At 42.3% G+C, this 72,089-nt stretch overlaps 2 pseudogenes; one reads left to right on the forward strand and one right to left on the reverse strand.

Annotated features, from left to right (window-relative positions):
• Positions 1-7,793: 7,793 nt before the first annotated feature.
• Positions 7,794-8,202, forward strand: LOC125519506 (uncharacterized; annotated as a pseudogene).
• Positions 8,203-28,177: 19,975 nt separating this feature from the next.
• Positions 28,178-34,622, reverse strand: LOC125519507 (DNA (cytosine-5)-methyltransferase DRM2 pseudogene; annotated as a pseudogene).
• Positions 34,623-72,089: the final 37,467 nt, after the last annotated feature.

A 72,089-nucleotide genomic window follows, 5' to 3' on the forward strand; every position in this document is an offset into this window, starting at 1 on the left:
ACTCCTAGGCAGTCCATGGGGAAGTACGATGTTAAGGATAGAGGGCACCATTGCGAAGGTGAGATGAGCATCATCTGGTTTTAAAGGAGAGGGCTCCAGCGTGAAATGTCTGCCACATTGGGAAACTGAGTGGGATGTGGAGGGTGTGGTAGGAAAAGAGAACAGTGCATGGTGGGGTAGTTTTTTTTTTTGTTGTATCCACTTGTTGGCGAAAGCCCTGATAGGTTAATTTTTGGGAGCCTGTTCGACATTAGTTTCATGTCCGAACACTCCCGGAGATATGAGGAAGAAATGAGCTTCGACTTTGGAGACAACCTTAATCATTTGGTTTGATTCATTTATACGCATAGTTGCTCATAGCAACACACGGGCTTTAGGGTGGTGGTGGCAGGTGGTTAGGCAGGGAGAGGTGGGCGGGTCGACAGAGTGGTCAAATAAAAAAGCAGTGACGACAAGAGGAAGAAGAAGAACGAGAGGCGGGTCATCGCTGGCTGAGAAGGGGCAGGGGATTAATTGATCTGAAGGCCGGGTATGAGAGATCCCAGGTGGCGGAGGTGGCGGCAGTTTTTAAAGGGATGCATAATCCATCCCGATCAACTACATAAATATAAAAAATTGGTGGAACTATATTAGAAAAATCTATTTGGGTAACGAGACGAGGAAGAATGTAGTTCATGATGTTCCCTTTCATCGTCTACATAATGTCGGCCTTGTCGGCACGGGAACACAGAGGGTGAGGGGTGTGTGGGGTGCGAGAGTGAGGCGGGTGGGTGCGGTCAGAAAGTGGGTGGGGTCAAGATAAGGCTGGGCAAGTAACTAAAAAAAACTGGGTAGACACTATTTCTAATATTGTGCGAGAATTTCTTAAACGCATCAAGTAGATCTTGATTTGTATACATCGTTAAATGGCCTTTTATTAATCAATATATATTGCAAGTGAAGTGGACTTAAATTATTACCCATCTGTGCTATCTTTTCTCTACATGCAAATTCAACATGCATTATGTTTATATAACTTCAGCAAAACATTTTAAAAGCCCGTGGCAACGCACGGACACTCTACTAGTGTTGATAGGTTTTGACGAACTTTTTTTTCACGAAAAAAACCGCCGACAAGGCCGACACTAGTAGAGTGTCCGTGCGAAAAAACGGAACAGGGAGCACGGGTTTTTTCCTTTTCGAAAGAGACACGCCCGTGCCTCTCACAAAATCACAACCATGCCTCTCGCGGAAGCAAAACCGTGACTCGCGGAAGGAAAAAAAGAAAAGAAAATGCGTTCTTTTTTTCGTTTTCGAGGAGGCACGGCCGTGACTCTCGTGAAAGCACACCCGTACCTCTTGAGGAAGCAAAACCGTGTCCCTCGCAAAAGAAAAAAAAAGATTAAAAACGCGTTTTTCTTTTCCGTTTCCGACAGGCACAACCGTGACTCTCGCGAAAGCATAACCGTGCCTCTCGCGGAAGCAAAATCGTGACTCTCGCGAAAGGAAAAAAAACGTGTTTTTTCGTTTCCGAGAGGCACAGCCGTGACCCTCGTGAAAGCACAACCGTGCCTCTCGCGGAAGCAAAACCGTGACTCTCGCGAAAGTAAAAAAAAGAGAAAACACGTTGTTTTTTTTTGTTTCCGATAGGCACTGCCGTGACTCTCCCGAAAGGAAAACCGTGACTCTCGTGAAAGGAAAAATAAACTAAAATACGTTTTTCGCAAAAAAAATTGAAATATTTTTTAATCAAAAAGATAAGGAAGACCGGTGAAAAACCAAAACGTCAAAAAAAACCGTAAAAACAGTTTAAATAGCCAAAAGCACGTGCGAAAAATAAAAAATAAAATCCGAAGAAAACGCCTAGAGAGCGACATGTGACAAATGGCTGAGAGCACACCAAATCGCGCTTATCGTTGTGAGGCTTCCGAAGAAGCGCTCGTTAACTAATGGCTCACCTGAAAAGGGCCGCGGCAATGCACTGGTCTTGGGCAACTCTAATGCACTGCGCCTTTCTAATTGATAGGTACCCAATGGGCTCCATCTCTGCCCACGTCTGCCTCCAAAAGCCTCCTATTCTCCGCCTTAAGCGCCGCTTCAAGGCTATTTAGTACAAGGCGCACACACCACCTTACACTAGGCCTAGTAGTGGGCTGGCCCATGTTCTTTTCTGTTCATTTTCCTGCGTTTCCAACTCGGTTTTCCATGTTTTATTTTTTCTTTCCATTTTTTCATACCCTGTTCTATTTTAAATGTGTGCATTATTTTAAAATCAATGATTTTTTATAACAATGGTTAAATTATTAAAATTACTGATTTTCTTTTGCAAAATTGATGAACTTTTTTCCAGAATCAATGAAATTATTTTTAAATGGATGAATATTTTTCAGAATCGATGAACCTTTTTAAAATTCGTGAACTTCTTAGTAATTCAAAGATTTTTTTTAAAATCAATGAACATTTTTCAAAAAAACACTTTTTTAAAAAATCGATGAACTTTTGAAAACTTGAGTAACTTTTTTTGAAAATCGATGAATTTTTTCATGTTTGTGATTTTACTTAGAAATTTTTGAACATTTTTTGAATTCATGAATTTGTTTGAACCAGTGAACTTTTTATAATTTTTGAATGATTTTTTCTATTTCTGGATTGTTTTGAAAATATTACATTAATTTCAAAAAGTCAACGACCAACGGATCAACTATTGACTACTTAACCGCGACCAGAGAACTGCCATGGCAAGAACTCCAGAACCATCTCAACCTCTTGAAGACCAACCACCACCAATCCAACATCAGATGATGCACTAGCAAACCATGACCAAAGCTATTCATGTGATGCTTTTTCCAGCGCAACATTACCAAAAACCGAAGTTGCTCCATCCAGCGTTGGCCTCCATAATGGGTCGACCCATGTGGTGTGTGGATGGGACTAGCTCCCTCCTTGACGCTTAAGGCGCCAAGGAGGAGGTCTCATGTTTGACTTCTCTTGCGTGTGCTGCTAGTTTGTTGGTCAAATTTGTCAACAGTTCATGTCTGCGCTATTTAGAGAGAACAGGCGCATGCTATGTTACCGCAGGATACGAAAGAAATGCATTTGAATTTAGCCCCACTTGCGGACAACGGGGACATAAAGCAACATGCATTTAATGTAACAAGTCATTCACACAAGGGAATAGCTGTGGGGTCAAACAATGTAAATCTGGGCTCCTTTGCATTAAATTTTGGTTTGTAAATTTTTTTAAAGCTATTACTTTTCAATGGGATGTCGGAATAGCATTCCGTTACTCACCATTAGGTGTCTCGTGACGAGTTCTGTAAAACTAGCTCCCATACCATAACCGCCAATTAGCTGGACGCCCTTCTAAACTAGCTACTATGACTGTCGAGTAATCATACCATGACTGTCAAGTTGCCTAACATCATCCAAAATTGCTTACTATGAACTGAGAGTGTGTAACAATATCCTAAGGTTTCCTACAAAAGTTTTTGGTGTCGTATGTAAATTAGAAATCAAGATGGGCAATTTCATAGTATAGTAGGCAACTAAGCATCACCCGCAAGCAAGTTTGTAATGGTATAGATAGTAGTACAATACAATAGGCAATAGTAGGCTTCAGGAGTAAGATGCATATGTGTTGCTAATTAGTGGCGTGCAGTAGTTTAGGAGTTGTTTACCATGATTTCTTATATAGTTGCTTACATAAAAAACTAAGTTGTACATAGTCTAGTTGCCTAACATACTATCGGAAGTTGCTCCGCGTAGAGCAAAAGTTGTCTAACATTATTCGTAAGTTCTGTGCATGGAAAAACTAAATTGTATACTTGCTAGTTATGTTGGGCAACTTAAAGGTCGAGCCAGCTAACTTTGTGGTTATGGTAGCCAACTTATAAGGACTTCCAGCTATACCTAGCTGTCCCTCGGGCCGGGCCTAACCAAGCCCGACGTAGAAAACCAGGTCCGGGTCCGGCCTGGACCGGGCGTCGGGCCTTGAAAGCAGGCCCAAGCCCGACCTGTTAGGGTAAAAGCCCAAAGGGCCATGATCGGGCCTCTTCGCTAAGTCGCAAATATGGCGAGCCCGGCCCGGCCTACGGTCTCAATATCTAGGCCCATGGCTGGCTCGTGAGCAATGTCAGGCTGGGTCAGGCTGGGCTTTTTCGGGACAGGTCGGGTCAGGCCGTCTGGGCCGGGCTGCCCATGGCCAAGTATACTTCCAGCTGATATGTAGTCATACTAGGCAAACAAAGAAGTTGCTTTACTATAGCACTAAAATTACCTTCGTAGGCCCAAATTTGCTCTGGAAAAAAGTTTGTCGAGACATAATTCATATATGATTTGGTTTTGAAGAACTCATCGTGGTAAAGCCAACAGTGAAAACGGCTTTGAATTGGGTAACTTAGCAACATTGATGGATAACTTTTTAATATATTGTAGGAAACTGAAATAGTAATTTCTGGCAACTGAGGATTACCGATAGACAACTTCAGAGTGTTTTGTAGGAAACTTAGAAAGAAAAAATGATGAGAAACTTTATAATATTTGTAGGTAACTAATTTGTGACATTAATCAACTGAGAAACAAGTAGACAACTAATTTACTAATAGCATGCAACTGTGCATTAATGGTAGGAATTGAATATCAATGATAGGCAACTAAACCGCCACAATGGGCAACTGAGAAAGCACGACAGGCAAGTTGGGATAATGGTAGCAAAATTCGTTGATACACATAATACAATGTAGTTGCTTGTACGTAGCCCTAAAGGGAAATTAGGTGATACATTTTGGGGGATTTTGATCATACGGACCTGTTCGGGCAGGCAGGAACGGGCATTTGTGGGCGATTTAGTGATCTGCGTTGGAGTTGTTCTTATTGTAGGCAACTTAGAGGGAAGCTAGTCAATTGGTAGCCATGGTAACAAACTTAGAAGCACATAATGTTGATAGTTAGTCATACTAGGCAATACAAATTAGTTAGTTTCCTATAGTCGTAAAGTTGCCTTCGTAGCACCCAAAGTTGCTCTAAAAAATTTCATTCAAACCTACCATATGGGATGGAGTTTTGAAGAAATCGTCATAAAACACCCAACGGTGAAGAAAAATCTATCATAAAAGATTTGAAACCCCAAATAAATGCACATGTCTATTGACCGAGGTAGCATGAGAATGGGGATCATGTACTTTCCTTTTTTGGCAGACAAGGTTGATGCACATCAGTTTCCTAATATGGCGGGTATGCTCAAGCATTATATCCAGCGTCCGCGTGCTTCCTATCCACGTCCTCTTCTTGGCCCTGTGAGCGTCCAAGCATGGCACGGTGCTGATCTTCATGGTTCAAGCATTTTGAAGGCCTGCATCCAACAACTGATTTGATTTATCATAGTATCATTTGGCGAGGTAAATAAAATGTATAGGTTAACCGGGCTGCGGCGCCCCCCTCGCCCATACAGTGTATGTCCTCGACCACCTCTCTGAGCCACTCCTCTTCTCCGAGCCCCTCCTCCTCCCCGAGCCCCCAAAATTCCAGTGACGATGCATTCATAGTTCTCCGCATCAGTCGGCGAAGGGGGCGGCAGTGGTAGTTATTCTTTGGGCGGATCTTGGCACCGCCACCGGCGCTCTCCGTGCCCCTCGTTGTCCACAACGGACGGCTCGTCCGGCGAGGAGGAGAAGGTCATCTCCTCCAGCGACGAGGAGAACCAGACAAATAATTCCTCCACCAGATGGAGATAATGATGGAGCATTCGGTCAGTCACATGGGCCCAGTACCACCATCGATGATGGGTGCCAAGGATGAGCCACCATCCCCGCTGCGCCACCGCACGAAGCGCGAGCTGGAGTCCCCACTCTGACGGGTCAAAGAGGAACCGACGTCGCCCCCACCAAACCGCGGCATCCAGATCGGGCGTCGAGTCAAGGAGGAGCCGGCGTTCTCCCCGCGCAATCGCGCTGTCAAGATAAGACGGCGGATCAAGGATGGCCCCGCCTCGCCACTGGCGCACAGCCAGTATGCACACATTGTAGGGCCTGCAACGTCGTCCCGCCGCAACCACTGCCGGTCAAGGAGGAGCTGCTGACGCACGAACGTGCAGGGCCGCATCCTCCACTACCTCGGAGGTAGCGGTCCCTCGGGCTCAAGTGCAGTCGTCTTCGAGGAGGATTGCGCGAGATAGCAGGCGCATTACGACCGGCACAACGCCGCCTACCACCCGGCATTCGCCAAGTACGACACGGCGTTGGAATGGATCTGGAAGGACCCGGACCTCGCCACCGAATGGGCCCCTGACCGCAACGTTACCACCAAGTAGACGGCCGCTAGGCGCTACCGCCGCCTTGACGGTGAGTTTGCCAAGATCAGCGAAGAGTGGTCGCTTAGCGACTCCTTTGTCAACACGGTTAGGGTCAAGCCTGCCGTTGTCATTGGCCGTAGCGGCCCACCGCACTGCGCAGCAAGAAGCGGAGCAGCTTCTCCAGTGGAGGCAGGCTGCCACGGCCCTTTGGCGCCCTTCCGTCGCTAGAGGGACGGCAACGACGGCGGCGGTGCAGTACGGCTGGGCAGTCATGCCTATTAGGTGGTCATCCGATATAAGGTTTAAGTTTGTTTTAAATTTTTAGTTAAATGGTCATTTTATGTAAATTATGTTTGAACTTGATTGAAATCGGTCGAGTTTGTTTAGATTTTGTCTGGTTTGTTTAAATCCTGTTTGAAATGTTTGCGGGTAGGGTTGGATGGCCGGCTCCCGCATTCGTGTCCGTGTGTCCGCGGACGGATCCGGGAGAAAAATTGGGGGTCAGCGTTAGAGACGCCCTGAGTACACAATTTTTTCAGGGTTAGTACACAAATTAATCTTCGTGTTGCGGTGGGCCTATTCGCCAAGGACCCGTTCCCCAGACCAGATCGAGATCGAGGACAGCAACCCTCACCGCGCCGCTGCCGCCCCGTATTCCACTGCCGACGTCGGAGCTCCTCTGCCATGCCGTCCGAGCTCACTCACCCGCCGCAAGTCCCAGCCCCCTCGTCCGTCGCGGGTTCACGCTGTCCTATCTCCTCTTCTGGACCCAGACGTGGTCGTCCCTGACGCCAGTTTCCCTCAGGTGAGCATCTGCTCCTCCCGAATATGCTTGGTATTACAGATACAGTTTTCGGTGCTTCTTTCTGAAGTACTGCTCGTTTAATACTGGGGTTATTATGGTGTAACTGCTTAAGCCTATGCTCTTGAATCCTTGGCTACTTGCTAAGTGCTATGTAAATGCTTCAGTTACATAAGATAGCAGTTGCTTCGTTTCGAGCGTTGTATGATGGCTAAGTATCATCGAGAGAATCTTGTGTCAAAATTATTCACCACTTCCCAACCTAAAATGGATAATACTCCACCCAACCTAAAATGTAGTTCTGGGTCCGCACTCGGTGTAGGCATCTCTACAGTCTAGCCTACACCGAGTGGTGAATAATTGGTTTAGATGTTTGAAAGTCTGCTCAGAATTTGAATTGGAAGTTGTTCTTGATGGAAAGGTTGTTTCTGAAAATTCCTTAAGTCGTAGAAATGTACCAGTTTTCTTGGCAGTGACTTGTTTTTTTGGTAGAAATCTACTCCCCCCGTGCCATAATTATGAGGCACATAAGTTTTCCTGCAGTCAAAGTTGATCGCAAATCTTTGTGGAAGTATATGGATTTAGCATCTGGATAATTATGGATCATGATTATTTTGTGAAGAAATGATTAGGGTTAGATTGTACAATTTCTCTGTTTCTGTGTTTCGCTGAATCCCATTTTTACTTGTACAGTGTAGTGACAGTTTGGTCCAGCATCTGCAAATGCTTCTAGGCAGCAGCAACATTTCAAACAAGAAGACCTTGTACGAAGTTTTGTCTGTGAGTGAAGATGCTACATATGACGAGAGTCGTGCAGCATACAATTCTGCTACTTTAAACACGGATCCTGACAAAGCACATCCGACTCTTGACACATTGGTGTCTGCCAATGAGCAGCATGATGTTGTTGTTGTGCAAAAGACATGTGAAATCCTGCGCCTGTAGATGTTCTTGTACGCCTGTAGATGTGGCGATTACTTTTCGATCACTTCTTGTGAGCTTGGTGAGAGGGGATTTGGTCAGTGAAGATGGGGAGATAGAAGTGCGGGCACCTGATTCTGTGTCGACATCTGTTGTTTTGGGCTGTGGCTCGTGTTCTCTTAAAACACGGCTGGTAATATATAGAACTTGATTCATTGTACCTCTGGATGTATGTTGGCCACCGTACCTCCGTGAGCTTCGAAAGCTGTCACAGAACATTGCTTAAGCTGGTGAATGGTACCACATTTTGGCGGTGACTTCTGTTTTGTTGATAAAAAGTCATCTACGTTATAGAAGGTATTATTCTGATATGGCTCGCAATTATTTTGTGAAGAAGTACTGAGTTTGATTGCACCCCATGTTTTGCTGAGTCCCCTTTTCACCTGTGTAGTGTAATGACAGGGGCCAGCATCTGCAAATGCCTCTAGGCAGCAACATTTCCAATCAGAAGACCTTACACGAATTCTATCTGTGAGTAAAGATGCTGCATACACGAAATCCGTGCATCATGGAGGAGAGGCACACACGACAGGAGGGGCCGGGGGAGGCTGGCCGATCAAGCGGGCGGGCTGTGACCGCCAGGGTGCTGCTACGACGCCTGGACGGCCAAGGAATGGTGATATGGTATCGCCATGGTCAGCTCAAAGCTGGCCGCAGGCCATGCAAGCGAGTAGGGCGAGAGAAAGAAAAACGAGTGAATTACATCTGTGCCACTTGTACTTTTTTCGACAATGGAAATATAATAATATCACAAAGATACCAATTAAATACATACTGTGTAAAAACGCAATACCCTAATGGTAATACGGATGCATGTAGCCAAAAGAAGAAGCTGCTAAAACGAAAACGTCTCGCTACAGTGATCTAGTCCTTCAAGTAGCAGTACAAACACCACAAAGACAACACCTCAAGTACAAATTCTCCAAGAGCAACGTCTTCAAGAAAGAAACAGTGCACAAACGCCGTCGTCGCCCAATCATAGATTATAGATTTTCACACTGAAGAAAGTCCACGCTCTTAAAACAATGCCTTCAAAAAGGACATTACCAGGCACAATCAATTAAGCCAAGACTTTGGATTTTCACCATAAAAGCTAGGACCTTGAACTTCTCCCTTGCTGTGGGCCTGTGGCACCTATTTGCATGCTACTGCTACAAGTTCCAAAACAACAAGCAAATTCTCGCAAGGACTCGAACCATCAGTACTAGTCCCCAGATCACAACATCCATGGCATTTTCTGCCTCTGACTTCACTATGGAACGAAAGACATGTCCCATGATGACAATGAATAGCGTAGCTTCACGCCGCTCCCTCTAGAAACCAATGGTCGAAAAAAACATGGGTGCGCACGACCGAATCCTTCCAGGCATGAGGCGCCCAAGGGAGTTCGCCGGCGGAGCCTTTCGAAACTTGACACTACGGCAAGATCAAGCAGGACAAACATCAAACAGATCTTCATCTTGGCACGAGAGGAACCCTAGGACCACCACCTTAATTAGGAAGAACGACGGCCCCCACGCCATTGCCCGTCGGCTCCCAACAGTAGGTCAGAGATCTGAGCGGACATTACCGTCACCCAGCACCACAAGGAGATGAGGGCCGGGGCTTAACCGTGCCAAGTCCCCTGAACCAGACGCCTGAAGGAAATATGCCCTAGAGGTAATAATAAAGTTATTATTTATTGCCTTATATCATGATAAATGTTTATTATTCATGCTAGAATTGTATTAACCGAAAACTTAGTACATGTGTGAATACATAGACAAACAGAGTGTCACTATATATTATGCCTCTACTTGACTAGCTCGTTGATCAAAGATGGTTATGTTTCCTAACCATGGACATGAGTTGTCATTTGATAAACGGGGTCACATCATTAGGAGAATGATGTGATTGACTTGACCCATTCCGTTAGCTTAGCACTTGATTGTTTAGTGTATTGCTATTGTTTTCTTCATGACTTATACATGTTCCTATGACTATGAGATTATGCAACTCCCGATTACTGGAGGAACACTTCGTGTGCTATCAAACATCACAACGTAACTAGGTGATTATAAATGTGCTCTACAGGTGTCTCTGATGGTACTTGTTGAGTTGGCATAGATTGAGATTAGGATTTGTCATTCCGATTGTCGGAGAGGTATCTCTAGGCCCTCTCGGTAATGCACATCACTATAAGCCTTGCAAGCATTGCAACTAATGAGTTAGTTACAGAATGATGTATTACGGAACGAGTAAAGAGACATGCTGGTAACAAGATTGAACTAGCTATTGAGATACCGACGATCGAATCTCGGGCAAGTAACATACCGATGACAAAGGGAACAATGTATATTGTTATGCGGTTTGACCGATAAAGATCTTCGTGGAATATGTGGGAGCCAATATGAGCATCCAGGTTCCGCTATTGGTTATTGACTGGATACATGTCTCGGTCATGTCTACATAGTTCTCGAACCCGTAGAGTCCGCACGCTTAACGTTCGGTGACGATCGATATTATGATTTTATGTGTTTTGATGTACCAAAGGTAGTTCGGAGTCCTGGATGAGATCGGGGACATGACGAGGAGTCTCGAAATGGTCGAGACGTAAAGATCTATATATTGGACGACTATATTCGGACATCGGAAAGGTTCCGAGTGATTCGGGTATTTTTCGGAGTACCGGGAAGTTACGAAAATATGGGGAAGAAGTATTGGGCCTCATGGGCCAAGTGGTGGAAGAGAGGAGGCAGGGCGCGCCGCCCCCTAGCCCAAACCGAATTGGACTAGGGGGGCTGCCCCCCTTTCCTCCTTTCCTCCCTCTCCTTCCTTCTCCCTCTCCTCCTTCCTTTCCCCCTCCTAATAGGAGTAGGAAAGGGGAGTCCTACTCCTACTAGGAGAAGGACACCTCCTCCTGGCGCGCCCTAGAAGGACCGGCCGGCCTCCCCCCTTGCTTCTTTATATACGGGGGCAGGGGGCACCCTAGAATACACAAGTTGATTGTTTCAAGCCGTGTGCGATGCCCCCTTCATCATAATCCACCTTGATCATATCGTAGCGGTGCTTAGGAGAAGCCCTACGTCGGTAGCAATATCATCACCATCATCATGCCGTCGTGCTGACGGAACTCTCCCGTGAAGCTCTGCTGGATCGGAGTTCGTGGGACGTCATCGAGCTAAACGTGTGCTGAACTCGGAGGTGCAGTGCGTTCGGTACTTGGATCGGTCGGATCGTGAAGATGTTCGACTACATCAACCGCGTTCTCATAACGCTTCCGCTTATGGTCTACGAGGGTACGTGGACGATACTCTTCCCTCTCGTTGCTATGCATCAGCATGATCTTGCGTGTGCGTAGGGTTTTTTTTGAAATCACTACGTTCCCCAACAATGGCATCCGAGCCAGGTTTATGCGTAGATGTTATATGCACGAGTATAACACAAAGGAGTTGTGGGCATGGGTATATACATATTGCTTGCCGTCACTAGTTGATTCTTGATTCAACGGCATTGTTGGATGAAGCGGCCCAGACCGACATTACGCGTACGCTTACGCGAGATTGGTTCTACTGACGTGCTTCGCACACAGGTGGCTAGCGGATGTCTGTTTCTCCAGCTTTAGTTGAATCCGATTCAATAAACATGGTTCTTTCTAAAGATAAAAAAGCAATCACTATACCATGTTGTGGTTTTTGATGCGTAGGCAAGAATGATTTTTGCTCAGCCCGTAGCAGCCACGTAAAACTTGCAACAACAAAGTAGAGGACGTCTAACTTGTTTTTGCAGGGCATATTGCAATGTGATATGGTCAAGACGTGATGATATATAAATTATTGTATGAGATGATCATATTTTGTTAAAATTATCGGCAACTGGCATAAGCCTTATGGTTGTATCTTCATTGCATAAGATGCAAGCGCCATATAATTGCTTTATTTTACCGCTATGTGATAGCAATAGTTGTAAAAGCAATAATTGGCGAGACGATCATGTGACGACACGTTGATAAAGATCCAGATGATGGAGAGCATAGTGTCATGCCGGTGACGATGGAGATCATGACGGTACTTTGGAGATGGAGATCAAAGGCACTAGATGATGATGGCCATATCATGTCACATATTTTGATTGCATGTGATGTTTATCTTTTATACATCTTATTTTTCTTAGTTCGGCGGTAGCTTTATAAGATGACCCTTACTAAAATTTCAAGGTATACGTGTTCTCACTGAGTATACACCGTTGCCAAAGTTCGTCGTGCCAAGACACCACGTGATGATCGGGTGTGATAATATCTACGTTCACATACAACGGATGCAAGTCAGTTTTGCACACGCGAAATACTCGGGTTAAACTTGACGATCCTAGCATATGCAGATATGACCTCGAAACACTAGAGATTGAAAGGTCGAGCGTGAATCATATAGTAGATATGATCAACATATTATGTTCACCATTGAAAACTACTTCATCTCACGTGATGATCGGACATGGTTTAGTTGATTTGGATCACATGATCGTTTAGATGACTAGAGGGATGTCTATCACCATTCATGACGTCTCATTAATCCACATCATCAAAATTAATTAAACCACTAGATAGTAAAATATACGATCAGGATAAAAGGAAAACTACTAACGCAGATGGTGCCGTCCTATAGAAAAATGCAGCTGGCACGTTCAAGTCCCATGTTTGTTAAGAAAAGCCTCACGTAAAAAATATAAGGTAAGCATCACGTGATCCTCAACAAAAAAAAAACGGAAAGGCTCATGTAAGAAAAAAGTCCTATGGGAAGACGCATCTACCAAGTCCATGTCCAGCGTTAGTGAAAAAAAACAAAGGAAGCCTCACGTACAATATAAAAGGAAGGCCTCACGTAAAATACAAGGAAAGCATACACCAGTTCCCACAAATTAAGAAGGAATCTTCCGTTAAAAATAACTTGACCTCTCATTAATCCAAAACATCAAAATTAATTAATATGTGTACAAAAATCAAAAATTAGTTAATCCTTTCAATTGTAAAATTTACGATCAGTATAAGAGGAAAAATCGCGTAGCACAAATTATCATGTACGGTAGAAAAACACATCTGGCATGTCCAGTGCAACGTTACTAAAAAAGATTATCACATAAAAAAATAAAACCCCGATGATTAAAAAACAGAAAGCCTTTACCTGTTCCCACAAACTAAGGAGGAAAACCCCGTTAAAAACTCCAACGATACCCCCGCAAAAAGAAAAACTCCAACGATAAAAGGTCAAAAGAAAGTCAACAATCCAACTGATTGCCTGTGAAATAAAAATAAGCCTCCATCAATCAAATATTCTTCTCTAGACTCCTCTATATGGTCGTTGCCTCCTTCTCTCCTTCGGATCTGCTCTCCTACGAACGGCTGGGGGTGCGTGGAGGTGGTCGAGATTGGCGTCTAGATGACACCGGCTGTGTGCGGCAAGGAAATACTTACATCGAGTCAAGACTCAAGACTAATTGATATAATACATGAGATGAAGAGCCAGGAAGTCAGATTAGAAGTAAGTTAGATGTTTTTTCATTATTTTATTTTGAGGAATAAAATTATTTTTGAGGAATCAGAAAATCAGAGTATAGTTTTGATTTCTTGGATTGGATATGTTGGGCCACTTAACTTATGAATTACTTTTCATTGGTGGAATTTTGTTTGTACAAATAAAAACACATGGGGCTGCCGATTAGTGTCCACAGTAATCAGTAGTACATCAGATCATTCTTCCTATATATACTCTGTAGTACTACTATTTTATCGGTTTCCTACATAATAGCAAATGTAAGTGAAAACATTATAAATATCAAAATTTTCCATTATATTGGAAAACCAAAAATATCCCTGTGATCGAACAAAATTCAGATCGATGTTGCACCTCCATTAGTATTTTTCAAATTTAAACCCAGTTAGAGTTTGTAATGCATCTTACTGTTCCTACTAAACGATCTAAACAAGGGAGCGTGCAGTTCTGCAGAGGAAAGCTAATCATCCTTGCTCTAATTAATTGTTAGGATCGGATGTGGATGAGAGCTTCTTGCATGACAAACATAAATAGCATTGGATGGAGCGGCTCGATGAGCTACTCCTGTTACTCAGAAAAAAAAAAAAAGATGAGCTACTCCTGTACGCTGTCGGGCCTGGCTGCATCCGATGTCACCAGGTGCAAGCTAGTGGTGTCGTTTAAGTTGAGTCGAGATGCTAAATCAACTCGTCGTTGATTATTATTATTATGCAGGCACATAATATTATTCTCTGGACAGATATACTACTTTGCCTAACATGCATGCTTGCGATAGATGAATTACAAGTGGATTCACATGATACTTTGCAGGTGCAGATTGCTAATGCATATTATTTGTTTATATAGTATGCCTATGCATGTCTTTATTTTGGCCTTATAAGTAAGAAAAAATATTATGCACCACAAAGATCTCATATAAACCAAGGATTATGTTTGTGATATGGAAACATTCAGGCACATTAATCATAAAATAAATTCTTTAAGATTTTTTTGGTACAAACAAGAACTTGAAATCCAAATAATCGATCACACAATTCCAAGACGATTATAAAAGATTTTGTTTAATTATTTATTGGTTAAGATAAGAACATAAAATACAAATAACCTAAGTTCATAGAACACCATGCATATCCGTTGTTGTGGTGGATACAGATTCTTTATAATCAAACAAAACTTGGTGAAACTGATTCGTTGCTCTCCTATGTTCCCGGGGGAGGACTTCCATTTAAATGTTGTACACTTATATAATCTAATCTACAAAGGGTTTTGAGATGAAATTGTAGCGTGCTTCCGTGCCAACAAGAAAGATGTATGTTTTTTAGGTAGGGTAAATAAAGGACGATGTATGCTACAATAGGGCACCTAATATTATAATCATGAACACATGATCAATGCAAATATGTTACATTTGTAACCATTTTTTGTACTACCCCCTTTCAGTTGATGCGCTCATAGCGCAAATCACATGAACGAAGGTGGGCCTACTTAAGTGCTAGAGAACATATTAATACTACTACATGCATGGCCCTCTCACTCCTTTATGCATTGGTTGATTCTACATTGTGAATCAAAATCTTATATCTTATATCTTATATTTACTAATTAAAGGCACCATACGAGACACCACGTTAAACCGTGAAACTAAAGAAAATTGACCGTCTGTTTAATATATAATGCATTTGTAGCCATTGGATGAAAGCGTGAGGCATGCTCTCTTATCCCATCTAGAAGAGTCGTTTTCCATTAGGACTCTCTCTCTCTCTCCCTTGAATAATAAACGTGAGGCCTGCTCTCCTATCCCAACCCAAATGTGATTCACTAGGACTCTCCATTCCCTTGAATAAGGAAAAAAACGAAATCTGAGACATGGACTCTGGAGTCCTGATAGTATATATATTTGACGTGACATAAGTGGCAATAAATCATACGTGCAAAACATATAAGCAAAGGAAAAAAAAAGGATGCAAGTGTGATATATCGGCAATCATCCAGCTCTACAAAATATGGGAGCGCACGGAGCGACGCTTTGGCGACTCCGAGAAAATAGGTCGTGGGCCGCTCCAGGAGCGCACCTGCGGAGCGGAGAGCTGCCGAACACGCTCATAGTTTCCTGTAGCTTCATAGATACAAGTGTGATATATTGTTGAGAGCCAAAATAGATGTTCAATTCTTACGTGCGTACATAGTGCATGTAGGTCTATAGACTTCAAATGTGTTATTCCACCACTACGTCCAGAGTCCATACTGTGTTTCAGAACTAATATTATTTTTTATAAAGTGATATTTAATATTAACGGTCCATTGTTTGGGCATACATTTTGGTTAAGATATTTTCTCAGAAATTGTAAGAAAAAATGATTTTTACGTACATGAATTATCTACTCCATGATGTAAAATATATAGTGCTACATGTACATGTCTATATCTTTAATCCAAACTAATAAACATTAAATAGATAAATATCAACTCACCTTCTTTTACATTGCCTATAACTCTGAGATCTTTTGCAATCACACGAGAACAATGTGTATATATCATTGTGAACATTCGGTTATTCAAAAATAATAATGAGACATTCGTTCAAGGCTTATAACTCTTTTTTTAGCCATATGTCTAACTAATAAAAATAATGCATGGCACTTTTAATCACAATTCAAGAAACCGTCTTATTACCGTCAGACATTTTGTATCATACAAAAAATTTGAACGTAGTAAGAACTTCAAGAACGTCTTATTATTGTCAGATATTTTGTATCGTACACAAAACAGGAAGTAGTAGGAACTAAGAAGTGCTAGCCCGTGCAGAGGCACGGGTTGACGATTAGTAATTTTTAATGATCTTAGTCCTGATAATTTTTGCATATCTATGTTGTAGATCAATAGCTTTTGCATAGCTCCCCTGTTTTATTTTTGATATGTTCCTAGAGAAAACTAAGTTGAAAGATGTAGTAGCAACGATGCGGATTGGATCCGTGATCTGAGGATTATCCTCATTGCTGCACAGAAGAATTATGTTCTTGATGCACCGCTAGGTGACAGACCGATTGCAGGAGTAGATGCAAACGTTATGAACATTTGGCAAGCTCGATATGATGACTACTTAATAGTTTAATGCACCATGCTTTACGGCTTAGAATGGGGGCTTCAAAAACGTTTTGAACGCCACGGAGCATATGAGATGTTTCAAGAGTTGAAATTAGTATTTCAGACTCATGCCCATGTCGAAAAGTATGAGACCTTTGACAAGCATTTTGCCTACAATAATGTTTGCCTGGCTTTATTGAGGGAGGGGCGATCGATGACGGCAGCGCGCCTTCGACTCGCTCCAGTGTTTGTAGTGGTCGCTTGGTGGTCGACGGACCTGGATTTAATTCTTACTTCTAGTGTTCTTTATACTATCTTAACAATTGAAGAATAGATTGAAAGTTTTCTAAAAAAAAGTGCATACAGTCGTGAATACTGCTACGGTACGTCCCACACTGATGTAGTGTAGTGAGAGAATTTTGCAAGTTGGCCATCCTTTTCTTCTGGCGTGCACCTGGCCATGGTCATTTCCCATATCCGATGGCCAACCTTTTGAGCAAGCGACGATCGGAGTTGACCTTCACGTGAGTGCCTTATATATGAGCACCTTGTTCGCCGCCCATTCGGAAGCAGGAAGCCTACTCCCTTATGAACACCGCGTTGGTCGCCCATTCAGACGCATGGACCCACGCGCTCACGCAGCCGACGTCTGATGGCCTGGCGCAACCGAGCAACTTGTTTCGATTTTTATACGGTTTTTATTATTTTTTTAAAAGAAAGATGATCCCCGGTCTCTGTATTTGGGAGATGCATACGGCCATCTTATTGATTATTTTTAAGGATCTTACAAAATAGTACAACAATATGCCTGAACGTGCCATCTTGACAATATCTGCCGCTACTTTAATCCATCTATACCAATATAAAAAGACCCAAAGAGACAGATCCAAACTATCTCGGCCGTCAAATCATCTTATCTAGCGGTTCAAATCGCTCCAATGTTGAGCACCAAACACGTTTAACGCTCTAATTACCCACCACTGCCATTAGTTATAAATACGTTTTGACTCAACGCTATCTTATGAAATCTGCCATGTAATTAATATCCTATCATTCCAGCGAAAAAAGTAATTAATATCTTACCAAATACCAACGTGCAACAGATATATCTTACCTAATATAACGTGCAACTGATATCCTACCTAATATAAACGTGCATTGCACGTACATTATTACTAGTATAATGAAGGGGTACAAGCTGGGCCAAATACCCAGACCTCTCACCTAAGCCTAACATCTAAAGCCGGAGGCCCCGACCGAGCCACATACCGAGTCTGGGTCACAAACCGGTTCGACGTACTCACTTGTGTCGTCGTCGCCGTCTTCCATTGGTCCATCTTCAGAACAGATTGAGGTGCCAACCTTGGTGGTGCCTCCGCCATCGACGCCACCATGACATCAAACGACGACCTCCACCTACGCGAGTCCATCTCCAAGCAACTGACGCAGATCCATGCTAGCATAAGGCCGCACCACCGCCGTCGCCCACCACGCACAAGTGCCACCCAGCCCCAAGGTTCCCAAAGCAGCACCTTCAAGAAGGGAACGACGTCGTGAGCACCGTCGCTGCCCAACAAAGTTAGGGCTTTCGCCCGAGGGACCTAGGGGAATGGGAAGTGAGGGGATCAGTCCATACAGATGCCTTCAAGGAGGGGAACGGCACCCTCAGACGTAGCCGTCGATGTGGCCGGCCATGACCGACCAGGGATTTCGCCTGAACTAGATCCCCACCACCAGCAGCGCCTCCTGTACATCACCGGTGACCCAAGGAAGCGCAGCCCGACGAGACTGGCTCGCACGCCGAACAGGGAGGAGGGAAGGCGCCAGATCGCGCGCACCGGCCACCGCAGAAACCGCTGCCGGCCGCCAACGACCACCGGATCCCATTGCCTGCGTGACCGGGACGCCAGATCCACCGCCCGCATAGCTGCTAGCTAGCCATGCCTTGCCAATGGAGCCGCCGCTCCAGATCGGAGTTCCCCACGCAGAGGCAGGGCCATTGAGGCCCTTGCTAGGTCCGAGAGATATGAGTTTTTATACGGTTGGCATCATATGAAAATGTCACCACACTAGGTCCGACATATGTGAAAATAACACACGATGAAAAAACAAAACAATTCGGTATATAAAGATTTAACTTATCCAAAAGTCCGAACTAATGAAGTGAGATGGTAACATATTTTAACACTCCCACTCACGTTGGATTATTTATTTAATACCGCGTTGGCAGGTCAAGACTTCTTAGCTCGGATACTATATTGAATTCATGCTCCAGTCAATTCATTCAAAAATTCGAACTGATGAAGAAAGATGGGCAATATATTTCAACATAGGCGAAAAGAATAAAAATACTACAATAACTATTGGTTGGGATACTTCAAAGGTAAATAATCTCTATTCCTAATGGAGCAGTTGGTAGTCTCGCTTTCAGGTTTTTTTCGTCCCACCTCCATGGTTTTTTGGTACCTCCTCCCACCTTCACTGGTTATTTTCGTAGATTGTTTTTTCGTCCCCTCCCCCCACTTCATCAGTTTATTTTCGCGTCACCCTCTCACACAACGAAAGAAATCTAAACATCTCAGAACTTTCCATACTGGCGCAAGTTATTTAGTAATGTAGAATCAATCACGAACAATCTCTAAAGATCAATCTACATTAATTAACCTTATCTTAAATCACTCAATCACATTAATTAGGAAACAAATAATTAATTTTTAAAAAATCGCTCAATCACATTAACCTAACCTTAACTCACGGGTGGTAATCAATCTCCAAACAAAGGGGACAATACATCGAGGGAGCAGTAAATAAACTCCCTTTCTTATGACATGTATATGATCTTCCCTCCCCTCTCCGTTGTCGAGCGTTCTTGATTCTCGAGGCCGATGCTTGTGCCGCGTCACTGAGGACGGCGAGGCCGGGTGCCGCGGCACCATGTTGGCCGCGGCCGGTGAAGGCGGCGAAGAAGGGCGGCTTCTCTGGCCGTGGCCGTGGCCCTGGGAGTTGGTGCGGTGGAAACGGCATTTGAAGGACCCGGCGTGGGTGGCCGGCGCGCAGATGCACTTGGAAGCAGGCCCGTGGCCCGCGCCGGACGGCGCCAACGCCGACCCGGGCCACCTCCTCCACGTATTCTTGAAGCTGTGGCTGGCCGATTTACATGAAATTAATTCCTCAGTTATGGTGGTAAATATATAATACACATAATCCATATTGTTATGCACTAGCGTGTGTGTGTGTGTGTGTGAAATAAATGGATTATGGTCCCGTACCCAATAAGATGGATATATGTGTGTGTGTTAGAGAGAGAGAGGGGGGGAGGGGGAGAGAGAGTGAGGAAGATGGAGGGAGAGAGTGTGTGTGTGTGAGGATTTGACGGTAAAAAAGGTGGCAAATGTCACTTGATATGTATGAGAATATTAATATTGAACTCTTACAGTTAGCCCCGTTGCAACGCACGGGCGTTCTTCTAGTAAGAGTAAGTGTTCACATGCATGTACATATGCTCACCCTATGAATGCAAGCACACACATCTTATCTCTATGAGCAACTACAAGATACTCCCTCCGTTTTTTAGTCCGCATATAAAATTTGGTCAAAGTCAAACTTTGTTAACTTTGACTAAGTTTATAGAAAAATATATGAAGATTCATAATATGAAATTAATATTGTTAGATGCATCATGAAATTAATTTTCATACCCTATAGCTTTAATATTGTGGATGTTGATATTTTTTCGATAAATCTCTATTCCTAATGGAGCAGTTGGTAGTCTCGCTTCCAGATTTTTTTCGTCCCACATCCATGGTTTTTTCGTACCTCCTCCCGCCTTTACTGGTTTTTTTTCCGTCCCCCCCCCCACTTCATCGGTTTATTTTCGCGTCACCCTCTCACACAACGAAAGAATCTGAACAGATCAGAACTTTCCATACTGGCGCAAGTTATTTAGTAATGTAGAATCAATCACGAACAATCTCTAAAGATTAAATCTACATTAATTAACCTTACCTTAAATCACTCAATCACATTAATTAGAAAACAAATAATTGATTTTCAGAAAAATCGCTCAATAACATTAACCTTACCTTAACTCACGGATGGTAATCAATCTCCAACCAAAGGAGACAATACATTGAGGGAGCAGTAAATAAACTCCCTTTCTTATGACATGTATATGATCTTTCCTTCCCTCTCCGTTGTCGAGCGTTCTTGATTCTCGAGGCCGATACTTGGGCTGCGTCACTGAGGACGACGAGGTCGGGTGCTGCAGCACCGTGTTGGCCGCGACCGGTGAAGGGGGCGAAGAAGGGCGGCTTCCCTGGCCCTGGCCGTGGTCGTGGTCCTGGGAGTTGGTGCGGTGGAAGCGACATTTGAAGGACGCTGCGTGGGTGGCCTGCGCGCAGACGCACTTGGAAGCGGGCCCGTGGCCCGCGCCGGACGGCGCCAATGCCGACCCGGGCCAGCTCCTCCGCGTATTCTTGGAGCTGTGGCTGGCCGATTTACATGAAATTAATTTTCTCAGTTGTGGTGGTAAATATATAATACACATAATCCATATTGTTATGCACTAGCGTGTGTGTGTGAAATAGATGGATTATGGTCCCGTACCCAATAAGATGGATGTGTGTGTGTGTTAGAGAGAGAGAGGAAGAGGGGGAGAGAGAGTGAGGAAGAGGGAGGGAGAGAGTGTGTGTGAGGATTTGATGGTAAAAAGGTCGCCAATGTCACTTGATATGTATGGGAATATTAATGTTGAACTCTTAAAATTAATGTGGCTCCGTTGCAACGCACGGGCGTTCTTCTAGTGAAGATTAGGATGCAGACTGGCAGTTAATACATAACCCACAATCACGGGCTCTTGGAAATAAACAACATGAGGGTTTTCTGTCCTTGGTACCGGTCATACTTCTAGTACTAGCATCGGTACGAGCGCTCGTGCTCATACCAGCCTCTATTTTCTATTTTGAAAACTTAACTTTTACTAACAGAACGCCCGTGTGTTGCTACGGGCTATGTATATATAAATTAATCAAACAAATGATCAAGGTCGTCTGTAAAGTCAAGGCTCATTTGTTCTCAAAGGTTGAGACGTGTTCGGACATTGAACGAACGCTTAGTAGGCTCTTTAAATTCAATTGTATGGACAGTCCGGGCTCCCCCAAATTTAGACCGTATATGGGGAAGAAATGCGGTTGTTCAGACTATCCCCCATGTTATCTTCAACACATGGGTCCAACACAAACCCCCCTCCCCACAATGTATCGCCCCCTTTTTCTCTCGGACCCTCCCTTTCTCACTCGGTTTCCTGTTTTAGTGGGACATTTCTCGCTGGAGCCTCCTTTAAAATCAAAGGACACCCACCTCACCTTCGTCATGCGTTGCAACAAAGATCGAATATTTCATATTTACTGTATAATAAAGTGGATTAAACTAACACTTACTATTGACATAAAATAATAAATAACTATAGAGATCAGTCTCAAAGGTCCATTCAACTTCGCAAATGCACATTGACATGGGAGGTAAGTGGCAACCTGAAAGTATTCCTAGTCACCAATAAGCTCCACCTCCAGGCTCCAGCCCAGATACCATTCATTGCTAGAAGGGATAATTGATGTTCTTCTCTTCCTCGTCCTTCCCCACATCTTCTACTCCTAGTCTCTTCGCCAACCCATTTCACTGACGCTAACATCAGCGTGTTTGTCAGCGACGCCTCATCTTCTTCTTCTTCCTCCTTCCTCGCCAGTTTTAATTCCCATTCCTACTTATTTTTTATAATAATCTTTGTTTTTTGTTTCGCTTTATATTTTTGGAACACTCTTTCCATCTCCAACACCATGGACCACTTGGTCGCTTTAGTTAATTTTTCCTTCTTATTCGTGGAGCACTCTCCCTTTCAACTATAGCATGAACCACCTCGCCAATCTAGTGTCGTGTTGTACTCATCCGCGAACGTTTCGAAAACTGTCAACATGTGGACATCCTGCAGAGCATGGACGTCATCCATCTTGGTGAATGCTAGGTCATCCATGTCGCGGGCGCATGGTGTCCGTTGTTCATGTTGGCAAGTGGTTCTCGACCATGTCGCTGAGAGCCTGTTGATTGTCCTTGCCGACGAGCGCTTTTAAAATGATTCAACGCAATGAATGGCTTGCTTAATTAATTAATTACACAAATAATTAAAAACCTACCCAATTCTTCGCACGCCTGATTAACTGCCAACCAAATCAACTAATTACCCACCTAATTGGAAAAAATCACTACTTCTAATTATCTATAGGCACAATTAAGTGTCTACCTAAACCATTAATTACATTAATGACTTGGTTTCAAAATTGATTGAGTGGAAAAAAATTCTAATTAAATGGACCTAATTAATTACATACATAATTAACCGTCTAGTTAATTAATTACATTAATGGTTTTATTTCCAAATTGATTCAGCACTCGATTTCCAAAATATTTTCGCATGAATGGCTGCTACGAATGACGGCGACTACCAAGTATTGTAGGACACATTTCCTTAACAAATTTTTGACATTTGAATGGACACACTTGATTTGAGAATGTAGTCTGTGTATCTCTGTGTATTAATGACAAGAAATATAATATGACCGTGTCCACGAACACATGTACGTGGTGGTATGACGAAACGCCTTCCGTCATGGTCATCCTTGACGTCGTGATGCACGCCTTGGCATTCTCGAGTATCAGTCGCGACATCCTCGATGGTGTAGCGCACGACGTCCTCCGTAGGGTGCGCGGATGCGTAAACCCACAAGTAAAAGTTATGTTATTTTGTTGTTTAGGAAACTTGTGACAGTCAATTAATAGTGGAGATAATAATAATGACATAGTACGCAGGATTAGGGCATGTACAATGGTTGATAACATAGTTTTATCTTAGGTCTTGCATGTAATTAAAAGATGACAAAAAAAGATGTCTACAATGGGTCATTTCTTAGCCTTATCTTCATAACTAGTTATTCCTAAAAACATGGTGACACATATTGTGCTAAGATATCATCTCTTGTCTTATCTTAAATAAGAGAAGACAAGCCTTTTTTTATGAGTTCTCTCTCCTCCACCTCATCATTTATCCTACATGGCACTCCTAAGATAGCACCATTGTACATGCCCTTAATGATTTGTTATTGAGGATTATCTTATTTTGTTTTGTAAGTTTATCAAGGAAAATATTACGTCTATATTTTAGGAAGGTAATCTCAAATATATGGTGTGAGTTCGAAATTCTTAATTACCTATTTATTTACGTGATTGGAATGAATCAGAACCTACCAAAATAAGCACGAAACAAGATATCTCCTTCAATAAGATTTGGGTTTCTAATGGAAAGGAGAAAAACCAGTTGGTGGGGGTGGTGGGAGGTGGCGAATAAAAACCAGACGAAAATAAACCATACCAGGCTACCAACTTCTTCATTAGGAGTAGAGATATCGTGGGTTCCGTTTGGTACAGGCCACGCTATGAGCACTTGTGTTTGTACCATGTTCATTCTTCTCTTCTAGAGACTCCAAGGACACATAAAAGGGGTGGTACGATGTGCGGATGCTCGTACCACCACCCACCGTCTTCTCCTATGTGACGCCTCGAACAATGATTTTTCTTCCAAAAGTTTTCCAAGGACCAGAAATATTAGTCCCATATCCAAACTAAGCATATATGTTTTGCGAATTGTTCTACAAGAACCGCGTTTGGATAGCTCACCTGGCTTCCTGGCCGAGTGGCCAGCTCCGCGGCTTTTTTCGGCTGTTTGTATGCACTAGGTTGGGTTATGCCGGGCAACTCTCCTGCCCTGTTTGTATAGCTCACCTGGCTTCCTGGCCGAGTGGCCGGCTCCGCGGCTTTTTTCGGCTGTTTGTATGCACTAGGTCGGGTTGTTGGTTCTGACCACTTTTGTTGTGTCCTCCGTGGCCGGTTAGCTAGTTATTGGATAGGCTGGCTCCCAGTTTGTTCGTGTCAGCGCCCTGCTGCTCGGTTCGTGCAGTTTTGAGTTGCCTTCATTAGCATGGGGTATGGTCCTTAACAGACTACCCTAGGAAAGGATAGGTCTGACACGATACAATATGTGCATGGTCATTGGTATCGCATTTTGTAGATAATTTTGTAAATTAAACTCCTTCATATTCCCTTTTGGTTGCATTTCTTGATAATGCCCTTGAGGGATAATTCATTAAATGAACATTTTCTATACGTGCCGCCCATAGGTTTCTTAGCTTCCGGGCTGAAGTTGGTTACTCACAAGTTGCTTGGCCTCTTGGTTGTAGTTAGTCTCTGGACGCGCGCGCGCATGGTAGCCAACAATTTAGAAGGCTCTAACCTAACCGATTTCTTGGTTGCATCGAACTCATATGTGTGCATTGTACTTTGCGCAAAGATACACGCCTCGGTGGATCAACGATGGTGTTTATTCCCTTTTTTATTCCGCACTGTTCTCCCCTCGCCCCCAAACCAACGTTACAGAGTTCCTTAGACCTTGACAATATCGTATGCCAATATACCATATGGTTACTCTAGGGTTACCGAATGTCACTCCATAACTAGATGTGAATAGAAGTAACTTCCGAGAATACCAGGAATGTATGTCTAGGTATTGATAGTTCGAGACTGGGATTTGCTACTCTAACGATAGAGAGATACTCTCTGGGTCCACTCAGTGTAATGGTATCGTTACCATCTTCCCTGTCATGTGTGATGAACATCACATGGATACCATAATAGGGATATGAGTAAAGAGAACAAAAATGGTAACGAGGATAACTGGTATAGTGATCAAGGAGTTGATAATGTGGAAATTGAAAATATCTCACCTCGGTTTATGTAACATATCACGAAGCAAAGGGAGTGGTATCTAGCAACAAAAGGTTCGCTCAAGAACTTCTCGAATATGCGAGAGTTAGCAACGGTGTCCAGATCCCGCTATTAGTTATGGACCAGAAAGTGTTACGCGCCATGTCCACTTGTTTCCAAACCTGTAGGGTCACACGTTTGACAACTAGTAATTATAATAACTGGAGAACGAGAGAATGAACACCGAAAGTGTTTTGGATGGATCCAAAAGTGTTCCAAATGGTCCCAGAAGGGCTTCAGAAATTCTAGAAAGGTATAATATGGTTTCAATCAATCTATATATGGAAAGTGTTTCAAGGTTCTGGAAACTTCCAGAAAATTCAGGATTTATTTATGGAAGAAGTCCCTCTTGGTCGGCAGTCCCTAGTGGGCTGTTTGGGACCAAAGTGCCCCCCCCCCCATTAGATGGCATGGGGTGGCCGAATTGGACAAGGAGGGGATTCCTTCCCTCTTTGGTTCGGCCAAACCAGGAGGATACTTCTTCTCCTCCTTGTTGCACATCCTCCCCCCTCCACCTATAAATATTTGGGGAGATACCCACCAAGAGGCACATCAATTCTAAGGGACTAGCGACACACTCATCCGAGTCAAATTGGTCTAAAGTTTATAATCCTAATTAGATGGCTCTAATCTCAATCTAGTTGGTATGTTAGATTGGTCTCCTGATTAGACGGAGGGTGCTAGGCTCTCCCCTCTCTAGTTTTTGTGGAGTTCTTCTTCCTATCCATCAGAGTGCTTCCGGAGTACTACTACGGAAGGTGTGGATACCTCAGAGGGGTCGTCTCCTTTCACTCTCGATCGGCGATTTGCCTCAGAAACATTCTCACGGCTGGGAGGTATAACCTAGTTGTGGGCTTTGGCTTGCTTCACCAATAGCCTACACTGCTTCGGCTCATTTGCTTGTCATCGAGATCACCATTACCTGCGATCTTCATAATGTTCTTGCGTATGATTGTGTATAATAATTTTTTTCGCCGTGTAGCATGTTCCCCTACAAATCCCATGGACTAAATCCCCGTCCTCGTCATCGTGCTCATGGTCGACTGGAGGATGGCCACCTCATCTTCCACAACTCCACAAGTACCCTGAGGTTGCTAGCAATAGATCATTGGCTAGCAACTCAACTAGTACCCCTATGGTGAGAGAGTGTTACATGGTTGTTTGAGAAGAATTAGAAGGAGATGAGGGGAGATACATGAAGGCAACAATCACAGAGGACCACACCCGCCAACAATTTTGATGAAATGGTATGGAGGAGAAGAGGAGGAGGTTGACGATGAAGAAGAAAAGGAGGACCAAGTTGCATAATTTTTAGACCAATACATGGCCATGTGGGAGCCGTACATAACCGTAGCTATATTCATCACTTTATGTATACATATTTTCATGTATATAAGGATTTTACTAAGAACTTTATGAGTTTGAGGACGGTTTTATAACACGCCAACAAGTAGAGGTACCATATCTATAATTTACTCAAGAAAATTATGGCAGGGAGTTAAAGCCCATGATTTGGGGAGATATCCTAAATCCTAATAGTATTTGGGAAGATATTCGACGATATGTGTGACTTGGAAAGATAGAAGAATAAAATCTTCCCAAATTTCTGCCATAATAAGCAAAATTTCTCTTGTGGATATCCTTCCAATTCATGGGCTTTAATTACCTTCCATAATACGCACCTTGGTCTAAAGCATATAGGGGCAGAGTAGAGCCGTCCTTCTCGCCTCCTTCGCATCCACTTTCCATTGCTTGCCTCTTCCTCCTTATCGCTTCAGTATTGCGACTTCCACTATGCCTCGTGCTTTACTCCACATCCATTGTTTTTGTTGTCGCCGTCATCATACTCTCTTCTGCAGACCTGCCTTCGCCATTCCCAGTGCTCACGTCCTCCTCCTATTCCTCTTAACTAGGGAGAGATATATACAAATGGTCAGAGGGGACGCATCTTCTTAGGTCAATAATTCTAGTAGGTTTTCCCTACTTCCTTTGTTTGTGAAAGCTTTGGGCCGCTTGATTCAAAGGATATTTTATGGAGAAATATAATACTTGATAATTTTTATGAAAGGATTGACTTTCATTGGATTTCTCCTAAGAATTATTTGTATATGTAAAATTTCTATTGAATCGAAAAGTCATGGTGGTTGCCCGACATAATCAGCCTCATTCGGAAAGTCATGGTGAGGTTGGTAATGGAACCTGGATGATGATGGATCATCTATAAAGAACATGGATCATGATGGATCGTCCAAGCTGGTATGACATGTAGTAATTGATTGAAAATTTAGTCTTCAAGCATACAAGCTAGCCACGGATTGTTATTATATTATTATTATGATAATTATGTGATATTTGTCCATCCAATTGTCAAAGGATTCTGATGAGTTGGACAATGGAGAAGCACCATCCACTTCATTGGGTGAGGGATATGTATTAATGGGTTTCCCAAAAGAGATGGCCATGAAGACATTAAGGTGATTGATAATACTGGAACTAATTAATTTCATTTCATTCGTTATGTGTGTTTTTGCACCTTCTGTTTCAACCAAGCTTTTATGCTTTTATGCCACAATGAGCAATTGCATTGTTGGAGATACTTCTCACACAAAATGTATTTTTCCATGTGACCTTGCTACATGGTTTACCTTATGGTGCTATTGATAGAACATTAACACAACAGTGAAACATACCCTTCAACACCGACAAGTGGTAAGCAAATGTGTCAACTTGAAATGAATTGCCAAGAGACTTCCAGGATGTCGTGCTGAGTCCCCTTGTGTGGTCCCTTGGGAAACAGAGTTGGTATTCCACCTCATCTGCCTCCAAAGAGGTAACCTTGTCCTTTCCAACCCATACAAGGTTGCATTTTCTAAACTCATCCATGACATACTTTTTAACACATCGAGATGGTGGATTTCTTAAGCTTGGGGGATCAAGCTGGATTATTTATATTTATTTCGCACTTGCCACACATGTCTACAAGAAGTTGACTTAATTTCTCGTGTCCCAGGAAAGCCACCACTTCAGATAATAATCAATGCCTCAATATGGTCTTTGGAGGGAGAGGCAGGATAGCAAATTTATTCTCAATTGGCAAATTACGGATACATCTTCTTCTTCTAGCAACTACACACATGTTCTTAGACTCCACATACTCTTGTTCAATGTCATAAAATAATCTTGAAAGTGTTTCCCATGCACCTTTTGTAGCTAGTGCCACATTTTATAATATAATAAAGGTGGCTGAATAGATTGTTGAGGAAGCCCTCTATTCCTTACTCTTAACCAATCACTATGGAGGTTAAATCTAGCCATTGGTTTTGGGAGAGGCATATCATCATGGCTATCAAAATTACACTATAATACGGTGAAAACTAACTGGAGAGGGGCTCGATGACGGCAATGATGGTTTTTAGAATGGAGACAGGAAGAAGACGATGGATAATAAATAGTTCGTGTACACAACAACATAGACCAGCGGGAAACCAGAAGGGTAGATTTAAATGAGCCACACAAATATGTCAGATATAGCGGTATGATCACTGATAACCTTCGATCATTGACCGGTCATTTCTAGAGTCGTCTGTGATAAAAATTCCAACTGAGCCCCAAAAGACATATCACTGACACTTTCGGAGTGGCCGGTCAGTGCTAAGGCCCATCACAGACGTGTGGTCATGGGGCGGTCAGTGATGAGGGGTCAATGTTATTCGGATTTGTAGTTGTGTCGACCCTCCTAGGATAGTAGCCATGATGATACGCCTCTCCCAAACAAATGGCTTGATTTAACCTACCTAGTGATAGGGTTCATATAGTGAATACATGGCTTCCTAACCAAGCTATTATCCAACCTTTCTTCTACGATGTGACACTAGCTTGAAAAGGTGTATGAGAATTTTTTTCAAGATTCTTGTATGACAATGAGCTAGGATTTGTGGATTATAATCCCTTGTGTGCAACTAATTGAAAAATAGGATATATCCATAATTTGCCAGTTCATAATGGATTTCCTCTCTTGCCTCTCCCTCCACAAACCATATTTGAGGCCTTTCCTCATTATATGAAGTTGTGGCCTTCTAGTGACCCAAGAAGTTAAATCAATTCCTTGTATACATGTGTGGCACATGCGAATTAAATAGAAAGAATCCATTGTCCTCTTGCAAGCTTAAGAAATCCACCATCTCTAAGTGTTCAAAATATGTCATGGATGAGTGCGGAAAATAGAACCTTGTATGGGTTGGACATAACAAGGTTACCCCTTTGGAGCTAGATGAGGTGGAATACCTACTCGATTTACCAAGGGAGCACACAAGGGGAGTTAGCACTACCTCGAGGAACAAATCTCTTGGCCATTCATACCAAGTTGATGAAGTTGCTTACCACTTGTCGGTGTTGAAGGATATGTTTACCAGTTGAAGGAGGAGAGGTAACTCTACATAGGATTTGGATCCACATGAGCACTACTAGGGAAAACTCTATCAGCAACGCGGGTTTTTGGTCTAGTAGTAGTGCGGGTATGTGCTCAACTAGTAGGGTGCTACAGCTAAACTTTAGCAGTAGCGCGGCTCCTGCACGCACTACTGCTAACTCAGATTGTAGTAGCATTTTCTCTAGCCAACGCTACTGATAGTTACTAGTAGCGCGCTTAGGACCCGCACTACTACTACTCGTTTGTATTCCATTTCTCGGTTGTTTTACAGTGTCCTTACACACTGTTATAAAATTTTGCATATAGCGGCAATTTAGAGATTGTTATATCATTATGATCATGATGACTTATTATATCTGTGGGTGAAAGAAACATTGATTAGATTCAAGTGGATGGATCCAAAGGGACCAAGTTTGGATTAGTAGTACTTTGGATCTGCACCATGTTGCCTCCACTTGAATCTAATCCACGTTTCTTTCACCGACTGATATAGTAACTCATCATGACCATAATGATATAACAACTTAGCATCATCATCACAATAATAACTCATCATCATTATCATAATAATAAGTCATACTCATCACCATCATAGTCATCTAACAAGTAATCATTCTAGTACATCACTCATCATCATCATAATAATAACAACTCCTCCTCATCATCATAGTCATAACCAACACTAATTAATTGCTCTTAGCACATGAAAAGTACTAGCTAGGACGTGTGATACGTCTCCAATGTATCTATAATTTTTTTATTGTTCCATGCTATTATAGTATCAATCTTGGATGTTTATTATGCAATTATGTATCTTTTTTGGAACTAACCTATTAACCTAGTGCCAGGTGCTAGTTGCTGTTTTTTTGCCCGGTTTTGGTTTTCTAGAATATTCGTACCAAAAGAAGTCCAATTGCCATGAAACTTTTTGGAGATTCTTTTCTAGACAAAAGAGACCCTAGAAGGTTCGGAAGGAGACCAGAAGATGAAGGAGTAGCCCACAAGGCACCAGGGCATGCCTTGGTGTGTTGTGGGGCCCATGTTCATCTATTTGACCTAATTTCACCTCTATAAATTCTCTAAAATCGGGAAACCAACAGAGAGCCAGCCAAAAACCCTTTTCCACTGCCACAAGTTCCTGTTCTCAAGAGATCCCATATGCGGCCTTTTCTGTCACTTTGCCGGAGGGGATTCAACAATGAAGGGGTTCTACATAAACCTTGCTCCTCCTCCGATGATGTGTGCTTTGTTTACCACAGACCTACAAGTCCATAACTAGTAGCTAGATGGCTTCTTCTCTCTCTTTGAACTTCAATACAATGTTCTCCTTGATGTTCTTGGAGATCTATTTGATGTAATCACTTTTTGTGGTGTGTTTGTTGGCATCCGATGAATTGTGAGTTTATGATCGAATTATCTATGAATATTATTTGAGTCTTTTCTGAACTCTTTTATGCATGATTATTATAGCTTTGTATTTCTCACCGATCTATTCATTTGGTTTGGCCAACTAGATTGATTTTGCTTGCAATAGGAGAGGTGCTTTGTGATGGGTTTGATCTTGCGGTGCTCAATCCTAGTGACAGAATGGGACGTGACATGTATTTGTATCATTTCCATTAAGGATAAAAAGATGAGGTTTATTCATGCGTGAGTTTACTTTGCCTACATCATTTCATCTTGCTTAAGGCGTTACTCTGTTCTTTATGAACTTAATAATCTAGATGCATGTTGGATTGTGGTCGATGTGTGGAGTAATAGTAGTAGATGTAGGCAGGAGTCTGATACATCTCCAAAGTATCTTTAATTTTTGATTGCTCCATGCTATTATATTATCTATTTTGGATGTTAATGGGCTTATTTTTACACTTTTATATCATTTTTGGGACTAACCTATTAACCGGAGGCCCAACCCAAATTGCTGTTTTTTTGCCTATTTTAGTGTTTCGCCAAAAAGAAATATCAAACGGAGTCCAAACGGAATGAAACCTTCGGGAGCGTGATTTTTGGAACAAACGTGATCCGGGAGACTTGGAGTGGACGTCAAGCAATCAACAAGGTGGCCACGAGGCAGGGGGCGCGCCCACCCCCCTGGGCACGCCCTCCACCCTCGTGGGCCCCTCATTGCTCCACCGACGTACATCTTCCTCCTATATATATCCACGTACCCTGCAAACATCCGGGAGCACCACGAAAACCTAATTCCATCGCCGCAACCTTCTGTACCCAAGAGATCCCATCTTGGGGCCTTTTCCGGAGCTCCTCCGGAGGGGGCATTGATCACGGAGGGCCTCTACATCAACTCCATGGCCCCTCCGATGATGTGTGAGTAGTTTACTTCAGACCTTCGGGTCCATAGCTACTAGCTAGATGGCTTCTTCTCTCTCTTTGGATCTCAATACAAAGTTCTCTTCGATTCTCTTGGAGATCTATTCAATGTAATCTTCTTTTGCGGTGTGTTTGTCGAGATCCGATGAATTGTGGGTTTATGATCAAGTTTATCTATGAACAATATTTGAATCTCCTCTGAATTCTTTTATGTATGATTGGTTTATCTTTGCAAGTCTTTTCGAATTATTAGTTTGGTTTGGCTTACTAGATTGATCTTTCTTGCAATGGGAGAAGTGCTTAGCTTTGGGTTCAATCTTGCAGTGCTCGATCCAGTGACAGAAAGGGAAACGACACATATTGTATTGTTGCCATCGAGGATAAGAAAATGGGGTTTACATCATATTGCATGAGTTTATCCCTCCACATCATGTCATCTTGCTTATGTCGTTACTCCGTTCTTATGAACTTAATACTCTAGATGCATGCTGGATAGCGGTCGATGTGTGGAGTAATAGTAGTAGATGCAGAATCCTTTCGGTCTACTTGTCACGGGCGTGATGCCTGTATACATGATCATGCCTAGATATTCTCATAATTATTCGCTTTTCTATTAATTGCTCGACAGTAATTTGTTCACCCACCGTAATACTTATGCTATCTTGAGAGAAGCCACTAGTGAAACCTATGGCCCCGCTGGTCTATTCTCCATCATACAAGTTTCCCATCTACTTTATTTTGCAATCTTTACTTTCAATCTATATCATAAAAACAACAAAAATATTTATCTTATTACTATCGTCTCTATCAGATCTCACTCTTGCAAGTGGTCGTGAAGGGATTGACAACCCCTTATCGCGTTGGTTGCGAGGTTCTTATTTGTGTGTGTAGGTACGAGGTGACTCGCGCGTGGTCTCCTACTGGATTGATACCTTGGTTCTTAAAAACTGATGGAAATACTTACGCTGCTTTACTGCATCACCCTTTCCTCTTCAAGGGAAAATCAACGCAGTGCTCAAGAGGTAGCAGAGTCGGTCTACTTGTTTCAGAAGTGATTCCTATATACATGAGCATTTCCTTAGATATCGTGATGATTATTCGATTTTCTATCAATTGCCCAACATTAATTTGTTTACCCACCATATGCTATCTTCAAGAGAGAAGCCTCCGGTGAAAACTATGGCCCCGGGGTCTATCTAAATCATATATTAAAAATCGAAAAATATATTGCTGCACTTTTATTTACGTTATTTTATTTTGTATTTTATCTATCTATCTATCACTACGAGATTTGATCCTTGCAATTAATTGCCAAGGTATTAACAACCACTTGTTTGTGTTGGGTGCAAATATTTATTATTTTGTGTGTAGGTGCTGCTAATGAGGTGTTATGTGATTCTCCTACTAGATTGATAATCTTGGTTTCTAACCAAAGGAAATACTTATCTCTACTATACTGCATCATCCTCTCCTCTTTGGGGAAATCCTAACGCACCTCACAAGTAGCAACTTGCTACACTCTCTAAGGTAAAATAGCATAATACAAGATAACTCTTGACTCTCCATTATGGAGAATGGAGATCAACCTGTCTCCAATTTGTGGGCTTCACACCATGTTGCCTCCAAGTAGCTCCATGCGATCATTCATTACTTTTCTTCAACCTTTGATTGTGAGGTCTTCATCTCTTCGAGAAATCGTGTATGCACAGCGGAGAACCGTAGGCAAACTCGGCTATAAGCTAATAATACCAATGTCACCTTTCATATGCATCAAATGAGGCACACAATCCTTCGGGATTTTCTGTTGAAGAACATAATAATAACGTAGTTAGCAATGTAGTTTAGCTTTAGAAGAACTAGCAAAGTGGCCCGCTCTTCGCGTAGGCTAGTACTTAATACAGTTAGATTCAAATTAGTTCATATTTGCCAGTTCTTTGGCTTGGTCATGAAGTGGTGATTTTAAGGATATAAACCCTTTAATGCTTTGGGGAAATATCTGAAGGCTATGGTGTCGCTGGTTTTTTTAGTGCTATGCGCTCTTAGGGCATCTCCAACAGTTGTAAGATAGGTGTTGGTAAATTTGCCACATAGGACATAGTGATGATGTGGCATGTGTTAAATGTGGAAAGAGAGTAAAGTTGTATGTAGATTAACCAACAACCTTTGCACAAGCTCCAATGTGAAGTAGAGAGCAACCACATTTATTTTTTCATCATCTATTGGATAGCTTGGATACAACCCATTGGAGTAGATGTATGATAGCTTATTGGTTGATGATATGGACATTTTACCAACAAGACTAACATACAACCTGTTGGAGATGCCCTTAACCATTGGTTTACCTAATGCGGATGGAGCTGATTTTTTAGTGCTACGTGCTCTTAACCACTGTTTTAACTAATGCGGCTGCAGTGATGTATACATGGTGTGCGGCTGGCTTGACAATACCGTTGAGGTGTATTAAAGATTCTTATTTTTAGTATATAGTGTTTTCCCCAGAAGTATCATATGCATCAAATTTGCATGAATATGGGTGATTTTGTAATGATTTTATATTTTTCTTAATATTCCCATGAATTATATGTTAGCATAGATTTATTTAAAATAAATGCATCACCAAAAATTACACAATTTACGCTAAATTGTACGTATATACACTATACTGTTTTCCTTAGATGTGTACACTAATCATAGGTGTTTTAAGAAAAATCATAGCTGGTTTTTAGAACAATTCATAGCTGATTATTTCTGTTGTTTGTAGTAAAATAATTTTTTTGTACTTGAATGATTAGTTGAGCTTTTAGCATAGACTCACGCGGATGCACACAACGTTCATGCATTTCTCACACCTTCACACTGACGCTGGTCTTTCCCAATCCCCTTTGCCACATTTGTCCTTATCTTACTTTCTCAGTTGACTCTTGAGTTGCTGCCGTCGGCTGATGCCCAGCTACTCATAGAGCAAAGACACCGAACTTCTATCCGTTGACTCCCAGATGGATACCACCGGCTAATGTCCAGCTACGCAAAGAGCAATGTTGGTGTTTTTGCTGATTCGTTGTGCATGGATGTCATGTTCCGTAGCCAGCTTAGATCCCGATTGAGTTCATCCTAAAGAAGCGGATCTGGAATTGATCCCTTGAACATAGGTTTTTCTTTATACAAAAATAGATTGGGATTCAATAGTTTTTTTTTGTAGCTAGGCGGCGGCGAAGAGACCTCGGATCCCAAAGCAATACCGGCACCGCTAGTGCAGAGACTCATTGTGATGGCCACTACGTGAAGTCGAGGACATTGGGGACGGCCGTTGCGTGTGTTTTCATTTTCTTAGGGGCGGCAACTATGATCTGTATTCTAGGATTGAGCCACACGTATGGTTGGATAGCTTTAGTTTTTTTCTTTCTTACTAGTAAATGCGCACATGCAATGCACGTTAATATTTAGGCAATATATTAATTGCACGCGGATATTAGGTATGCTATTATTTGTGTGTTAATTCTGTGATTAGTGTAATATTTGGCATGCTATTAATTGCACGTTAAACACGTTTAACGCTCGCCACTAGAGCAGTCTAGGTCGTTGGATTGACTTGGTTCGATGGCCGAGATCAGTTGGATCTGCCTCTTTGGGTTTTTTTACATTGGTATAGATAAAGGAATATTTTCACGTAATCTTTTTCTTTAAGTGCATGTAATCTTTATTTTGGGATGGACCCACACGTACAGGCTAAGGATAACTGCATTTTTTTGTTCCTTTTGAGATTGAGCCATCTGAGATCTAACCAATTAAGTATGTCTTTTAACTTAGGAAAACGATTCAGATCAGACGGCCAATCCAGCGCGAGCATCCGCCGCCTCTCCCGTGCGATGTGCGTGTTGCGTGGGACCCGTCCATCATTATCTGTATGGAGTAGTTCCCTTCATCTTTATCTCACCCACACCAACCGCTCAACCTTTTCCTTTCTTCCATGGCGTTTTGTCTCTCTCAAGCCTTCTCTCAATCTCCTACCCAAATCTCCTACTAGATAATGTTGTTTTTTGCAGCTAGTGTGTGGTTCAGGGAACTGCGACTGCATGCAAGACCTCATCCATGCCGCCCCTGACCATCACCGGCCGTGCGAATAGCGACGGTGTTGTCAGCAACGGCGGCAGTGTTTCTGAAACATCATCTTTGTTGCAATTTTTTCTGCAATATCCTGTGTGTTGCAAAAGCTCCTTCTTCAATAACATGGCAAAAGAATTCTACAACAAAATCTCTGGTGCGAAAAAATTCTGCAACAAGGCTTGTGTTGCAATAATGGAGGACATTGCTAGTTGCAAAAAATAAAATCTGCAACAAGATCTCGGTTGCAAAAAAATTCCGCAACAAGGCTTGTGTTGCAATAATGGAGGGTGTAAAAAAATGTGCAACAAGGCATGCGTTGCAATAATGGAGAGCGATGCTGGTTGCAAAATATTTCCGCAACAATGCTTGTGTTGCAATAATGGAGAGTGCCGCTGGCCACTCGATGCACCAGATCCAATGGCTGGCGACCCGACCGATCTTTTAAAACGATCTGCCAGCGGACGCGTAGCTGCCCCCCTTTAAGTTATGGGTCCATCAAATTAATGACTCAATATTTCTAAGGCGACTACTACGCGTCCGCCGGCGGATCTTTCTATCTTTCTAAAAGATCTGCCGGCTCGAGAGCCGTTGGATTTGATACAATAGTTCAGCTAAACATCTTTCTTTACTTCGCAACAAAGGACTTGTTGCAGAAACATTTGCAACAAGGGGTATGTTGCGGGTTTTTCTGCAACATAGGTTGTATTGTGGGAATTTTTTTGCAACATGTGTCATGTTGCAGGAATTTTTTTTTTTGCAACATGGCTCGTGTTGCAGAAAAAAATTGTTCTCCCTAATGCGAGCCGCAAAAGTATCTAGCCGCTGGCCGGTTTGCAACAAAGGGCTAGTTGCGGAATCCCTTTCTGAAACAATGGATCAGTTGCAGAAAGTTGGCACATATAGGTTAGCTTTCCACCGTTGATTAAGAGTCCATCCGACGGGCATAGAGACGGCGGACGCTCGCACAAAATCGATCGGTTGAAGGGAATCTTTTCCCTATTTCTAATTATTATGGTAATTTTCATCTTATTTCTCTTTTTTTTGATTAATTCGCCGAGCACTTTTTTATATGTAATAGATAGATGCACAATCCAGTTCTATATGCGGTGTCTAAATTGAACTCAACCTGGACATGAGCCTGTTTTATTTTTGTTCCGGACAGAACGTTATGTAGTTTGCTTTTCTGGACGTAGTTTACTTTTTTTTTCTTTCATTTGTTTTATTTGTGTACGTGACTTTTGATTCAAAACATTAGGCAGGGTATGTGACTTTTATTCCAAAGAATTAGGCATGATTTTGGGCCACACGTATAGGCGAAGGATAGCTCCAGTTTTTTTTTCAGTTTTTTCTTGTTGAGATGGAGCGGTCTTAGATCTTATCAACTAATTATGTCTTTTAAATTATGGTTCCAGCAAATCAACGACCGGTTGTTTCTAATTATTATGGTAATTTTTTTACATATTCGTGAAGCTACCTTTTTTATGGGTGTGCGTGAAGCTAACTTGATTGCAGTTGGCCAGTTGCGGTTGATGGGCCTTTGTTTTTACGTTGAGGCTGATCGGTCTTTTTGTTATGGAATGACTTGGTCGCTGGTCAACTTTCTATTTGACGTGATCAATCTTTTTTTTGAGGGAATGGGGACCGATTGATCTAGCACAATGCTTAAAACGTTTCATGGTTTCACGTAACAAAAGTTAGCTACATTTTTTTTCTTTTTGAGGTGAAGCTCTCTTGGGTCTAATAATCCATTAATTACATACGTACAGGCCATGGACAGCTGCAGTATTTTTTCACTTTTGATCTAACGGTACAGGGTTTATCTGCAGCATTTTTCTTTTTGAGAAGGCTTACGGCGGATGTAGTTTTTTTTTTCCTTTTGAGATGGGGAGTTATGTACGCACATGCTTATGGTAGCTGTAGTTTTTTTTTTCTTTTTGTGATGGGAACTCTTAGAACTAATCCATTAATTACGGCTTTTAAGTTACCTGAAATCTTAAAAGTGCACGCGCGCTCGTTGGAGAGAATGAGCGGCCGCTTTGTCACTCGCATGCATACATGCATGTATTGTCTGCTAGTGCATGTGACTACTAGCATAAAATGCGGTTAGACTGGTCACATATGACGAAAAACAGATCCACGTCTATTTATTTTAGGTTTTTCAAAATTTTAAAAAATCATATCTTTCAAACCATGCGTCGGAATTTAGATCCGTCTTCACTGTTGGATTTCTCGTGACGAGATCTTTGAAACTAGATCCCACATGGGTGTGTTTCGACGAAACTTTTTCGATGCCAACTTTCATGCTATATGGTGCAACTAGTCTACTGTCCCGACCAACTACCTAGTAGTCGTTGTGCAACCTTCCTCCCTACTTGTAGATGCGTAGTTTTTCACTGTTGGCACACCCTACCCCCACCTCCCCTGCAAGGGATGTGTGCAACTTAGTCTATTGTTCAAGCCAACTGCCTATTAGTGAATGTGCAACTCCCTACGCTCTCTATTTGTGGACCTGTATTTTCAGTTGCCGGGACCAACAAACATAGTTGCACATAGTCTGCTAGGTAGTTGGCCAGGGGCAATATACGAAGTTGCACATCTCACAGGCAGGGACAGTTGAATGGTAAAAAATTGCATATAAACAGAGTACTGAAGTTGCAAAACTCACTAGGGGAGGGGGGGGGGGTTGGGCCGTGTGCTAGCAGGAAAACTACACATCCATGGGGCACGAGAGAAAGTTGCAAATCACAGTTAGACAGTTGGCCGTGGCAGTATACGAAGTTGCACATCCACTATTAGGTTGTTGGCCGATGCAGCAAATAGTGAAGCACATCCACGGGCAGGGAAAAGTTGCAGATCAACTACTATGCAGTTGGCCTGGGTAACAGATGAAGTTGCACATCTCATTGGATGGAGTTAGTTTTGCACCATCATTGAAATCTGCATGTTTACGGTATTGGAGAAAAGTTGCACATCCCTATCAGGTAGTTGCACACCGACGGCTAGGCGGTTGCACAAAACAAAGAGAAAATTGCACAATTTTTTTTTCGTCAAAACATAGCCATGCGGGATCTAGTTTCGAAGAGCATGCCACGAGGGTTCCAAAAGTGAAAACAGATCTTAATTTGGACGAGCGATTTGAAAGTTATGATTTTTTTAAAAATTGAAAACACAAATTAAATACGTTCACATGGATGCTTTACAATTATTTATCCTCTTCACATATGTCCACATGTTCACACATGTCCACACATGTTCACATGGAGACAAAAACTTACCTTTTTCGGCCGGCCACCACGGAGTGCTAGTGGGCAGCCGGCAGCCGGCTAGACGCGTCCTTTAAGTTATGCGTCCACCAATTCAACGATCAGATGTTTCTAATTATTGTGGTAATTTCTAGCTTATTTATCTCTTTTCCGATTAACCCATTTATTTATTTTCTTTTTGAGGTGAAGCTCTCTCAGGTCTAATAATCCATTAATTACATATGTACAGGCCATGGACAGCTGCAGTTTTTTTCTCTTTTGATCTAACGCACGGGCTAAGGATAGCTACAGTGTTTATCTGCAGCACTTTTCTATTTGAGAAGGCTTACGGTGGATGTAGCTTCTTTTTTCCTTTTGAGATGAGGAGTTATGTACGCACAGGCTTATGGTAGCTGTAGTTTTTTTTTTTTGTGATGGGGAGCTCTTAGATCTGATCCATTAATTACAGCTTTTAAGTTATGGGTCCATCAATTCAACGATCAGATGTTTCTAATTATTATGGTAATTTCTAGCTTATTTATCTTTTTTCCGATTAACCCATTTATTTTTTTTCTTTTTGAGGTGAAGCTCTCTCGGGTCTAATAATCCATTAATTACATACGTACAGGCCATGGACAGCTGTAGTTTTTTTTCTCTTTTGATCTAATGCACGGGCTAAGGATAGCTACAGGGTTTATCTGCAGCATTTTTCTTTTTGAGAAGGCTTATGGTGGATGTAGCTTTATTTTTCCTTTTGAGATGGGGAAGTTATGTACGCACCGGCTTATGGTAGCTGTTTTTTTTTCTTCTGTTTGTGATGGGGAGCTCTTAGATCTAATCCATTAATTACGGCTTTTAAGTTATGGGTCCACCAATTCAAGGATCATATGTTTCTAATTATTGTGGTAATTTCTAGCTTATTTATCTTTTTTAGATTAACCCGTCAAGCACTTTTTATATATAATAGATGTATGCAAAAAATGCACTGGTGTCATAATAGTGAAAAATCTCACCATTCCATTTTCATGGATGTTACCGTAGTTCAACACGTGGACTAGTGACACGTATTGACCATAATGTGAAGGAGTTTCATAATTGTTATTGAAAGTCTCAACATCAGTAATAAATTAGACAAGATGATTTTTCTCCGTGTATGTTAGTTCAGAGCCATTGGTGTAGTAGGTTTTGTCTACTACCTTCCATACATTTGTTGAATAATGGAAATAAGTTGTCAATGGAAATAAGCCGTCAATGATTTTTAAATAAACAATATAAATTACTTAACAAATTTATTTGAAAAACTCACAAAGAGGTAGAATTGGAAGCGTGTCCACATCCACCCAAATGTCGGTATTATCTTCAATTCCATCTTCGGGCCAAATATCGAAGGTTATTTTCATATCCTCCTTAAATTCATAGGCCTTGCATAGTCCTCTCCAAGTTGAGCAACCCAAATGTGAGCTATTTTCTCCATTAAATACCTTAACCCAAAAAGTGAGACCCTGCTTCGTCCTAGGCTGAGCTCTCTTCGTCTCCGTGCTCTCCCTATCTTTGAAACCAAGCCTTTCCAAGGCATACGGTCTTGTATGACATGGGATGCACTATTCAAATTGTAATTTCTTTTTGAAAATTACACGTTGAAGCCAAAAATCACAAGTCGTGCTTAATTACAGAAAAATACTTGTCATCGTTATGTACTGTAAAAACGTCGAAAGTCTCCTTCAGCGCGATGGTGAAGCACCTACTGTTTTGCAGATGAGGTAACATGTCGCACATACCCCGGTCTTCTTCGCAGTAGTCGCACTCAGGGATCCTATCATCGTTAGATATTTCGTGTGTTCATAAGTCAAAGATAAAAAATGGACGACAAATAACAGGAACTCAACACACATATCATTATTATTCATCACGGGTTGGCTTTCGGTCTGTCAAGTCTTCCTTGAAAACTGTAATTTCACGTGGAGTATATGGTGGGCACTCCCTCTCTGATATATACGGCTGTCGGTGATGGTCGCTCTCCCTTCATTCCCGAGTGCATTGCACCAAAAGGGCTAGCACATGGGAATGAACGAGAAGCAACCCCCACGACAATAGTCGGGATTCTTTCTCTCTCATATTCCGACAGTATATGGTGGACACTCCATCATAGATATTTTGAACGTCGGTGATGGTCGCTTTCCCTCCTTCTCTCGTGCATTACCAAGGAAAATCACGAGAAGAACGAAAGAAAGCGACACCCACGACAACAGTCGGGGTTCTTCCTCTCTCATATTTCAACAGTATAAGGTTGATACTCCCTCTCAGATATTTCAACCGTCGGTGATGGTCGCTTCCCAACCTTCTCTCGTGCATTACCAAGGTATATCACGAGAAGAAGGAAAGAAAGCAACCGCCGCGACAACAGCCGGCATCCTTCCTTCAAGAGCTGATTGAATGTCACACAAGGAGCCTCGACAGAATGACAGTCAACCTGTTACATATATCGAGTAATGACACAAAAAATGACCTATGGTTTGACGGAATGTCATTTAGTTCCTTCTCCGGCAAATCACTAGCACTCGATATTTCCTACTTTATAGCACAAGTCATGCTGAAATCCACGCAAAATTACGGCATGACCTTTGCTAAAACAGGACATATTGAGCACCTAAAATTTGCCATAACGGAAATTAATCAACATTCCGGTAAACCATAGGCCACTCGGAGGTGTTCCCTGCAAGCAAAGTCCACATGTCCAAATATCTTCATACACATGTACAAAGAGAAGAGAAGGAGGAGATGGACTTTGACCGACTCGGGTGTCGGGGAAGTAGACGAAGCTCCGACGACAAAACCTGCATATTCCACCGAGTGAAAATTTTGGATCTTCAAATCTCATATAGAATTCTTTCATGACAAAGTGAGAAAAAAAGACAGACCCGGTGCATAGAAGCTCCCACACAAGGTGGGGTCTGGGGAGGGATTATAGGAACCTAGTCTTACCCCTGCAAAGTGCAATGCAGAGAGGCTAGTTCGAACCCAGGACCTCTTGGCACAAGTGGGGAGGACTTCACCACTGCGCCAGACCTGCCTGTTGAGGAACACAGTAATTTCAAAAAAATTCCTACGCACACGCAAGATCTATCATGGTGATGCATAGCAACGAGAAGGGAAGAGTGTTGTCCACGTACCCTCGTAGACCATAAAGCAGAAGCATTATGACAACGCGGTTGATGTAGTCGTACGTCTTCACGATCCAACTGATCCTAGTACCGAAAGTACGGCACCTCCGCGATCTGCACATGTTCGGCTCGGTGACGTCCCACAAACTCCCGATCCAGCTGAGAGTCGAGGGAGAGCTTCGTCAGCACGACAACGTGATGACGGTGATGATGAAGCTACCGGCGCAGGGCTTCTGCTAAGCACTACGACGATATGACTGAGGTGGATTATGGTGGAGGGGGGCACCGCACACGGCTAAGGGATCAATGATCAACTTTTGTGTCCTAGGGTGCCCCCCTGCCCCCGTATATAAAGGAGCAGGGGGGTGCCGGCCGGCCCTTGGGGCGCACCAGGAGAGGAGGAGTCCTCCTCCTAGTAGGAGTAGGACTCCCCTTTCCTACTCCTACTAGGAGGGGGAAAGGAAGGAGGAGAAGGGAGAACGAAAGGGGGGGCGCCGCCCCCCCCCCCTTCCCTAGTCAAATTCGGACTAGAGGGGGAGGGGGCATGCGGCCTGCCCTGGCCGGCCGTCTCTCTCTCTCCACTAAGGCCCATGTGGCCCATTAGTTTTGGGGGGTTCCGGTAACCCTCCTGCACTCCGGTTTTCTCCAAAATCACCCGGAACACTTCCCGTGTCTGAATATAGCTGCCCAATATATGAATCTTTATGTCTCGACCATTTCGAGACTCCTTGTCATGCCCGTGATCATATCCGGGACTCCGAAATACATTTGATACATCAAAACACATAAAATGCTAATACCGATCGTCACCGAACGTTAAGTGTGCGGACCCTACGGGTTCGAGAACTATGTAGACATGACCGAGACACATCTCTGGTCAATAACCAATAGCGGAACCTGGATGTTCATATTGGTTCCTACATATTCTACGAAGATCTTTATCGGTCAAACCACATAATGATATACGTCGTTCCCTTTGTCATCGGTATGTTACTTTCCCGAGATTCGATCGTCGGTATCTCAATACCTAGTTCAATCTTGTTACTAGCAAGTCTCTTTACTCGTTCCGTAATACATCATCCCGCAACTAACTCATTAGTCACATTGCTTGCAAGGCTTATAGTGATGTGCATTACCGAGAGGGCCCAGAGATACCTCTCCGATACTCGGAGTGACAAATCCTAATCTTGATCTATGCCAACTCAAGAAACACCATCGGAGACACCTGTAGAGCATCTTTATAGTCACTCAGTTACGTTGTGACGTTTGATAGCACATTAAGTGTTCCTCTGGTATTCGGGAGTTGCATGATCTCATAGTCATAGGAACATGTATAAGTTATGGAGAAAGCAACAACAACAAACTAAACGATCATCGTGCTAAGCTAACGGATGGATCAAGTCAATCACATCATTCTCTAATGATGTGATCGCGTTAATCAAATGACAACTCATGTCTATGGTTAGGAAACATAACCATCTTTGATTCAACGAGCTAGTCAAGTAGAGGCATACTAGTGACATTCTGTTTGTCTATGTATTCACACATGTACTAAGTTTCCGGTTAATACAATTCTAGCATGAATAATAAACATTTATCATGATATAAGGAAATATAAATAACAACTTCATTGTTGCCTCTAGGGCATATTTCCTTCAGTCTCCCACTTGCACTAGAGTCAATAATCTAGATTACATTGTAATGATTCTAACACCCATGGAGTCTTGGTGCTGATCATGTTTTGCTCGTGAGAGAGGCTTAGTCAACGGGTCTGCAACATTCAGATCTGTATGTATCTTGCAAATCTCTATGTCTCCCTCCTTGACTTGATCGCGGATCGAATTGAAGCGTCTCTTGATGTGCTTGGTTCTCTTGTGAAATCTGGATTCCTTTGCCAAGGCAATTGCACCAGTATTGTCACAAAAGATTTTCATTGGACCCGATGCACTAGGTATGACACCTAGATCGGATATGAACTCCTTCATTTGCTACTTCCGAAGCAGCTATGTACTCCGATTCACACGTAGATCCCGCCACGACGCTCTACTTGGAACTGCACCAACTGACAACTCCACCATTTAATAAAAACACGCATCTGGTTTGTGACTTAGAGTCATCCGGATCAGTGTCAAAGCTTGCATCGACATAACCATTTACGACAAGCTCTTTGTCACCTCCATATACAAGAAACATATCCTTAGTCCTTTTCAGGTATTTCAGGATGTTCTTGACCACTGTCCAGTGATCCACTCCTGGATTACTTTGGTACCTTCCTACTAGACTAATAGAAAGGCACACATCAGGTCTGGTACACAACATTGCATACATGATAGAACCTATGGCTGACGCATAGGGAATGACTTCCATTTTCTCTCTATCTTCTACAGTGGTCGGGCATTGGGTCTGACTCAACTTCACACCTTGTAACACAAGTAAGAACCGTTTCTTTGCCTGATCCATTTTGAACTTCTTCAAAACTTTATCAAGGTATGTGCTTTGTGAAAGTCCAATTAAGCGTCTTGATCTATCTCTATAGATATTGATGCCCAATATATAAGCAGCTTCACTGAGGTCTTTCATTGAAAAATTCTTATTCATGTATCGTTTTATGCTATTCAAAAATTCAGTATCATTTCCGATCAACTATATGTCATCTACATATAATATCAGAAATGCTACAGAGCTCCCACTCACTTTCTTGTAAATACAGGCTTCTCCAAAAGTCTGTATAAAACCATATGCTTTGATCACACTATTAAAACATATATTCCAACTCCGAGACGCTTGCACCAGTCCATAAATGGATCGCTGGAGCTTGCACACTTTGTTAGCACCTTTTGGATCGATAAAACCTTCTGGTTGCATCATATGCAACTCTTCTTTAAGATATCCATTAAGGAATGCAGTTTTGACATCCATTTGCCAAATTTCATAATCATAAAATGCGGCAATTGCTAACATGATTCGGACAGACTTAAGTATCGCTACGGGTGAGAAGGTCTCATCATAGTCAACCCCTTGAACTTGTCGAAAACCTTTTGCAACAAGTCGGTCTTTGTAGATAGTAACATTACCGTCAGTGTCAGTCTTCTTCTTGAAGATCCATTTATTCTCTATGGCCTGCCGATCATCGGGCAAGTCAACCAAAGTCCACACTTTGTTCTCATACATGGATCCCATCTCAGATTTCATGGCCTCAAGCCGTTTTTCGGAATCTGGGCTCATCATCGCTTCCTCATAGTTCGTAGGTTCATCATGGTCAAGTAACATGACCTCCAGAACAGGATTACCGTACCACTCTGGTGCGGATCTCACTCTGGTTGACCTATGAGGTTCGGTAGTAACTTGATCAGAAGTTTCATGATCATCATCATTAGCTTCCTCACTTACTGGTGTAGGAATCACTTGAACTGATTTCAGTGATGAACTACTTTCCAATAAGGGAGCAGGTACAATTACCTCATGAAGTTCTACTTTCCTCCCACTCACTTCTTTCGAGAGAAACTCCTTCTCTAGAAAGGATCCATTCTTAGCAACGAATATCTTGCCTTTGGATATGTGATAGAAGGTGTACCCAACAGTCTCCTTTGGGTATCCTATGAAGACACATTTCACCGATTTGGGTTCGAGCTTATCAGGTTGAAGCTTCTTCACATAAGCATTGCAGCCCCAAACTTTAAGAAACGACAACTTGGGTTTCTTGCCATACCACAGTTCATAAGGTGTCGCCTCAACGGATTTAGATGGTGCCCTATTTAATGTGAATGTAGCCGTCTCTAAAGCATAACCCCAAAATGATAGCGGTAAATCAATAAGAGACATCAGCAAAGAGAGACTTGGCTCAGTGGTTGGGCATGCGGTTTTGCAACCTAACGACCCGAGTTCAATTCCTAGAATTGACAGGTGATGCACATGGGGTTTCACCCATTTATTGAGGATCAAGTTTGGTGTGCGGTGAAACCACTCATCAAAAAATATCTTGATACTCATTTGAAAAAATTCTAAGGACCATGTTTATCTTGGTACTCATACTGAAATGGCCGTATGCATCCCTAGTTGGTGCAGAGGCCGGGGAAGTGAAATTCTCCCCCAATTTTTTGAAAAAAGACATCATAGATCGCACCATATCTAGTAAAGTACAATTATGATGTTCGGACACACCATTATGCTGTGGTGTTCTGGGTGGCGTGAGTTGCGAAACTATTCTGCATTGTTTCAAATGAAGACCAAACTCATAACTCAAATATTCTCCTCCACGATCAAATCATAGAAACTTTATTTTCTTGTTACGATGATTTTCCACTTCATTCTGAATTTCTTTGAACTTTTCAAATGTTTCAGACTTATGTTTCATTAAGTAGATATACCCATATCTTCTCAAATCATCTGTGAAGGTGAGAAAATAACCATATCCGCCGCGAGCCTCAATGTTCATTGGACCACATACATCAGTATGTATGATTTCCAATAACTCTGTTGCTCGCTCCATTGTTCTGGGGAACAGAGTTTTAGTCATCTTGCCCATGAGGCATGGTTCTCAAGTACCAAGTGATTCATAATCAAGCGATTCTAGAAGTCCATCAGAATGGAGTTTCTTCATGCGCTTTACACCAATATGACCCAAACGATAGTGCCACAAATAAGTTGCACTATCATTATCAACTCTGCATCTTTTGGCTTCAATACTGTGAACATGTGTATCACTACTATCAAGATTTAGTAAAAATAAACCACTCATCAAGGGTGCATGACCATAAAAGATATTACTCATATAAATAGAACAATCATTATTCTTTTATTTAAATGAATAACCGTCTCGCATTAAAGAAGATCCAGATATAATGTTCATCCTCAATGCTAGCACCAAATAACAATTATTTAGGTCTAAAACTAATCCCAAAGGTAGATGTAGAGGTAGCGTGCCGACGGTGATCACATCGACCTTGGAACCATTTCCCACGTGCATCGTCACCTCGTCTTTAGCCAATCTTCACTTAATCTGTAGCCCCTGTTTCGAGTTGCAAATGTTAGCAACTGAACTAGTATCAAATACCCAGGCACTACTGCGAGCATTAGTAAGGTACACATCAATAACATTTATATCAAATATACCTTTCACTTTGCCATCCTTCTTCTCCACCAAATACTTGGGGCAGTTCCGCTTCCAGTGACCAGTCCCTTTGCAGTAGAAGCACTCAGTCTCAGGATTAGGTCTAGACTTGGGTTTCTTCACTTGAGCAACAACTGGCTTGTTGTTCTTCTTTAAGTTCCCCTTCTTCCCTTTACCCTTTTTCTTGAAACTGGTGGTCTTGTTGACCATCAAAACTTGATGCTCCTTCTTGATTTCTACCTCCGCGGCCTTTAGCATTGCGAAGAGCTCAGGAATCGTCTTATCCATCCCTTGCATATTATAGTTCATCACGAAGCTCTTGTAGCTTGGTGGAAGTGATTGAAGAACTTTGTCAATGACACTATCATCAGGAAGATTAACTCCCAGCTGAGTCAAGTGGTTGTGGTACCCAAACATTCTGAGTATATGTTCACTGACAGAACTATTCTCCTCCATCTTGCAGCTATAGAACTTATTGGAGACTTCATATCTCTCAATCCGGGCATTTGCTTCAAATATTAACTTCAACTCCTGGAACATCTCATATGCTCCATGACGTTCAAAACGTCGTTGAAGTCCCGGTTCTAAGCTCTGCCAAGTGTTCACAACATTCGGCGTTGCTGCTGCAGCGGGTTTGTCACCTAGCGGTGCTTCTAGGAAGTAATTCTTCTGTGCAGCAATGAGGATAATCCTCAAGTTACAAACCCTGTCCGTGTAGTTGCTACCATCATCTTTCAACTTAGCTTTCTCTAGGAACGCATTAAAATTCAACGGAACAACAACACGAGCCCACTACTAGGGAAAACCCTAGTAGTAGCGCTTGAAATATGCATAGCAGTAGCGCTGGATCCAGCGCTACCACTAAGGTGCTACAACTAACTAGTAGCAGTAGCGCACGAAAGGGAGCGCTACTGCTATACCTAGTTAGTAGTAGCGCTTCCTTTTGGACAACACAACTGCTACTTGTAAGTAGCTGTAGCGCTTGTTCGAAAAAGCACTGCTGCTAAATTTTCCTGTATTTTTAAAAATACAACTTATTTTCATTGTGTGGTTTTATATACAGTACTTTCATCATATGATTTTATGACCATGATTACTTATTATATATAACAGTGGGTGAAATGAACGTGGAGTAGATTCAAGTGGAGGCAACATGTGGTGCATGTCGAAAGTGCTCCTCTAATCCAAACTTGATCTAGTTTGTATTAGTAGTAATTTCAATGTGCACCACATGTTGGCTTCACTTGAATCTAATCCAGGTTCATTTCACCCACTGTTATATATAAGCAATCATGCTCATATAACAACTTAGCATCATGCATCATCGATCATAATAATAAATAACTCGTCATTGGTATCATAATAATAAGCATACTCATCATCATCGATCATACAACTTCAACTCGATACCACATCATCATCATAGTCATCTAACCAATCCTACTTAGTTGTTCTTAGCACATGATCATGAGTATTGTTAACTAGGACCTACTACCTTCTCTTAGGTAAAATAGCATAAAACAAGATAGGCCCTGACTCTCCATTATGGATAATGAAGATTATCCTGTCTTCAATTCTTGCCTTTCGCACAATGTTGCTTCCAAGTACCTTCTTACAACTGTGCATACATTTTTTTCCATTCTTTGATTTTCATGTCTCCACTTCTTTTAGAAATCCAATATGGACAGGTGAGATCCGTATGATGACCTGGCCGTATGTTCAAAACATCAAGGCGACCATTCTGATACATCAGATGAGGCACTCAATCATTCGGGATTTTCTGTTGAAAAACATAGTAATAACTTCGTAGTTAGCAACGTAGTTAAGTTTTAAAAGAATTTATGCAAAAGATGCACAGATGTCGTAATACTAAAAAAATCTTACCATGGCATCTCCATGAATGTTACCGTAGTTCAACACGTGCACTAGTGGCACGTATTGACCATAATGTGGAGGAGTTTTATAATAAATATTGTAATTCTCAAGATCAGTACAAAATGCGACCAGATGATTTTTCTCCTGATAAGTTAACTCAGAGCCATCGGTGTAGTAGGTTCTGTCTACCATGTTCCGCACATTGTTTGAACATTGAAAATAAGATGTCAATGGAAATAAGCTGTCAACTATTTTGAAATGAACAATATAAATTAGTTAATAACTATGTTTGAGAAACTCACATAGAGGTAGAATTGGAAGCGTATCAACAAGGACCCAAATGTCCATATTGTCTTGGTCGATGTTAGGATCACCAAGATCCATGGTGACAAGCATAGCCTCATAAAAACCATACATCTTGCAAAGTGCTTCCCAACTTTTGCAACCAAAATGGGTTACACTCTAAGAATTATACAGATTTACTTCAAAATCCACATCCTGATGGGTCCTTGGGTGAATTTTCTTTGTTTCGAAATTTTCATGGTCTTCAAAACCCATCCTCTCCAAGACATAGCGTCTTGCATGCCATAGGATAAGCTACTCAAATTGTAAAATATGAAAATTACACGTTGAAATAGTTGAAGTCATGCTTAATTACGAAAAAACACTTTTCGTCGTTGCGTACCATTTCAACATCGAAGGTCTCCTGGAGCTTAATGCTGAAGCGCCGATCTTCGTCCAGGTGAGGCCTGTCGTACAGACCTCGGTTGTCGTTGCACCAGCTGCACTCCCCCGAGAGACTTTCGTCGTCCGACGACGACATTTCCTACGTTCATAATTCAAAGATTACACTTGTACAATTCAATATATGTACTATAAAAATTAAATTAGATCACTATTATTCATCATGGGTTGACTATCGGTCTACCGAGTCTATATGGTGGACATTCTTCCTCGCTGATTCCTCTCTGACATTTGCGACCGTTGGTGATGGTCGTTACTACTCCTTCCGCTGGTTCATAACAAAGGTCTAGCACAAGGAGAAAGAAGGAGAAACGACCCCCACGACAACAGTCGGAATTCTTCGTCCTCTCTCATATATGATGGATACACTCCCTCATTGATGTTTCGACCGTCGGTGACGGTCGTTATTCCTCCTTCCCCTAGTGTATAACAAAGATCTAGCATGAGGAGAAGAAGGAAAAACGAACCCCATGACAACAGTCAGGCTTCTTCGTCCTCTCACATATATGGTAGATACACTCCCTCACTGATTTTTTGACCTTCAGTGATGGAGCCTCGACAGACTTAAAGTCAGCCCGAAATGTCGTTTAATTACTTTTCGAGAAAATCCAGGCCACTCGATATTTCTTACATATTCTAGCACAAGTCATGCCAGAATTCACGGAAAAATCCGGCATGACCTTTGATAAAAAAGGACATATCGAGCGCATGAAATTTGCCGGAACGGAAATTAATCAACACTCTAGCAAACCATAGGCCACTATAGGATGTGTAACCTGCAAACATGGCCGCCCACTTGGGCAAGCACATATCCTATTTGAGCAACACAAGATATACATGTTTATATCTACATCATATGAGCATTCAAACTTGATGGAGTAGTTTTCCAATTTGAGCATTCAATAAGCAAAACCAAATCGTAAAATAAATTAGTATTCAAATTAGCATTCATTCAATAAGAAAAGGTAAACCATCTCTTTCGTCCGTACGTTGTCAAATATTATCACTAATAGATCTCGAATAGTATCATACATATAACATCACTAATACAGCTAAAACCGTAGCGAACGACGGGTATCGGCGTGGGCAGTGGACACCCAAAGAGAAGGAACCATCACATGATCATAGCTCCAATGAAATCCCTGAAGAACCTCCCAGGTATTGGAGAACCTGCCCTCCAACGCAACCATGTAGCGACGGACGTGCTCGTCCTCCTCACTGACACGGTGACGTACCACCTCCGCGGGGTCCTCAAGCCTCCGCACCGTCACTGGCCCACCCGACCGCCACTAAAGAAGGTTCGGGTCAACGACGGGCTGGCTCCTCACCAAGCTACGCCCCCCGGAAGGTAGCACCTCCAAGTACCAGCCCGACGGAGCCCAGTCCCAGACATGGCTCCTCACCAAGCCCAGGACTCCTCCGCCGAATCAACGACGCGGATGTGGGATAGGCATCGTCGACGTAGATGCGGGAATAATTGGTTTAACGAAAAACATAAACTAGTTATATAGTAAAATTTTAATTAGATCATCAAATCTCATATACCTAAATTTTCTTACTAAAACTTAAACTAGTTTTATTAATTCAACTAGTTCAACTAAGCACTTACTATAAATAAAATAAACTAGTACTTACTAAAAATAAACTAGTTTAACTAGTTCTATTAAATTTCTAACTAATTCTATTAAACACTAACTAAAACAGTAAAAAAACTATATTGAATTTTTTCTATAAACTAAACACCACTGCCCTAAATTAGCATCTACTTAATTAGTTACCTAACCTTCTTCCCTAACTAAAAAACACCTAAGTTAATTAACTAAATTCACCTAAGTTACCTAACCTAATGAACTAAATGGAGGGAGGAGGAGTACCTCACGGTGGTGGAGGAGGCAGGCGGGGGAGGAGGCCGGCGTGGTGATACGTCTCCAACGTATCTATAATTTTTGATTGCTCCATGCTATATTACCTACTGTTTTGGACTATATTGGGCTTTATTTTCCACTTTTATATTATTTTTGGGACTAACCTATTAACCGGAGGCCCAACCCAGAATTGCTGTTTTTTTGCCTATTTCAGTTTTTCGGAGAAACTGAATATCAAACGGAGTCCAAATGGAGTGAAACATTCGGGAACACGATTTTCTCATCAGATAAGACCCAGGAGACTTGGACCCTCCGTCAAGAAAGCCACGAGGCGGTCACGAGGGTGGAGGGCGCCCCCCTAGGGCGCGCCCCCCTAGGGCGCGCCCCCCTGCCTCGTGGGCACCTCGAAGCTCCACCGACATACTCCTTCCTCCTATATATACTTGCGTACCCCCAAACAATCAGATACGGAGCCAAAAACCTAATTCCACCGCCGCAACTTTCTGTATCCACGAGTTCCCATCTAGGGGCCTGTTCCGGAGCTCCGCCGGAGGGGGCATCGATCATGGAGGGCTTCTACATCATCATCCAAGCCCCTCCGATGAAGTATGAGTAGTTTACTTCAGACCTACGGGTCCATAGTTAGTAGCTAGATGGCTTCTTCTCTCTTTTTGGATCTCAATACAATGTTCTGCCCCTCTCTCGTGGAGATCTATTCGATGTAATCTTCTTTTTGTGGTGTGTTTTTTGAGACCGATGAATTGTGGGTTTATGATCCAGTCTATCTATGAATAATATTTGAATCTTCTCTGAATTCTTTTATGTATGATTGGTTATCTTTGCAAGTCTCTTCGAATTATCAGTTTGGTTTGGCCTACTAGATTGGTTTTTCTTGCCATGGGAGAAGTGCTTAGCTTTGGGTTCGATCTTGCGGTGTCCTTTCCCAGTGACAGAAGGGGCATCAAGGCACGTATTGTATTGTTGCCATCGAGGATAACAAGATGGTTTTTTTTATCATATTGCATGAAAATATCCCTCTACATCATGTCATCTTGCTTAAGGCGTTACTCTATTTTTAACTTAATACTCTAGAGGCATGCTGGATAGCGGTCGATGAGTGGAGTAATAGTAGTAGATGCAGGCAGGAGTCGGTCTACTTGTCTCGGACGTGATGCCTATATACATGATCATACCTAGATATTCTCATAACTATGCTCAATTCTGTCAATTGCTCAACAGTAATTTGTTCAGCCACCATAGAATACTTATGCTCTTGAGAGAAGCCACTAGTGAAACCTATGGCCCCGGGGTCTCTTTCTCATCATATGAAGCTCCATCACTTTATTATTTCTTTGCTTTTTTACTTTGCCCTTTTACTTTTTACTTTGCATCTCTATACCAAAAATACCAAAAATATTATCTATCATCTCTATCAGATCTCACTTTCGTAAGTGATCGTGAAGGGATTGACAACCCCTAAGCGCGTTGGTTGCATTGAGATATTGTTTTTGTGTAGGTACGAGGGACTCGCGCGTAGCCTCCTACTAGATTGATACCTTGGTTCTCAAAAACTGAGGGAAATACTTACGCTACTTTGCTGCATCATCCTCTCCTCTTCGGGGAAATCCAACGCAGTGCTCAAGAGGTAGCAAGAAGAATTTCTAGCGCCGTTGTCGGGGAGTCTGCGAAAAAGTCAACATACCAAGTACCCATCACAATCCCTATCTCCCGCATTACATTATTTGCCATTTGCCTGTCATTTTCCTCTCCCCCACTTCACCCTTGCCATTATATTCGCCCCCTCTCTCTATCCTCCCTCTCTATTTGCCTCTTTTGCCCATTTGGTTTTTGTTTGCTCTTGTGTTAGATTGCTTGTTTGTCGCGATGGCTCAAGATAATACCAAATTGTGTGACTTCACCAATACCAACAATAATGATTTCCTTAGCACTCTGATTTGCTCCTCTTACCAATGCTGAATCTTGTGAAATTAATGTTGCTTTGCTGAATCTTGTCATGAAAGATCCGTTCTCCGGCCTTCCTAGTGAAGATGCCGCTACCCATCTTAATAGCTTCGTTGATTTGTGTGACATGCAAAAAGAAGAAAGATGTCGATAATGATATTGTTAAATCGAAGCTATTTCCTTTTTCGCTTAGAGATCATGCTAAAGCTTGGTTTTCATCTTTGCCTAAAAATAGTATTGATTCATGGAACAAGTGCAAAGATGCTTTTATCTCTAAGTATTTTCCTCCCGCTAAGATCATCTCTCTTAGAAACGATATTATGAATTTTAAGCAACTTGATCATGAACATGTTGCACAATCTTGGGAGAGAATGAAATTAATGATACGTAATTGCCCTAATCATGGTTTGAATTTGTGGATGATTATACAAAAAATTTATGCCGGATTGAATTTTGCTTCTAGAAATCTCTTAGATTCGGCTGCGGGAGGCACTTTTATGGAAATCACTTTAGGAGATGCTACTAAACTCCTAGATAATATTATGGTTAATTATTCTCAATGGCACACTGAAAGATCCACTAATAAAAAAGTGCATGCGATAGAAGAAATTAATGTTTTGAGTGGAAAGATGGATGAACTTATGAAATTATTTTCTACTAAGAGTGTTTCATCTGATCCTAATGATATGCCTTTGTCTACTTTGATTGCGAATAATAATGAATCTATGGATGTGAATTTTGTTGGTAGGAATAATTTTGGTAACAACGCGTATAGAGGAAATTTCAACTCTAGGCCTTATCCTAGTAATCCCTGTAATAATTAAGGTAATTCCTACAAAAATTCTTATGGAAATTATAATAAGATGCCCTCTGATTTTGAATCTAATATTAAAGAATTTATTTCTTCGCAAAAGAATTTTAATGCTATGATTGAAGAAAAATTGCTTAAGATTGATGATTTGGCTAGGAACGTTGATAGAATTTCTCTTGATGTTGATTCTTTAAAGCTTAGATCTATTCCTCCTAAGCATGATATCAATGAGTCTCTCAAAGCCATGAGAATTTCCATTGATGAGTGCAAGGAAAGAACCGCTAGGACGCGTGCTATGAAAGATGCCTTTTTTAAAGCGTGTTCTTCCAATTCCTATGAAAATAAAGATGAAGATCTAAAAGTTATTGATGTGTCCCCTATTAAATCTTTTTTTTGCTATATTAATCTTGATAATGATGGGACTGAATATGATCCACCTTTACCTAGAAGGCGTTCTAAAAATTAGGAGTACTTAGATCTTGATGGTGAAATTGATAAAAGTGGGATTAAAAGAAATAAAACCCTAGATGATGCTAAACCCACTATATTGGATTTAAAGGAATTTAATTATGAAAATTGCTCTTTAATTGATTGTATTTCCTTGTTGCAATCCGTGCTAAATTCTCCTCATGCTTATAGTCAAAATAAAGCCTTTACCGAACATATCGTTGATGCCTTGATGCAATCTTATGAAGAAAAACTTAAGTTGAAAGTTTCTATCCCTAGAAAACTTTATGCTGAGTGGGAACCTACTATTAAAATTAAAATTAAAGATTATGAGTTTTTACACTTTGTGTGATTTGGGTGCTAGTGTCTCTACTATTCCCAAAACTTTGTGTGATTTGCTAGATTTCCGTGATTTTGATGATTGCTCTCTAAACTTGCATCTTGCGGATTCCACTATTAAGAAACCTATGGTAAGAATTAATGATGTTCTTATTTTTGCAAATAGGAATTATGTGCCTGTAGATTTTATCGTTCTTGATATAGATTGCAATCCTTCTTGCCCTATTATTCTCGGTAGACCTTTCCTTAGAACGGTTGGTGCAATTATTGATATGAAGGAAGGGAATATTAGATTTCAATTTCCATTAAAAAAGGGCATGGAACACTTCCCTAGAAAGAAAATAAAATTACCATATGAATCTATCATGAGAGCCACTTATGGATTGCCTACCAAAGATGGCAATACCTAGATCTATTCTTGCTTGTTATGCCTAGCTAGGGGCGTTAAATGATAGCACTTGTTGTGAGGCAACCCAATTTTATTTTTATTCCTTGCTTTTTGCTCCTGTTTAGTAATAAATAAATTATTTATCCTCTGTTTTGTTTGTGTTTTTGTGTGTTTAATTAGTGTTTGTGCTAAGTAGAACCGTTGGGAAGACTTGGGGAAAGTCTTGTTGAACTTGCTGTAAAAACAGTAACTTTAGCGCTCACGAGAACTGCTGCCATTTTTATTTGGAGAGTGATATTTAGTTAATTATTTTTTCAGATGATTAATAGATAAATTCCTCACGTCCAGAAATTTATTTTAGAATTTTTGGGGCTCAAGATGATTAATAGATTAATTATTTTAGAATTACTACAGACTGTTCTGTTTTTGACAGATTCTGTTTTTCGTGTGTTGTTTGCTTATTTTGATGAATCTGTGGGTAGTAAAGTAGTTTATAAACCATAGAGGAGTTGGAATACAGTAGGTTTAACACCAACATAAATAAAGAATGAGTTCATTACAGTACCTTGGCTCACGAGATTATCTACTTTAAGTTTTGTGTTGTGAAGTTTTCAAGTTTTGGGTAAAGATTTGATGGATTATGGAACAAGGAGTGGCAAGAGACTAAGCTTGGGTATGCCCATGGAACCCCCAAGATAATCCAAGGACACCAAAAAGTCAAAGCTTGGGGAAACCCCAGAAGGCATCCCCTCTTTTGTCTACTTCTATCGGTAACTTTACTTGGAGCTATATTTTTATTCACCACATGATATGTGTTTTGCTTGGAGCGTCTTTTATGATTTGAGTCTCTGCTTGTTAGTCTTCCACAATCATCCTTGCTATACACACCTTTTGAGAGAGCCATACATAATTTGGAATTTGATAGAATACTCTATGTGCTTCACTTATATCTTCTGAGCTCCATAGTTTTACTCTAATGCTTCACTTGTATCTTTTGAGCTCTATAGTTTTGCTCTAGTGCTTCACTTATATCTTTTGAGTTTTATAGTTTTGCTCTAGTGCTTCACTTATATATTTTAGAGCACGGTGGTGGATTTGTTTTATAGAAACTATTGATCTCTCATGCTTCACTTAGATTATTTTGAGAGTCTTAATAGCATGGTAATTTTCTTAATAATAATATGCTTGGTATTCAAGATTTGTAAAACTTTATTTTGAGTGCGTTGAATACTAAGAAAAAAACTGATGCTTGATAATTGTTTTGAGATATGAGGATGGTGATATAGAGTCATGCTAGTTGAGTAGTTGGGAATTTGAGAAATGCTTGTGTTGAAGTTTGTGATTCCCGTAGCATGCACGTATGGTGAACCGTTATGTGATGAAGTCGGAGCATGATTTATTTATTGATTGTCTTCCTTATGAGTGGCGGTCGGGGAGGAGCGATGGTTTTTTCCTACCAATCTATCCCCCTAGGAGCATGCGCGTAATACTTTGCTTTGATAACTTCTAGATTTTTGCAATAAGTATATGAGTTCTTTTTGACTAATGTTGAGTCCATGGATTATACACACTTTCCTTCCTTCCACCATTGCTAGCCTCTCTAATACCGCACACTTTTCGCCGGTACCATACACCCACCAAATACCTTCCTCAAAACAGACACCATACCTACCTATCATGGCATTTCCATAGCCATTCCGAGATATATTTCCATGCAACTTTCCACCGTTCCGTTCATTATGACACGCTCCATCATTGTCATATTGGTAGCATGATCATGTAGTTGAGATCGTATTTGTGGCAAAGCCACCTTTAATAATTCTTTCATACATGTCACTCTTGATTCATTGCATATCCCGGTACACCGCTGGAGGCATTCATATAGAGTCATATTTTGTTCTAAGTATTGAGTTGTAAGAAAAATAAAAAGTGTGATGATCATCATTTTTAGAGCATTGTCCCAAGTGAGGAAAGGATGATGGAGACTATGATTCCCCCACAAGTCGGGATGAGACTCCGGATGAAAAAAAATGAGAGAAAAAGAGAGAAGGGACAATGTTACTGAAAGATCATGGATGTCGCCTAGAGGGGGGGTGAATAGGCGCTTTAAAATAATTACGGTTTAGGCTTGAACAAATGCAGAATAAACCTAACGGTTAATTTGTCAAGCACAAAACCTAAAACAACTAGGCTCACCTATGTGCACCAACAACTTATGCTAAGCAAGATAAACTACTTAGGTGATAGCAAGATATATGACAAGAAACAATATGGCTATCACAAAGTAAATTGCATAAGTAAAGGGCTCGGGTAAGAGATAACCGAGGCACGCGGAGACGACGATGTATCCCGAAGTTCACACCCTTGCGGATGCTAATCTCCGTTTGGAGCGGTGTGGAGGCACAATGCTCCGCAAGAAGCCACTAGGGCCACCGTAATCTCCTCACGCCCTCGCACAATGCAAGATGCTGTGATTCCACTAAGGGACCCTTGAGGGCGGTCACCGAACCCGTACAAATGGCAACCCTTGGGGGCGGTCACCGAACCCGTACACTTTGGCAACCCTTGGGGGCGGTCACCGGTACCCGTCAAATTGCTCGGGGCGATCTCCACAACCTAATTGGAGACCTCGAAGCTTGCCCGGAGCTTTACACCATAATGATTGAGCTCCGAACACCACCAACCGTCTAGGGCGCCCAAGCACCCAAGAGGAACAAGCTCAAGGGTACAAAGCACCCAAGAGTAATAAGCTTCTCAACTTGTAACTTCCACGTATCACCGTGGAGAACTCAAACCGATGCACCAAATGCAATGGCAAGGGCACACGGAGTGCCCAGGTCCTTCTCTCTCAAATCCCACGGAAGCAACTAGTGCTAGGGAGGAAAATGAGAGGAAGAACAAGAAGGAGAACACCAAGAACTCCAAGATCTAGATCCAAGGGGTTCCCATCACAAAGAGGATAAAGTGATTGGTGGAAACGTGGATCTAGATCTCCTCTCTCTTTTCCCCCAAGAACTACCAATTGGAGGGATTGAGAGTTAGAAAGCTCGAAGAAGGTCAACAATGGGGGAAGAACACGAGCTCAAAAAGAATTAGGTCCATTGGGGAAGAAGACCCCCTTTTATAGGTGGGGAAAAAATCCAACCGTTACCCACCTACCAGCCCGCGGCCAGCGGTACTACCGCGCATGGCCAGCGGTACTACCGCAAGGCCGCGCGGTAGTACTGCTTGCAACCAAGCGGTACTACCGCATGGTAGTGCGGTACTACCGTACCACCCTACGGTACTGCCGTAACCCCCAGCCAAGGAAACAGATGCAAGCTGGGGCGGTACTTCCGCACGCGCGGTACTACCGCGCCCTCAGCGCGGTACTACCGTGAGGCAAAAAGTCCCTATAGGGGGAAAGGGAACTTCCGTGCATACTTCCGCAAAAGAATGGAAGTAGCAAAAACTCGACACAGTACTACTGCCGAGGGGCGGTACTACTGCCTGGCCGCCTAGCGCGGTACTACCGCACGGCGAAAACGGTACTACCGCGGCAGGTGCGAATGTAATTTTTTACATCCGCTCCTACTACCGCAACCGGGCGGCACTAGTCTGGTGGGAAGCGGTAGCACGGCTCCAGGGGAGCGGTACTACCGTGAGCACCAGCGGTACTACCGCGCGCCTGCGCGGTACTACCGTGGATGCCCACGATACTACCGTTGCTCCTGGAGTGGTACTACCGCAACCACACAAGCAGCCAGTCAACTGAGGCAGGAAAACGTTGGAAGCTCCAAGGAAGAAGGTGGTGATAAAAGGAGACGAGAACGTGATGAATCCACCCAAACCTTTCCAACGCGGACCCTGACAAAAACCACACTCAAGAAAACAAGAACTGCCATAACTTCTGCAAATGAGCTCCGAATTGAGCAAACTCAAGCTTGTTGGAAACAAGACGACGAGTAGCATCAAAACAGCAACTGGATATAGTAAGAAGAGGCAGGGGAGGTATGCCAACAAATAGAGGAGTGAAACCTCCAACCGAGAAGAACCGGCAAAACCTCCAACATCGAAAACATCATAGAAGATGCATGCGAACTCTGTTTTCGATGAACTCAAGCTTGTCATCAAGATGACCAAAAGCTCTAAGACTCACAAATGGAACCAAACAAGAACCAAGAAATATGATGCAAGGATGCAATGGTTTGAGCTCTTAGCGAACGAAACGATCAAGCTACTCATCGAGAGCCCCCCTTGATAGTACAGCAATCGATCCTATAACCCGGTCTCCCAACTACCATCATGAGACCGGTAAAATAGAAAACCTACCAAGGGCAAACCTTTGCCTTGCACATGGTCCACTTGAGCTAGATGATGACGATCTTGACTCCCTCAAGCTGTACCACCTTTCTTGATTGTGTTGGCTCGATGAAGACTAGTTGATTGCTCCCCCATACTCCACTATGGGTGAGCCTTTCTTCCGCACATCTTCACAAGTCCATTGTCACCACAATGGACGGCAAGCTTCAAGCATTTGATCTCTTCGTGATGCTCCACTTGAACTTACACACTGCAACCTAACCCCACAAAGAACCCTCACGAAGACCATGGGTTAGTACACAAAGCGTAATTGACAATTCTTACCATACCATGGGATCACTAGATCCCTCTCGGTACATATTCTACACTTTGTGGGTTGATCAACTTGATTCACTCTTTAACTTAGTCTTGATCAACCTCTCACAAGACCAATCTTTAGGTAATTCCTTGAATAGCACCTTGGTCGACACAAACTCTCCTTGAAACCAACACATGTACTCCAAGAAAAGCCTATGGACAAAACCTTCAAATATAACTCAAGGCAACCATTAGTCCATAGAGATTGTCATCAATTACCAAAACCAAACATGGGGGCACCGCATGTTCTTTCAGTTACTATCCTTTTACCACACTTGTGCTTCAAAGTAGCACCATGATCTTCATGATAGAGAGTCTCTCATTCCGTCACTTTCATATACTAGTGGAAATTTTTCATTATAGAACTTGGCTTGTATATTCCAATGATGGGCTTCCTCAAAATGCCCTAGGTCTTCGTGAGCAAGCGAGTTGGATGCACACCCACTTAGTTTCTTTTGTTGAGCTTTCATATACTTATAGCTCTAGTGCATCCGTTGCATGGAAATCCCTACTCACTCACATTGATATCTATTGATGGGCATCTCCATAGCTCGTTGATACTCCTAGTTGATGTGAGACTATCTTCCCCTCTTTTTGTCTTCTCCACAACCACCATTCTATTCCACATATAGTGCTATATCCATGGCTCGCGTTCATGTATTGCGTGAAGATCGAAAAAGTTTTGAAAATGTCAAAAGTATGAAACAATTGCTTGGCTTGTCATCGGGGTTGTGCATGATTTAAATACTTTGTGTGGTGAAGATAGAGCATAGCCAGACTATATGATTTTGTAGGGATAGCTTTCTTTGGCCATGTTATTTTGAGAAGACATAATTGCTTTGTTAGTATGCTTGAAGTATTATTATTTTTATGTCAACATGAACTTTTGTCTTCAATCTTTTGAATCTGAATATTCATACCACAATTAAGAAGATTTACATTGAAATTATGCCAAGTAGCACTTCACATCAAAAATTCTGTTTTTATCATTTACCTACTCGAGGACGAGCAGGAATTAAGCTTGGGGATGCTTGATACGTCTCCAACGTATCTATAATATTTGATTGCTCCATGCTATATTACCTACTGTTTTGGACTATATTGGGCTTTATTTTCCACTTTTGTATTATTTTTGGGACTAACCTATTAACCGGAGGCCCAGCCCAGAATTGCTGTTTTTTGCCTATTTCAGTGTTTCGGAGAAACAGAATATCAAACGGAGTCCAAACGGAATGAAACCTTCGGGAACGTGATTTTCTCATCAGATAAGACCCAGGAGACATGGACCCTCCGTCAAGAAAGCCACAAGGCGGTCACAAGGGTGGAGGGCACGCCCCCTGCCTCGTGGGCCCCTCGAAGCTCCACCGACGTACTCCTTCCTCCTATATATACCTACGTACCCCCAGACAATCAGATACGGAGCCAAAAACCTAATTGCACCGCCGCAACTTTCTGTATCCACGAGATCCCATCTTGGGGCCTGTTCCAGAGCTCCGCCGGAGGGGGCATCGATCACAGAGGGCTTCTACATCATCATCCAAGCCCCTCCGATGAAGTGTGAGTAGTTTACTTCAGACCTACGGGTCCATAGTTAGTAGCTAGATGGCTTCTTCTCTCTTTTTGGATCTCAATACAATGTTCTCCCCCTCTCTCGTGGAGATCTATTCGATGTAATCTTCTTTTTGCGGTGTGTTTGTTGAGACCGATGAATTGTGGGCTTATGATCCAGTCTATCTATGAATAATATTTGAATCTTCTATGAATTCTTTTATTATGATTGGTTATCTTTGCAAGTCTCTTCGAATTATCAGTTTCGTTTGGCCTACTAGATTGGTTTTTCTTGCCATGGGAGAAGTGCTTAGCTTTGGGTTCGATCTTGCGGTGTCCTTTCCCAGTGACAAAAGGGGCAGCAAGGCACATATTGCATTGTTGCCATCGAGGATAACAAGGTGGGGTTTTTATCGTATTGCATGAAACTATCCCTCTACATCATGTCATCTTGCTTAAGGCATTACTCTATTTTTAACTTAATACTTTAGATGCATGCTGGATAGCGGTCGATGAGTGGAGTAATAGTAGTAGATGCAGGCAGGAGTCGGTCTACTTGTCTCGGACGTGATGCCTATATACATGATCATACCTAGATATTCTCATAACTATGCTCAATTCTGTCAATTGCTCAACAGTAATTTGTTCAACCACCGTAGAATACTTATGCTCTTGAGAGAAGCCACTAGTGAAACCTATGGCCCCCGGGTCTCTTTCTCATCATATGAATCTCCATCTCTTTATTATTGCTTTTCTTTTTACTTTGCCCTTTTACTTTTTACTTTGCATATCTATACCAAAAATACCGAAAATATTATCTATCATCTCTATCAGATCTCACTTTCGTAAGTGACCTTGAAGGGATTGACAACCCCTAAGCGTGTTGGTTGCGTTGAGCTATTGTTTTTGTGTAGGTACGAGGGACTCACACTTAGCCTCCTACTGGATTGATACCCACTACAAGAAATATGTCAACTTATGACCTTCTGTTAGTGACCCTCAAAGAATTGGTCATAAATTTATCACCATTTTAGACCAATTGGTCAAAAGCTGTTCAGGGGGCTCCAAACCCTAAACCATTGCGACCATTTTGGTCAGAAAGGTCGTAATTTCCTTACACGAAATGGTCACAAAGCAAACAGTGTTAGTCCGCTGCCTTATTTCTAGTTGTTAATGACCAATATAGATGGTCATAGCCTTGTAGATTGTGGTGGGTTGTGATGACTAGGCGCCATCTCATCAGTTTTGCCTATGTGTCATGTCCATGTGGCAGTTTTTGCCCTAGGTTGTGAAGCAACCTATATTTCTATCATTCCCAAAATTTCCAAAAAAATCTCATAAATTCTTTGGGGCATATCTTCATCAAATATGTAAAAATCCTTCCTTGCCTAGTTCAAAACTAATTCAACAATATTCATTTTCCTATTCTGTTCACAACAACACTTTATGAAGGAAGTGCTATTTATATATTCTTGATTGCCCTCTGAATTTTTGGGCACTCTTTCCTATCCAAATCATTACCGCATGACAAAATTCAGCTCCATTTGCTTAGCAAATCTTCCTCGGCAAATTTCCAAAGTTTTTGTCCACCTAGAAGCATTGTGAAGGAAGTACCTTTTTTATATCTCTAAATGACATGAAATTTATACAGTTCCTTCATATGCCCAAATTATCACCCTCCTCCAAATTGCAGCTCAGTCAAATCATCTATGTGAGCCCAGGTTCAATTTATATTTTATGGCCAAATTGGCACGTTGCAAAGCAAGTGTTATATATACCCCTCCTATTACCCTCAAACTTTTCGGGCACTCTTCCATACCCAAATCATTGCCACATGCTAATATTCAGCTCAATTTTCCTAGTAAATCTTTCTCGGGAAATTTCCAAAGTTTCTACCTCGAGAGAAGCTTTGTGAAGTAAGTACTAGCTAGCCTTACCCAAATGATCTGAAAATTTACCAGCGCATGACCATACCTAAGTAACTTACCTACACCAATTTTGAGCTCATTTCATTCATCCAATCTCTCTCACTAGTTTTCCCAAGTTTCTGTCCATAGAAGAGCATTGTGAAGGAAGTACTACTTTGGCATGTCCAAATGGTATCAATTTTCTCCAATGCTTTCCTATGTCCAAATAACCATCCTCCACAAAATTTCAGCTCACTCCATTCATTATTTTGAGCCCAGCTTCAACATTCATATTTTTGTCCAGCGTGGTACTTTGCAAAGCAAGTACCACCTAGGATCCTCCTTTTGAGCTAAAAATTTGTGAAGACATTCTTCTTAGTAGATGATACATTTCATCCAAAACTCCCGCCCATTGGACATGTGCATTTCCCGTACCGCTAATCAAACACTTGGCTACTAATTCATGTTTGAGCATCGATCGGTCTCCTCGTGAGAATCTTATGTTGTAATTTTCTTTCTAGCACCAACCTGGGGAGTGCCCAACCCACTAGACATGCGTAGGCCGCCCAGAACAAATGGCAACATTACGGTCACGCGGTGACCACGCGACGGGCATGCGAGTTTACGCGCTCTAGAGTTGGGGCCCTCGGCCACCGCCCAAACCTTGACGTATCGCCACCAAACCATGTATTTATGATTAAATAGGTCCTTATGTAACTAGAAATGATTTTTGGAAAAAATAAATAGCAAACTATGAGGCAGCTGCAGTTCAAATTTGACCCGCTTCAAACTGAATCGGCGGAAATTTGTCTTTTTCACGAGAGGTGGATCAAAATATTTTACGCCCAACCATTTTGTCAATTGTGCATTAAATATGGCCTAGTATTTTATAAAAATGATTTGGTACAATTTTGCAACAATTATTTGGTAGTTCCTTCACAAAAAAACCTCCTTTCGGGCACTCGAAAAATGGAAAATGGTTTTTTCGTCCAACGAAAATGAAAACTTCCTTAGACAACATTGTTTGCCATTCCAATATGCACGCTTGTGCACAATATGAGATCATTTGAACAAACTCTGCCATGAATGTGGCCATAAGATTGATCATTTGGCTTGAAAGCCATTGATCTCCACACATGATAGCTCGTTTCTGAGAACACTTTTTATAATAATTGTCGTATTACAAGTTTGTTATTTTTCCTGGGAACTTGGCCACATATAATGACACAATACGAAGGTTTCCCAATTTTTCGATTTTTTTTGAATTTTTTATGCATGTTTCAAAATGTGGTCAAAACGGCGGGAATGACCGTTCCTAGCTAGTGGTTGAATGTTGGAAATTTTTTGATATTTCTCTGATTAAATAGATACTTATGTACCTAGAAATGATTTTTGGAAAAAATAAAAAGCAAACTATGAGGCAGCCACAGTTCAAATTTGACCCGCTTCCAGCTGAATCGGCGAAAATTTGTCTTTTTCACGAGAGGTGGATCAAAACTTCTGACACCCAACCATTTGGTCAATTGTGCATTAAATATGGCCTAGTATTTTATAAAAATGATGTGGTCCAATTTTGCAAAAAATACATGGTAGGTCCTTCACAAAAAACCTCATTTCGGGCACTCGAAAAATGGAAAAATGATTTTTCGTTATTCGAGGAATAACACTACTAATTATTTAGAAACTTAACAAACATTGTCATAAAAAGAGAAGAAAACTTACCACCGGGCGTCGTGGTGCTGCGTTGGAGCTCACGCTGCAATGGAGCTTCGCTGGCCGCCGTGGTGCTGCGTTGGTAGCGCCTATTGTTAATCAATTATGACCATTTTAGATGGTCATAACGTCATCAAAGCCTGCACTTCGTTCTGATTGGTCTATAGGCATGTCACGCGGATCAAGCATTAGAGACCGTTGGATACTGCCAGATCCAACGGCCCACACCCCTCACCCTCTCCCCCACCCACACCCACCCGAAAGCAGCTCCCCTCACATACACCACATGTCGTTGAGGGCACTGACATGTGGGCCTAATTCCTCGTGGGCCCACATGTCAGTGGCCGAATGCCTCCTTCCTCTCGCCCTCACCCCCACACACCACTCACCCACCGCACACCACTCCCCCCTCTCCCCTCTCCCCACACACCACTCCTCCCCCACGACCCGCAGCCCAAACCCTAACCCCTCCCGTCGGACCGTCGCCGCCACCTACGGCGCCAGATCCGACCTCAAGCCGCTCCTCATCGCCTCGCTCCTCACCTTCCCCGCCGACCACCCGCTCCGCGACCACCTCGTCGCCACCGCCGCCTCCTCCCTTGCCTCCGCGATCTCCGTGTCGCTCTCCGACCACCGACAAGATCGAGCCGTACCTCTCCTTCTCTCCCATGGCGCCAGATCCGCGCTGTCGTCGAGCTGGATTCGCGCCTCGTCGAGCTGGATCCGCGCCTCCTCGAGCCTCCACGACCACAGCGGGCCTTCCGGATCCGCGCGTCGTCGAGCTGGATCCACGCCTCGTCGCGCGGCCTCGTCTGCCTCCGTCGCGGGCTTCTACTATGTCGCGAACCCGCTCACCTTTCGCCGTGGTCGCCGTCCGTTTGACCTCCCCACGGCCTCGCCGGGAGGCCCGGCCCTCCCAGTCACACCATGGCCGACTTCCTCAAGGTAACCCCTTCTCCCACTCGGCCAAATGGGTTATTTGATGTTTTGAGGTAGTAACATAGTTTTGAGATGCAAGTGATGTTGATTCTGTTCATCTAGGTATGTGTAGTTGATTCATATTTCTCCTGTCCTTGTGCAGGGGAAGTTTTCATCCCTACAGCAGAGTAGAAGGGCTTCACTTCATCATACCAGCCAGGAAAGGTGTGTGGTGGTTGCAAGCCATGGAGGGGAGGCGGTCTTGTTCAACATCGGTCACACAAACCACCATAGTGAGCTACTGCTGCTCCTCTCCCTCCTCTGCTATCCATGCTCTGTTTCATGCCATCGTACAATGGATGATTGAGGGTCAGTTAGTATTCTTAAAAAATGCCTTAGCTATCAATGGACAAAGTATACTGGATTGAAGTTTGGCTAAATGAACCGAGGATTACAAATTACAGTCCTGCTCATTTATGTCTTTCATCATGTAACTTTGGACAATACATGATAAATAAGGAGTTATTAACTGCAACCTTGTTGTGCATTGAGATGTCATCAGGAATTTTGATTAGGAAGAGCTACCAAGCTTAGAAGGAATAGTTTTGAATTTGAAGAAAATCAATGTATATGTTCTTTTCAATTGGTTGGTTACTTTCTATCATGCTTTGCTTATGTTATCATAAATGGTGATGTGTGTTCAGGTAGGCAGAGCAGAAAGTTTTAAAAGAGCACAAATCATGTGGCTTGCTGCTTGACTAATTGAACACCTGCTGCTGCTAGTGTGACACCGTGGCTGGGCTATCCAGTGGGTCGTGCCTGCTTACCTGGCAGCAGTGGCGGCAGCTACAAGTTTTCTCCACTGCTGCAGCTCATCTCCAAGTCCTACAACCTGGATCATCTCTGTCACCAGCGCCTACATCCTGTGTCTGAAGTCTGAACCTCTCTTCTGTACTCCATGTTTACTGAATTTCACTGAATTTACTGAATGTGCATGTGAATCTCAAAAGTATCCAGTGTGTGTGTGTGTGTGTGTTCGAGTGTAGGAGTGCAAATGGACACCCTTTAGGGTATTCTGTGACCCTCTTTAGTTCAACTAAATGAACTGGTTTGAAGCTCTAGTATGCTTAGAGTGACTGGTTTCATTAGTCTCTTAATCGACAAGTTAACTGGACTATTTTGTTGTATTTCCATCATACACCTTTGATTTATTTAGTGACTGCAGACTATGATTATACAGTAGAAGTAGTTAGTATCTCTGTAGACTGCATATTATACAATAGAAGTAGTTAGCCAGTTTCTAGGGGCTGTCTGTTCACATGTTAGTATCTCTGTAGACTGTACATGCTTCAAATGGGGATGGATTTTATGCTCCCTTGAATGCATTTTGATCTTAGTAGTACTTACCACACAGTAACAAAATAAGCAGCAGCATGAGCATTTAGGTTCAGGGTTTCTCTTGACACATACTAGCAAGCATTTTTTTACTGATACTATGAGTGTACCGTCTGAGTTGCTGCTATCCATTCCCCCATGCATGAATATCTGGCGAGTGAGAGTGACGAGAGAATTAATGATATCTATTTGCCCCATGTATAAATATCTATCTATCCAGGCGAGAAGGGCGCTGCGGGCATTGAAAGGCCTGGTCAGACTCAAGTCTCTGGTCCAAGGCCACTCCGTCAAGCGCCAGGCCACCAGCACGCTTCGCTGCATGCAGACTCTGTCCCAGGTCCAGTCCAAGATACGGACGAGGAGGATCAAGATGGCCGAGGAGAACTAGGCCCTTCAGCGCCAGCTCTTGTTGAACCAGGAACTAGAGACTCTCATGGTATGCAGCAAACATCATTAATCAATAATACTCTTTTACAGTACAACATTTTAAACCTCCATACGTGGTTAGTATTGTTAGGGGTAATTCCAGTACCCTATGTAGAACTGGATCTTAAATTGTTTGTTGAACCAGAAATACAATTAATCAATAAAACTCTTTATTATAGTATAAAACATTTTGAACCTCCATACAGTTTACTGAATTCCTAGTGGTAGTTCCAAAATCTGATCTGAAACTGATCTAAAACATTTTGAACTAGATCTCAAACTGTTAGTTTACTGAATTCGTAGTGGTAGTTCGAGAATCTGATCTGAAATTGTTAGTGTTGTTGACCAGAACTATGCGTTTACAATAAAACTTTTTTGAACCTCATAATATATTTATATAATATGTCTGTTCATAATATATTGGCTCTAGTGTTTTAATTCTTCTCTTCTGATTCATGTAACAGGGCGACGGCCGAAGGCATGATGATAGTTCTATTGCTGTTCTAGTGTAGCGAAGGTGGCCTAGTCGACTATGGTCGCCTAGTGAGTCGTGCATAGGATTTCATCTGACTGTAACCTTGATGTAAAATGCTCCTATTGTGGAGCTTGTTATCTGATTGTAAACTTGATGCTGATCACATTTGTATGTGTGTTATATGATGTAGCACTTTGATGGTTGATAATATTTGAAGTATTTCATGTGTTTTCTGTGTGCCAATTTAAATACCAGGTATTTATTTGCGTGAAATAAAAAATGAAGAATATTTCCCTGATGGCTAGGACCCAGTACTAGAACCTGACAATGGGGACCCACCTAACTAGTGAACCCAATTTATAAAAAAAGAAAAAATGAAACTGTTGAGACAAAAAGGCCATGGGCCAAAAATAAAAAGGCTGCAATGTTGGGCTTGGTCCATGAAGCTGACAAAAAATTCACAGAAAAAAATATAAATGGGCTGAATTAATGGGCTCGGCCCATATAAACACCGAATTGGACCGGGCTGAATCTTGTGCCACGTCAGATTGCCACGCTGGATGCCTACGTGGCCTGGGGAGGTTGCTAGTGACCAAAACGCCACAGTAGACGTATTTTGGTCATAAACGTTTGCGACCATTCCAGAAGAAAGGTCGCTATAGTCAGTTTACGACGCCCAGCTTTTGACCTTATGTTTTTGGTCACAAAAAGGTCATAAATGGAAATTAGTGACCTTTCAGTGACCAATAGTGGTGGTCATAAGTTGACATATTTCTTGTAGTGACCTTGGTTCTCAAAAACTAAGGGAACTACTTACGCTACTTTGCTGCATCATCCTCTCCGCTTCGGGGAAATCCAACACAGTGCTCAAGAGGTAGCACGCGGGGAGGAGGCTGGCAGGGGACTAGCTGGCACGAGCGAGGACGAGGGTGGCCGGCGGGGGAGCAGAGTTGGCGCGGGCGAGGGCGGTCGGCGGGAGAGCTCCGGCGTGGGGGACGGCGGTGCGCGGGGGAGGGCGGCGGCGATGACGGCGGAGAGAGGCGAGTGAGTGTGTGAGCGCGGGAGAGAGTGGGAGAGAGAGGTCGAGCGCGGGCCATTGAGCTGGATAAAGAGCCCGTAGTAGTAGCTCTTATATGTAGAAAGCGCTACTGCTACGTCCAGTAGCAGTAGCGCTTCATACATAAAAGCGCTACTACTATGCCTGGTCTGCCGGCAACGGCCTGGCAATTGTAGTAGTAGCGTTTTTTTTACTAAAAGAGCGCTGCTAGTAATAGCATAGTAGTAGAGCTTTTTATAAAAAGTGCTACTGATAAGTAGTAGCAGCACTTTATTATAAAAAGCGCTCTTACTATGCTACTGTCTATAAGTATTTTCCTAGTAGTGGTCATCTATCTATAACAACATAGACATGCAAAATACTATCAGGTACTAAGCTCATGATAAATTAATGTTCAATTAATCAAATTACTTAAGAACTCCCGCTTAGATAAACATCTCTCTAATCATCTAAGTGATCACATGATCCATATCAACTAAACCATGTCCGATCATCACGTGAGATGGAGTAGTTTTCAATGGTGAACATCACTATGTTGATCATATCTACTATATGATTCACGCTCGACCTTTCGGTCTCAGTGTTCCGAGGCCATATCTGCATATGCTAGGCTCTTCAAGTTTAACCCGAGTATTCTGCGTGTGCAAAACTGGCTTGCACCCGTTGTATGTGAACGTAGATCTTATCACAAACGATCATCACGTGGTGTCGCGGCACGATGAACTGTAGCAATGGTGCATACTCAGGGAGAACACTTATACCTTGAAATTTAGTGAGAGAACATCTTATAATGCTACCGCCAAACTAAGCAAAATAAGATGCATAAAGGATAAACATCACATGCAATGAATATAAGTGATATGATATGGCCATCATCATCTTGTGCCTTTGATCTCCATCTCCAAAGCACCGTCATGATCACCATCGTCACCGGCTTGACACATTGATCTCCATCGAAGCATCGTTGTCGTCTCGCCAACTATTTCTTCTACGACTATCGCTACCGCCTAGTGATAAAGTAAAGCAATTACATGACGATTGCATTTCATACAATAAAGCGACAACCATATGGCTCCTGCCAGTTGCCGATAACTTGGTTACAAAACATGATCATATCATACAATAAAATTTAGCATCATGTCTTGACCATATCACATCACAACATGCCCTGCAAAAAAAAGTTATACGTCCTCTACTTTGTTGTTGCAAGTGTTACGTGGCTGCCACGGGCTAAGCAAGAACCATTCTTACCTACGCATCAAAAAACCACAACGCGGTATAGTGATTGCTTTTTGATCTTCAGAAAGAACCCTGTTCATTGAATCCGATTCAACTAAAGTTGGAGAAACTGACACCCACCAGCCACCTGTGTGCGAAGCACGTCGGTAGAACCAGTCTCGAGTAAGCATACGCGTAATGTCGGGTCTGGGCCGCCTCATCCAATAATACCGCCGAATCAAGAAACAACTAGTGACGGCAAGCAATATGTATATACACACGCCCACAACTCCTTTGTCTTCTACTCGTGCATATAACATCTACGCATAGACCTGGCTCGGATACCACTGTTGAGGAACGCAGTAATTTCAAAAAAAATCCAACGCACACACAAGATCTATCATGGTGATGCATAGCAATGAGAAGGGAAGAGTGTT

The sequence above is a fragment of the Triticum urartu genome, chromosome 7A, assembly GCF_056163025.1.
Source record: "Triticum urartu cultivar PI428250 chromosome 7A, HENAU_Tu73, whole genome shotgun sequence".
Classification (NCBI taxonomy): Eukaryota; Viridiplantae; Streptophyta; class Magnoliopsida; order Poales; family Poaceae; genus Triticum; species Triticum urartu.